The following is a 72,089-nucleotide window of genomic DNA, read 5'->3' as shown; positions in this document are numbered from 1 at the left end:
TTTTCTCCATCAACGTGGTGCTTTGGGGATTTATCCATACTGACTCAGGTTGATACATCTAGCTCAGATTCATTCAGTAGATGAGCTAATATTTATAAAGAACTTAGAATAGAGCCTGGCATGTGGTGCTGCCTAAATTTGGGGGTCTCCTTTATATATAAAACTTCATTTTCATGGAAGTATAGTATACTATTGTGTTAATATTATATTAAATTTATTTATCCATTCTCCTACTGATGAAAATTTAGACTGCATTTTGTCCTGATTGCTAACAGTCCTGCTATGGACAGTCTAGTCTATATCTCCTGTGCCTATGAGAGTTTCTATAGGGTACACGCCTAGGATTGGGACTGCAGGGTTGCAAAGGATGCCTCGCTTCAACATTACTAATTACTTCCCACTTGATCTCCAAAGTGATCATAACAGCAATGGATGAATTATTGTGTCCCTAATCTTCTTTTTTTATTTTCCTAATCTTCATCAACACTTGGGATTGTCAGATTTTTTCCCCAATTTAATGGGTTTGGTATTATTTCTTTATGGTTTTAATTTGCATTTCCCTGATTACTAGGAGGTTGGAGTTAGGTAGCTGTTCATATGCTTACTGATCATTTGTATATTTTATTCTGTAAACTCCTGTCCACAGCCTCTTCCTATTTTGCTATTGGTTGTTGTAATTTTCTTATTGATTTTTAAGAATTCTTTATATATTTTGGATATGATTCTTTTTTCAGATGGATGTATTGCAAATATTATCACTCACCCCATGGCCTATCTTATAACTTTTTATGGTGTCTTTTAAGGCACAGAAAATGTAAATGCTAATGCAGCCTAATTTATTTCTTAATCGTTTGTGCTTTGGGTGACTTGGTTAAAAAAGGCTTTTCTTGTTTCAAGGTCCTAAGTCTCCCTATATTTTCCTCTAAAAGTTTAAAAATTTTGTTGTTTTATATTTGGTCCGACATCCGTTTCTTTGTGAAAGGAGTTGTAGAGAGATCTTTCTTATATGGATAACGATTGTGCTCTCACCATTTATTCCAGTCATCTGAAATGCTAGCTTTGTCATAAACCAAATTTCCCAAAATGCGTTAGTCTTTTTGGGGGCTCTCTATTTTATTCCTTTGGTCTATTTGTCTATTTTTGAGCAATACCACCCTCTTTTAATTACTGTAACTTGATAATAAGTCTTGATTTCTGGATGAGCATGTATTCTCACATTTTTTCAAGAATACCTTGACTATTTGGTGTCCTGTACATTTTCTTTCTCCTTTTTTTTTAAGATTTATTTATTTATTTATTTATTTATTTATTTATTTATTTATGATAGACATAGAGAGAGAGAGAGAGGCAGAGACACAGGAGGAGGGAGAAGCAGGCTCCATGCCGGGAGCCTGACGCAGGACTTGATTCCGGGACTCCAGGATCGCACCCTGGGCCAAAGGCAGGTGCCAAACCACTGAGCCACCCAGGGATCCCCTCCTTTGCATTTTCATATATGTTTTAGAGTTAGCTTCTTTTAGAAAATCTTTGTTGGGGTTTTGATTTAAATAATGACTTCACAGCTTAATTTTGGGATATTGACATCTTTATGATATTGGATCTTTTAAAAATATATATATAAGCATTGCAAATATCTCCATTTATTTAGGTCTACAAAATCTTACCATGAAGTTTTACATGTTTTCCATATACATCTAACACCCTTTATTAGGTTTATTACTGGATACTTTAAGATTCATTTTCATAATTGAAAAAAACACCTTTACTTATCATTTTAACTGTGTATTTTTTAGTATTGAAGAATTTAAACGACTTGCAGATTGGGTTCATGGGAAAAGTCTACTCTAGTTTTCTCAGCTTTGATAAAAAGTGTTAGAACCTTTGGAGGAAGGAAAAAGGCAAAATATTTTTTTTAAAGCAATTGAAAATTGAAAAAAAAAAAAAAAAACTGTGGGTTGGTGGAAGGAGGGAGAGAGGTGTAGAAGAAATTTATAAAATGCCAAAAAGTATAAAGTGTAAAACAATGCAATGAAATTCAATGGCCCAGGTTTTCAGGCTCCCACTAGCTTTTTCCAAAACATCTGCTGCTTAGAAGTCCTTGAATATGTTAGTGTCCTACAATTATTTATATGGTTGATGCTTTCTCAAAATCAATCCCATCCATTTTTGACACAAATGGAAGCATAAAATATACAACAGTTCAGCTTTTTTCATTGAACAATTTATATGTAATCTTTCTAGCTCATTATGCAAATAGCTAAACAGTAGTTCATTTTCAGTTTCCTATTGGTAACCATTAAGTTGTTTCCAGGCTTCCTCAATAACAATATGGCAATCAATAGCCTTAAAGTATATATGACTGTACACATACAGAAATATAAGATGGACAGACAGAAATGCATATGTAATTTTGATAGACTTCGCCAAATTGCTTTCTAAAAAAGACTGCAACAATTTACAATTCCAACAGATGCAAGAGAATGCCTGTTTGCATTGCCTTCATTCACGCTCACACTTTATATGATCAAATTTCTTAATGAATAAACATCTCATTTTTATTTTCAATTGGCATTTCCTTATTTATGGGCAAATGGAGTGTCTTTCCTTGTCCAACCATTTGTATATCTTTTTCTGCCCTATGTCCATTTTTCTATTTTTGCCTTTATTGATTTGTAAGTATTTATGATATAATAGGGAAATTAGCCATTTATCTGACATATAAGTTGCAGTTATTTTATTATTTCTCAAACTTTTCATGTATTTTTTATTTTGTATTTGTTTTTATTTCCCCACTCAGAATTTCTTTTAATGCCCATTTTTTTTCCTTTGGTTTCTGAGTTTTGCCCCTTACCTAGAAAGACTTTCCCCATTCCAAGATTTTTATTTTTTAATTCTTTCATCTTCTATTCTAGTACTTCACATGCTTTTTCATAGTGAAATATACATATATATTGTTTAATTAGCTTGTCAATTCCATACAAATCTTTGTTGGGATTTTGATTAAAACAATAACTTCATAGATTAATTTGCAAAGTTGACAGCTTTGATATTGTATTTTCCTATAATAAATATGGTATATATCTCCACACAGAAAACTGGGATTTTATAATCCATATACAGATAGCAAACTGAAATATATATATATATTTTTTTGTATAATAGTATGTATGCAATACTGTCAATGCCCTAACACCTTTGAAGTCTTCCCCCTCCCCCACTGTGCTCTATGTAGATTATAAACTTCTCTTTCCCCAGTAGAGGGAAGAATTTCTAATTCCTGTAATAACTGATTTCTGAGGTAAACTGTGTATGTATCACTAAACAATATAGGTTAGTTTTGCCTTTTGTAAGCACTATTCAAATGGAATGATATGATACTATGTGTGATTTTTTTATCCTTTGCTTCTTTCACTCTGTTACGCTTGTGAGATTATTTCCTATTGTTGCATGTTACAATGAAATAAGCAAATGAGAGCTGATTTTGTATACTGACCTTGCTTCTAGCATCCTTCTTAAATCTACTTATTAAATAAATATATTGTGTATAGATTATTTTAGATTTCCACATACGTAATCACATTATCTAATTGTGTAGGGCACTAAAGGACAATAAAGAATTTAACATTTTTCTTTGTATACTTTTTTACATTAATTTTATTATTATACATACATAATAGTATTCATTTTTAAAGTCTTTCACATTTTCTACTCTTTTTTAATGAAGTATTTCATACCTACAAAAATACACAAACATGTATATAAAATGTATAAAGAATAATATCTGTGTATCCAACAGCCAATTTAAGAAACAGAATATTACTGCATTTTTATTTTTTTTAAGGTTTTATTTATTTGACAGAAAGAGAGAGAGAGAGCGAGAGAGTGCTCAAGCCGGGCGAGAGGCAGAGGAAAAAGCAGGCTCCCTGCTCATTAGGAAGCCTGATGTGAGACTCAATCCCAGGACTCCAGGATCATGACCTGAGCTGAAGGCAGACACTTCCCAACTGAACCACTCGGGCACCCCATTACTGCATGTTTAGAAGTCCCCGATGTGCCCTCTTCTTCTCAAGGAATTATTATTCTGAATGTTGTGTTTATCATTCTCTTGCTTATTATAATTTTACAACATATGTATGTAGCCCTAAATGAAATGTTGTTGTGTACGTTTTTCAGTTTTATATAAATGATATAATGTAAAGAAAAATACAAATATGCAGAATACAAATTAATGACAGTTTTATTTCCTGTTTAATTGCATAAGTTTTTTCTTTGTTTTGCCTTATTATACTGGCTAGGAGAGCCAATAATATGTTAAACAGAAGTGGTGAAACTGGGTATCTTTGCCTCATTCCCTATCTCAAGGTAGAGAATGAGGTAGACTTCTAATATTTTATCATTAATTATGATGTTTGCTATAAGTATTTTTGTAGGCACTTTACCATATTAATGAAGTTCCCTTCTATTACTAGTTAGCTAAAATATGTTTTTATTTTTAAATCACAAGCCTAGAAGCTAAGGACAGAAGAATAACACTACAGATATTGAAAGAGGGGATCTGATCCCTGGGTGGCTCAGCGGTTTAGCGCCTGCCTTTGGCCCAGGGCGCGATCCTGGAGTCCCGGGATTGAGTCCCTTGTCAGGCTCCCTGCATGGAGCCTGCTTCTCCCTCTGCCTGTGTCTCTGCCTCTCTCTTTCTGTGTGTCTCTCAGGAATAAATAAATAAGATCTTAAAGAAAAAAGATATTGAAAGAAATGAGAGTCACCTAAGAATTTTATACCCATGCAAGAAAGCACTCACCTGTCCTATAAAAGAAATATCCATCATGTACTGGCCACACTGTTTTGTGGCCATAAATAAAACTTGACAGATTCAAAAAAATGAAAATTTCATAGAATATATTTTCTAATCAATATTTTAGAATACAATGAAGAATGAATAAAGACCTTCCCAAACTATTAACTACTTAGAATAAAAGTAATCTCTAAATCAATATGTAAATCAAAATTGAAATTTAAAAAGTATCTAGAAAGTAATGAAACCTATGTTTTGGTATATTATACCCATATCCAAGGAAAAATCATAATCTTAAGTGCCTTCATTATTAAAGAAGATGGAAATCAAAGAAATTAATAACTCATTTTAGGAAGTCAAAAATGAACCACAAATAATCCAGCCAAAGTAATTAATAAAAATAAAAGCCAAACTCAACACCAAAAAAAACCAAATAATCTGATTAGCAAAAGGACAGAAAACCCAAACAGACATTTTTTCAAAGGAGACATATAGATGGCCAACAGACACATGGAAAGATGCTCAACGTCACTCATCATCAGGGAAATGCAAATCAAAACCACAATGAGATATCACCTGTCACTTGTCAGAATAGATAGGATCAAAAAGACAAGAAATAACAAGTGTTGGCAAGGTTGGGGAAAATAGGGAACCTTCATGTACTGTTGGTAGGAATGTAAATTGGTGCAGCCACTGTGAAAAACAGTATGAAGATTCCTCAAAAAATTAAAAATAGAGGGATGCCTGGGTGGCTCAGTGGTTTAGCGCCTGCCATTGGCTCAGGGCGTGATCCTGGAGTCCCGGGATCGAGTCCCGCATCAGGCTCCCTGCATGGAGCCTGCTTCTCCCTCTGCCTGTGTCTCTGCCTCTCTCTGTGTGTGTCTCTCATAAATGAACAAATAAAATCTTTAAAAAAATTAACCAAAGTCTTAAAAAAATAAAATAGAAATAGAAATACCACATGATCTAGTAATTCCACTACTGAAAATGAAAACACTAATTCAAAAAGATATGTGTACTTCTATGTTTATCACAACATTATTTACAATAACCAAGGCATGGAAGCAACCTAAGTGTCCACTGACAGATGAACAAATAAAGAAGATGTGGTCTATATATACAGTGGAATATTATTCAGCCATAAAAGAATATGCAACAACATGGTGGAGCTAAAGAGTATCATGTTAAGTGAAATAAGTCAGACCAAGAAAGATGAGTACCATATGATTTCATTTATATGTGGAATCTAAAAAAAAAAAAAAAAAGAATAAACAAACAAAAAGCAGAAACAAACCATAAGTACAGAGAACAAACTGATGGTTGCCAGGGTAGAGGAAGGTAGAAGGATGGACAAAATGGGTGAAGGGGAGTGGGAGATACTGGCTTCCAATTATGAAATGAGTAAGTCATGGGGTTGAAAGGTACAACATAGGGAATACAGTCAACGGTATTGTAATAGGGCTGTATGGGAACAGTTCGTAGCTACACTTGTGATGTATAGACTAGCATAATATACAGACTTCTTGTACACCTAAGCTAGTGTAACTAGTGTAACATAACTAGTGTACATAGTGTGTCAACTATACTTCAATTTTTTAGAAAAAAATTTTTTTTTTATTTATTTATGATAGTCACACACAGAGAGAGAGAGAGAGAGAGGCAGAGACATAGGCAGAAGGAGAAGCAGGCTCCATGCACCGGGAGCCCGACGTGGGATTCGATCCCGGGTCTCCAGGATCGCGCCCTGGGCCAAAGGCAGGTGCCAAACCGCTGCGCCACCCAGGGATCCCTAGAAAAAATTTTTTTAAGATTTATTTATTTGAGAGAGAGAGCAAAAGAAGGAGAGAAGCAGATTCTCTGCCCAGTGCAGAGCTCCATCTCAGAACCCTGAGATCATGACCTGAGCTGAAACCAAGAGCTGGATGCTTAACCAACTGAGGCACCCAGGCACCCCTAGAAAAAACAATTTTTAAGGAAAAGCCAAAATTAGTGAAATCGGCAATGATATATTGGAAAGAATAAATCTTAAACCTAATTTTTGTATTGTGATAAAATATACGTAATACATTTGTCATTTCAACCATTCAAAAGTGTACAATTGGGCAGCCCCGGTGGCTCAGCGGTTTAGCTCCACCTTTGGCCTGGGGTGTGATCCTGGAGACCTGGGATCGGGTCCCACGTCGGGCTCCCTGCATGGAGCCTGCTTCTCCCTCTGCCTGTGTCTCTGCCTCTCTCTCTCTCTCTCTCTCTCTCTCTCTCTCTCTCTATGTGTCTCTCATGGATAAATTTTTTTTAAAAAGTGTACAATTCAGTGACATTAAATACATTCACAATGTTGTGTAACTGTCACCACTAACTATATACAAAACTTTTTCATTGTCCCCAACAAAAATTCTGTACCCATGAAACAATCCCTTTCTCCCTCCCCCAGCCCCTGGTAACCTCTATTCCACTCTTTGTGAATTTGCTGAATCTAGGTACTTCATGTAAGTGGAATTATACAATATTTGTCTTTTTGTGTCTGGCTTATTTCACTAAGCATAATGTTTTTAAGGTATATCCATATTGTAGCATATATCAAAATTTCATTTCCTTCTACAGTCAAATAATATTGCATTGCATGTATATTCCACATGTTGCTTATCTGTTGCTGGACACTTAGATTGTTTCTCCTTTTGGCTATTATGAATAATTCTGCTATGAACAAGTGTACAAGTAACTGTTTGAGTCCCTGCTTTCATCTTTTTTTTTTTTTTTAGATTTTATTTATTTATTCATGAGAGACCCAGAGAGAGGCAGAGACATAGGCAAAGGGAGAAGCAAGCTCCATGCAGGAATCCTGGGACTCCAGGATCATGCTCTGAGCCAAAGGCAGGCACCAAACTGCTGAGCCACCCAGGCACCCTCTGCTTTCATCTTTTGAATGTATACACAGGCATGCAATTGCTGGATCATATGGCAATTCCATGCCAAATTTAATTTTTTATAAGATCAACAGATATTTCATGCCCACCATTAAAGACAAAAGAGAAAAATCAAATACAAACAATATTAAAAATGAGAAAGATCATAGAACACCAGATATAAAAAAAGGAAAAGAATTGTAAAACAATACTACATATAACTCTATGACAACCAACTTGAAAATCTAGAGAAAATTGTTGAATTCCTAGGAAAATACAAAATTGACACCAAAAGAAACAGAAAATTTATTTATTTATTTTTAAAGATTTTATTTATTTATTCATGAGAGACACAGAGGGAGAGAGAGAGAGAGGCAGAGACACAGGTTGGGGGAGAAGCAGGCTCCATGCAGGGAGCCTGACAGAGACTCGATCCTGGGTCTCCAGGATCACGCCCTGGGCTGCAGGCGGCGCTAAACCCCTGAGCCACCAGGGCTGCCCCAGAAACAGAAAATTTAAATAGATCAGTTACCACAGAAAAGACTGGAAGAGTAAAGGTAATATAGGAATAGACGGGCACTTCTTAAATATAATAAAGAATATTTACCAAAAAAATTAATAGCAGATAACTTACTAAAACACGTAAAGCCCTCAAGCTATTTCCATTAGAATTAAGCACAAGGGTTAAATGCTCACTATAACATTATTATGCAACATTATTCGAAAGGCCCCAGTGAGGGATGTCTGGGTGGCTCAGTCAGTGTTTTAGTTCCATGATTTCCTTTCCCCTTGGTCTTTTGTTCCTGATGCTTGAAGGACTGTTTGAGTCTTGTTGGTTTCTTTCTTTTTAAAGCTCTCATGATTTGGAAGTTTAACATTCTGTTTCCAGTCTTCTGGTCTATAGTACCTGTTCAGGGCCTCAGGAGTCATTTTTTTTTCTTTAAGATTTTATTTATTTATTTGAGAGAGAGAGTGAGCAGAGAACATAAACAAGGAGTGGGGGGAGAGAGAGGCAGAGGGCGAAGCAGACTCCCCACTGAGGGGGAAGCTCAATTTCAGGCTGGATCCCAACATCCCCGGGATCATGATCTCAGCTAAAGGCAGACACTTAACCGACTGAGCCATCCAGGCGCCCCTCAAGAGTCATTTTAAGTATTAACCTCACCCCTCTGTTTACCCACCGCAACCCCCCATCCTTTTTCCTGTTTTTAACATCCTCAGATCTTCCTGATCACTTCAAATCCTTTTAGAAGTAGTGAGTTTCCACATGACTAAGTGAACTTGCCCAGTACATAGATACTCATTTCTCCCTTTTCCCTCAAGAACAGTGAAGACCTGAGAGGAGTTGAGGCCAGCGTGGGGGACAGGGGACAGCAGGAGGAGGCCTCCGGCCTTCCTGGGTCCGAGCTGACTCAGACCCGGCTCACTCGAGGGCTGTGCCATCCCCACCGTCCCAGCCAGCCCCGGTCCGCACACCCCCCGGGGGGACACTGCTCCCAGCTCCCTGCAGGCCGGGGTCGCTCTAGGTCGCTCTAGGTCGCTCTAGGTCCTTTGCACCTTGGTCCCCGCAGAGCCGCGGGACCTCAGGAGGCCCCGAGCTCGGCCACTAGGGGGCACCGGCGCGCTTCCTCGAGGAGACCGTCCCGGGAGCGTCAGGGCTGGCACCGGCCGCTGCACAGTCGCACGTCGGCTGGGACGGGCTCCGGGCCAGGTGCGGGACATGCAGGCTCCTCCCCCCGCCCCCACGGCCCGGCCGGCGCGGGATGCAGGTGCAGCATCTGCACCCCCCCCCATCCACGCCCCCACCTGCGAGGTCCTGGAGCGGGCGGCCCCGCGGGCGGGAGGGACCCAGAGCGGAAGCTGCGCGGTTAGAGACCCGAGCCTCAGCCCTGGGCGCGCGGGACCGCGGGGGCTCCCGGTTGGGTTCGAGACCCCAAACTCCCGACCCTCACCCCAGCCAGGAGCCGTTATCTCAACCCTGCCGCCGTGCCTGAATCTCTACCGTTGGAATCCCTCCATTTATTAAGGAAGACCCGTCAAGGGCACATGTGTGAACCACATGGGTTACCCAGGGACAACTCGTTAACCCTTTGGGACGCAGAGACACGTTAGCACAGATTAATTTGCGCCGAGGTGAGGTACGATTGAGGTGGCGAGACCTTCGGGCCGTAGGTCCCTGGGGATGTGGCTATTATTACCTGGAGGACTAAAATAATAGTCATTGTTTATTGACTTGGTCCTTGCCAGGCAGCTGGGAGCTTTGTCGCATCATCTCTTTTGATAAAACAGCATTTTGAGATCACTTGGTTAAGGTGAGATCTGCTGCTTTTCTCCACCGTGATGTTACTATGTTTCCCCTTGCAATAAATATTGGGGGAGGGGATACTGTGAGACTATGACATACTGTTTCTCAAGTTTGCCCCCTGCTCCTCAGTGTCCTTGGTCCACTCTGGAACACGACTCCATGCTGTCATTGATGGTTTGGGCGCTTGGCTCACAGCCTTCCTGTCACCCCAATCCTGCCATCTGCCTAAGTCAACGGTATTAGCCTCCCCTTGCCCCTCAACTCTGGTTCCCTGGTTACTGCCTCTTGCCCTGGTTTGACACTCCCCTGACTCAGCTTCCTCCTCTGCTTTCACATGACTCCGATCCTTTCCCTCCCTCTCCCCTAGAGGACTCTACCTTGGCAGTTACTTCGCTGCTGACTTCCCACATCCTTCTATCTCTGCAAATAATATCACTTATCACTTTACTGGGAACAACCAAGCCTCGAGCCTGCACTGCTTCAACTCCCTAATCCTTTCTCTATGTTCTCCAAATATCTCCACCTCCACAGTCATCCTCCTTCTAACCAATTTCGGGCCAAGAAAAGGGCTTTCTGAGGCCAGCTGGAGCTCTGAGAGCAGCCTGGTAGAGTAGGAAGGACAAGGACTTTGGGGTAAGTCAAGGTCTGGTGTGGATCTTGGTACCCCCCGTTTACTAACCATACTTTACAACCAAGTTGTTTTGGGTTTTTCCCCTTTGAATTTCCTGAGCATCAGTGAACTTACCAATGATGTCTGAATAGAAATACTAATTGTTAGGGGTTTTAAGAATTAATATCAGTGTGTGACAACTGCCTGAAATGGATACTGTCATGTAATGTTCAATAAATGGTCGGTATTATGGGTATAATCATTCACGGTATGGGCCCCTGCTCCTCTAAAAACGTCATGCATTATCTCTCCTCTCCCATATTTTCAGCCTGTCACTCTCAACTGGTTTCTTCCCTCAGCTTATAAACCAGGTCAAATCTCTCCCACCTTCAAAAACAAACCACAAGAACAGTGCCATAAAGAAATCCACCAAGTCCCTCAAGTACTCACACCTTGTCATGGAAGAAGAACGTCCCAAGCAGGATTTCTTGGCTTCACTAATTCCTTCGAGATTTCTATTTCGTGTGGGAATCTCTTCTGTGGCTTTTTGATTCAGAGAATTGGCTCATTTCATCAATTCTGGAAAATTCTTAACTCTTAGCTCCTCAAATATTGCCAAAGAAACACATATTAGGTTTTCTGTATCTTCCCCTATTTATCATTTCTGTATTTTCCATCTTTATGTCTCACTAGGCCTCATTCTGGACGATTTCTTCTGACTTATCTTCTTTTCCACTGTTATTAACCCTTCTATTGAGTTCTTAATTGGATTATTGCAGTTTTTAGTTCTATAATATCTAATTGTTTTAAGGTTCTATTATTCATTTATTTGAGAGAGAGGGAGAAAGAGAGTGCAAGCAGGGGGAGGAGGAGAAGAGGGACAAGCCTCTTCTCCTCAGTGAAAGCAGAGCTGCACGTGGGCCTCCATCCCATGAACTTGAGATCATGACCTGAGCTGAAATCAAGTCAGTCGCTTAACTGACTGAGCCACCCAGATGCCCCTCTAATTTTTTTTTATCTGCATTGTTGCTTTCAAAATTTCCATATCCTTACATAAAACTTTTAATTCTGCTTTTATCTCCTTGACACAGTGTGTGTGCATTGCTTTATTGGTTGTACCTAAGAACTCTAATATCTGATATCTTGGTAGGTCTATTTCTATGGTTATGGCTACTGTTGATCCTGAGACATGTTGTTTTGTCTCACATACCTCTATGCCTCTGTTCTCCTGGACAAATTATATGAAATGACTATTTTGAAAATTAAAAGAGACCAAGGATCTTCTTCCAGAGGGATCCACCTTTCTTTTGCCAGCACCCAAGAGCACTCAGTCCAGGAACAGGGCTTGAGGAATATTCTAGCGGGTAGACTCTCTATGTAAGCAGAGGATGGGCTTATACTGGGTTTCCACCTTGGTAGACAGTGACTGCCAACTATGTCCCTCCAGCTCTACGATCTAGATTCTGAGGATTGGCAGACAACCCCAGCATGTCTTTAGGACAATGTGGAATGCAATATTGCCCTTCCCACTCACCCCAGAAGCTTGACCTATTAGCTGCCTTCTCCCAGACAAGGAACAGAGGTTCACCCATTTAGGCTCTTACCCCTCCCAATTCTACTCTCTTAATTCCTCCTTTTTTTTTTTCTTAAATATTTTAGTTATTTATTCATGAGAGACACAGAGAGAAAGAGGCAGAGACACAGGCAGAGGGAGAAGTAGGCTCCATACAGGGAGCCCGATGCAGGACACGATCTCAGGACTCCAGGATCACGCCCTGAGCCAAAGGCAGCCACTCAACTGCTGAGCCACCCAGGTGTCCCATTTTTTTGTTGTTGTTTGTTTTTGTTAGGACTTCGATGTTATTAAGAAGATGGTTTGAGGGGCAGCCCTGGTGGCTCAGCGGTTTAGCACCGCCTTCAGCCCAGGGCCTGATCCTGGAGACCTGGGATTGAGTCCCACGTCAGGCTCCCTGCATGGAGCTTGCTTCTCCCTCTGCCTGTATCTCCGTCTCTCTGTGTGTGTGTCTCTCGTGAATAAATAAATAAAATCTTAAAAAAAAAATGATTTGAGGTCTCCTGTAATTTCTGTTATTTAGAGGGAGAGTGGTTTGTACCTTAGTCCAGGAACGCACATGCCAGGAAATTGCTAATGCCCTTCATACTGCTTTTCTGTCTGAACTTCGATCCTTCTTTTTATTCATCTGTAGTTGAACTTTTTATGGGAAGGCATTATAGTCTGGAGAGCAATTTACAGCAAGTGACTGGAGATTGCCTAGCCATGCCCCTGGGTTCACTAGAGGGCTTTAGTGGGGCACCTTCCTGTCTCTTCAGGAGGGCACCTTCCTGTCTCTTCGACCATCCATCAGGATATGAGCATCGCTGGAGTGGGTGCTGGGCTTCTGGCATGCTAATCTGATATGGATTTGACCCCGAGGTCTATATAAGTGGGTGGACAGTGTGAGCAGACTTCTTTGAAGGGAGCCACCTGGGAAAGAGGCCTGTTCTTAGGTAGGTAACACTTACTCAGACATGATGCCTTCATGAAGCCTGCTCTGACTCCCCTAACATGGACAGGGTCTCTCCCTGCCTTGTCTCACACGGTCCATTCTCAGTGCCTGCTACGGAGTCCACATCACCCTCTACCTAGTGTAATCAAGATTTTATGTACACATCATGCTTTCTCTTTTGTGATGGTGGGGTTGTTTTTTGTTTGTTTGCTTTTTTTTTTTTTTTGTCTGTTTCATTTTGTTGGCACTGGTTGACGAGGCTTGAATTATTTCTATTGCTCAGTGCATGTCATATGCACAAAGTCCTTTGGCTATTTTATGGATTAATGTGTCCTCTTTTATCTCTCTTCTCTGCTCTCATTCCCCTTTCTCTACAGGTCATTATTTTACTGTATCTTTTTTAAGATTGATTGATTGATTGATTGATTGATTGATGAAAGAGCGCAAGCTGGGGAGGGGCAGAGGGAGAGGGAGAAGGGAGTCCTCACTGAGCAGGGAGCCCGACGGGGGTGGGGGGGCTCCTAGCTGTCAAGGCCATTGTCTGTGGGCTCTCAGCCCCAGAAACCCAGAACAGCTGGCAGCAAAAGTGGATCTCCTCCATGATGACAACACCACAGGCCAAGTGAGGGCAGGAAGGCTGTGATCCAGGTGCTGCGGCTTTTCAGGGGGCTACTGAGGGCAAGAGCTGTACAATGAGTGCCCAGCGAGCAGCATGGACAGTATGTCTGCAGCTGACCAGCGACATGCTGCCAGGGTAACCAGAACTGATTCTTGGGCAGCAAGATTCCATAATCATCCTTAATGTAGGAGCTGAAGGGAAATTCTGCAAGATTCTAAGGCCCTCTGTGAAAAAGCAAAGACTAAGACCCATTAGAATATAGATGCTCAGGTAAATCAGACTGGACTGATAGCCCCAGGCTGGTGAAACCTGGTGTATTGGTACCACAGTCATAATAACAAACACAACCGTCATGCTGTGTACCTTCCTCACACATTAGCTTATACCTGGGCAGAACAGAGGCATGAATGACAGCACGGGGACCAAAGAAGTATTATCAAGGCACCCTCTTCTGTCCTCTGTGAGCACCTACCTGAAAGGTGAGCCCACCTAGTCAGCCATCGTTGGGCTGTCCTCACCCTCCTGGCAACGTAGAAAGTGCATGGCATTTCCTGTGAGAAGTCCTAGGCACTTCCCATCAGGGTGGCATCCTGCCCTATGGGGACCACGTCCTACCAAGAGACATGAGGACAGAGGTGGTGGCAGCAGGTGCCTGTGGAAGAGGGGGAGGAAGCTGTTGCTTCTCACTGACGTCCTTACTAAGTTCTTCTGTCCTCCAACGACAAGCAGATGGTGACAGGGGAGACAGGGGTGACAGGGGAGGGCCTGAGGGGCTGCTCTCCCTCTCCACGTGCTGGGATAAGCAGATCACTGTGTCTAGTATTCTTCCTGCTGAGCTCGTGGTGGCTGTAATGAAACACACATGGCTAGTGCAGCAGCACGATGAAGCTGGGCCAGGCAGCAAGACCATGGCCTGCCCGGTCACTGTAGCCATGTGTGATGATGTGCCTTCCAGCCACGGGAGACCCGGGGTTTCCTCACTACCTTCTGCTGGCACTGCCTCCAGCCTCTGGCACTATGGTTGCTCCTCCCAGCAAAGGGCAGGTTCCAGGTACCACCATGCCCCAGGGGGCCCAGTGAAGAGCTCGAGACCCTCGAGGCAGAGGTCACGCTGCAAGATGGTGCATCCAGGCTCAGAGCTGTCCTTTCAAGATGCCCACCGGTGGGCAGACCGAGGGGTCCTTAGGGCCACCACAGTTTGACTTCCTATCTATGCCATGAGCCACGTTCTTATTTACCTGGGCTTTTAGCATCTGGATGGCTTCAGAATCTTTTAGTCTGTATGTCTCATTGTGTAAAGGTGGTTTTGGGGCCTCTGTGGAAGGTCAGAACCAGAGACAGTCTCTCTCCTGACAGGTTTGAGGGTGGAAGGGTAGAGGTAATATGGGAAGACCCCTGGAGAGTGGGCATCTGGATGAGTCTTTCCAGTTCTCACTGGCATGATTCCTTCAAAGAGGTTTAGGAAGAAGAGTATGTGAGGGGCCCATCACTGACAATGTGTGTGTCTGCATGTTTTTTGGTCCTCTTTGGAGACACTGTTAACAGATCAGAATCCAAAACTGCCCTCTGGGATGCAGGCTGATTAGGTGAGAGAATTCCCTATACTAATCTGAAGAAAGTCTGGATGGAGAGAGAGTCAAGCAACATGCTTGAGCTTGAAGTTGTTGATGGGCTTCTTCTTTCCTCTTTAATTTTAATGTGAAAATTTTTTTTGAAGCATAACAGAAATACAGGAAAGTATCCAAATCCCAAGTATACAGCTACATAGCTTTCCCCTAAGTCACCTGTGTAACCTGCACCTAATCCTCATGCTAACCACTATCCTGGCTTTCAACACCTTAGGTTAGTTTTGCCAGTTTGGGGACTTTATATGAATAGAACCATATATTGCTTAAGGACTTTTTTTTAATTTAATTAATTGATTATTTATTCATGAGAGATAGAGAGAGAGAGAGAGAGGCAGAGACACAGACAGAGGGAGAAGCAGGCTTCATGCAGGGGGCCTGATGTGGGACTCGATCCCAGGTCTCCAGGATCACGCCCTGGGCTGAAGGCAGCGCTAAACCGCTGAGCCACCCGGGCTGCCCTGAAGAACCTTTAAGAACAAAAATATCTGGGGTGCCTGGGTGGCTCAGTGGTTGAGTATCTGCCTTCAGCTCAGGTCATGATCCTGGGGTCCTGGCATCGAGTCCCGCATCGGGCTCCCTGCATGGAGCCTGCTTCTCCCTCTGCCTATGTCTCTGCCTCTCTCTGTGTGTCTCTCATGAATAAATAAAATCTTTAATAAAAAAAGAACAAAAATATTTAATACTCAACATCAAGAGTTTTACTTTGGGATGATGTAATATCTAATCATCATCCTCACATATATAATAAAGCCTGCTGTGCACGTAAATGCCTTTTGTAAACATTTCTGTTTTGTTTTGTTTTCCAAATGGTAGAGGTAGGAATCAATGAAAAAGGGCTGAGTCTCCCTTCTGGGTCAGTGAGAAACAGAGCAAAGAGTGATGCTGCAGATGTGCCTGCAGGTGTGAACACAGCCAGTGCAGAATGCACTCTCAGAGTTAGAGAGGAGCAAAGCCCCAGCCCTGGAAAGTTCAAGAATTTTAGACAGAGCATTGGACTTCCCACACCCCAGAGTATGGGACAGGGCTCAAGTAAATTCATATGTATTTCAAAAGACAGAGTAGCTTCTGCTAATATTTGGGTTACAAAGTAGATAAGCATTTCCCTAGAGAATACACGAAGAACTCCAGATCCCCATGGACTTATGGTCATCCCTATTTGATGTGAACTGGTGGTTATTCCTGTGTGACATATACCTGCACAAGTTGGATGACAGGGCTGAGTCAAACGTAGCATGCCTAAGTCCGAAAGACGGGAGAGGAAGGCTCCAGCCACAGATACCAGAAGGGACCAGAGAATAAAACCCCTGCTGATAGAGGTTGCCATTCAGCCACCTACACAGAAATGTTGCTACTAAGTACAGAAGGCACTGGGAGGGTTTCCAGGACCAGCGCTGGGCAGGAGACTAAATCTCAAAGGAAAAGTAAAAAGTGAAACTTCTTTGCCCCTATAGTAGCCCCAACAGTTGAACCACAAACAGCGTCCAGCTGAGCCTCCCAGAGAGGCAGGGAGCCCACACAGGTGGGAGGAAGAGGGCAGGACCCACCCGCCAACAGTGACCCCAGATACCAGAGGTGGTTCTCAACCTGACTGCAAGTTCCAATCACCAGAAACCAGTTGGTTTTTCACCTTTTTTATTGTAGATAACATAAAATTTATCATCTTAACCATTTCTAGATGTACAACTCAGTGACGTTAAGTACACTCACACTGTTGTGCGGCCATCACCACCATCCCTCTCCAGAACTCTTCATCTTCCCCAACAGAGGCTCTGTACCAGTTAAACAGAAACTCCCCCAGTCCCCTCTCCCCCCAAACTCCTGGCAACCACCTTTCTATTCTGTGTCTGTGAATTCAATCACTCTAGATATCCCATATAAGTGCTATCTATTCATACACTATTTGTCCTTTTGTGCCTGCAGGGGAGATTTTAAAAACCTAAATCCCAGACCAATTAAACCAGAACTTCCAGGGGAGGATCTAAACATTTAAACATCTCCCTGATGGGCACCTGGGTGGCTCAGTGATTGAGTGTCTGCGTTTGGCTCAGGTCATGATCCCGGGGTCCTGGGGTCAAGTCCTGCATCGGGCTCCCCGCAGGGAGCCTGCTTCTCCCTCTGCCTGTGTCTCTGCCTCTCTCTGTGTGTCTCTCATGAATACATAAATCTCAAAAAAAAAAAATTTCCCTGATGATTCTAATGAGCAGCCTTGGAAACCCCTGGGTTAGAAGGTCTGAATCAAATTTACTTTCAGGAACCCCTTCAAATAGCAGACACATCTCAACACCTGCTGTCTGATGCCTCAAATTCCTTTAGTCATGGGCAAAGCTAAAGATTTTCCTCCTTCCACTGGAGATGAGGGGTTTACAATGACTAAAACACATCTGCTAAAGATTAATCAGTCAACAAGTGTGAGTGAGTATTATCAGACACCGTCTCCCTTTGAAAGCCAGAAAGACTCAGAGAGTAGCAGATGGTAAGTAACTGTCCAGTTGGGAGATGGGGAGAGACAGGCACACCCCGCCAGGGACTCTTGGTCACTTTGTGTGTGTGTTGGGCAGGGGGGTGATAAAAGCTAGCCTTGTTCACCTGTAATTGCCCTTAGGACCAACACATCTGTTTACTTGCCCAGTTTACTGGAATAGGGCCACTATGACATATGGTTCCGATTGACTGTATTTTTGCATGATTCTTGAGTCCTCCCCCCTCTGCCCCCTGCTACCCTTTTAATTTAACCACACTGATTTCATTACAAAGGAACTTCACTTACATGGGTTCTCATTGAGGCATGACCAGTGCCTTGTTCCTGGAAGACCTCTTTCTGTTGCTTGTTTCTTCAGAACTAGAAATACATAGAAAATGATAAGGTAGATTAAAGAGATGGAGAGAGACAAGACTAAAGGAGAGAGATGCAAACATATATAAGATGACAGAATGACAGGGAAGATCCACACCAAAATCGTGATGTTGGTTTCCCATCATGAAGGGAGGGAGGGATGGGAATGAGACTGGAAAGATCTGAAGGTTTAGTTTTCTAAACCCTGGAAGCAAACATGACAAAAAGTTAACACTTTTTCATTCAGCATTGGCATTTGTTATATTACTTTTTGAACCTATCTTTGTGCTTTTCAGTCCTTAAAAAAATGTCCATATGCATATATTTCTATATAAATAATTGTATGCATAAATATATGTGTATAAAGAAATGTTTTAATGACTGAGAAGAGCTCTTACAAAATGTTTCAGGTTGACAATTTTGTCATAAAATTAAATTACTAAAGCCTCAGGGAACATTTGAAAAAAAAAAAAATACACAATTTAATAGTCCCCATAAAATTACCACGTAGAAATTACTGCATTTTGATGCCTGTATATTCAAGCTTTTCCTCCATGCATTAAATAATTGCATCATTTCAAATTTTCAGACAAACCATGAGAGACTCTTAACTCTGGGAAACGAACAAAGGGTTGCAGAAGGGGAGGCGGGCTGGTGGATGGGGTAACTAGGTGACAGGCACTGAGGAGGACACTTGATGGGATGAGCACAGGGTGTTCTACTATATATGTTGGCAAAGTGAACTTCAATAAAAACAAAACAAAAAAAAAAACAAATCAAATTTTCAGATAGTTTCTGATTACAAAAATACTTTTCATTGGGCACCCCCGGTGGCGCAGCGGTTTAGCGCCGCCTGCAGCCCGGGGTCTGATCCTGGAGACCCAGGATCGAGTCCCGCTTCAGGCTCCCTGCATGGAGCCCACTTCTCCCTCTGCCTGTGTCTCTGCCTCTCAGTCTCTCTCTCTCTCTCTCTGAATAAATAAATAAATAATGAATACTTAAAAAAATACTTTTCATTGTAATATGCAGAAAAAGATAAGCAGAGACAAATTACTTATGGCTTTATGACCTGAAGAGCCCCCAACAAGGTTCTCAATGGCAAAAACCAAAATGTGATACTAGTTAGGAAGAGAAAGACATAACTGGAAAGATTGTAAATAGGATACATTGTCTATAGGGAGTGGTATTTTACTACAGTCTTTGATTTCATTTATCTCCTCCTCTAGGTCTTTATGTGATAAAGTTATCCAAACATTCAGTCAGATATTGCATGGCTGGACTGTAATACCAATTTGATCTTGGTTTGAATGTTTTTTTCTTTTATGGCTCAATCTGAAGGATTCACTCACTATTGCAATTGCCTTAATATTTTCTGAGGGCTTATTATTTAACATCCTCTACCATTTTTTCTTGTTTACTTGCATATTTATTTGTTTCTTATCTCTCTTCTTCATTGTGGTATCCTTAGGGCCAGAAGTTTCTGACATGAGTAGTATTATTGTTGAATGAAAAAATGAATCAGAGCCTTTAGTGGTCCTGCCTACATAGGATTGTGAAAGTGTCTTCCTTTAACTATCATGAGATACAAAGTCTAAGAAGACAACCTGGTGAGGCACCTGCTTTTCATCTACACCTCTTCCTCCCTACCTCCTCATATGGCTGCAATCCTATGTCCCTGTGTTATTCAGAACCACTTCCACAGTCAATACCATGTTCTTCTTTTTGCCTGTTTATCTTGTGCCTTGAGGAGCCTGAAATGTATATGTGATTTCCTCAGCTTCTGGTTCAATGAAATCATCAGTGTGTCCTTTGGTGGGCATATTCTTCCCTTTGATACTAAAAATGTTGAATTCTCAGGGTCCAGTATTGTAAGGATAGGAAAAAATATTTTGGTTAGCCATTTACTATTGCAGTAGCCTTAACACTTTTTAATTTATCATTTATCATTTTTAAAAAGATGTTATTTATTTATTTGAGAGTGAGTGAGTGGTGGGGGAGGGAAAGAGATAAATAGACTCCACTCTGAGCACAGAGCCCAGTACAGGGCTGGGGCTCAATCTCACAACCCCGAGATCATGACCTGAGCCGAAACCAAGGGTCAGCAGCTTAACCTATGGAGCCACACAGGCCCCTCTCATTTATCATTCTTTACTACTTTTCCCATTTGGCACTGAGGAGTGTAAGAACTACATTATCCCTGTGAAGGGAAGTCTGTGTGGTTAAGGCTACAGATAGGCTCCACCTTTCGTAGATTTGTTGGCAACTCACAACTTTCCACATATGGGATAAATAAAGTTTTATAGTTTATTTTTCTCTTGAAATTAATTTTTAATAGTAATTTTAATATATGATACATTATCAATTGTAATGTTAAATTTCTTTCTTTTTTAAAAAAAAAAAGATTTTATTTATTTATTCATGAAAGAGAGAGAGAGAGAGGCAGAGACACAGGCAGAGGGAGAAGCAGGCTACATGCCGGGAGCCCGACGTGGGACCCGATCCCGAGGACCCTGGGATCACACCCTGGGCTGAAGTCAGCGCTAAACCACTGAACCACTCGGGCTGCCCATGTTTAATTTCTATTACTAAAAACATTTAAAAAATTTTAAATATAATTAAAATCTTCATTTTTTTTAACAGGTCCTGCTTTGGTATTACTCATAGGACTACTTGAACAACTTCAGCATCATAGGAATTCAGCCAGGAATGTTAGAAACAACATAGTAAAATTACTAATAATCACTCACTCAATAAACCATTGAGTGTTTATTATGTATCAGACACTCTACATACCTTATTCCACTGAATACAACAAACCTATGAAGTAATTATTATTCCCATTCTACAGGTCAGGAAACCGAGGCTCAAGAAGACAAAGTAACTTGCCCATAGTCATATGACTTACAAGTGCTGGAGCCGGAATTCAGTCATTTAGTCACGTACAAACTCTGGACTTTGTCGGCAGATGAGTAGACCTGGGTCCCCATCCTGGCTCTGCTGTGCTAGCTGCTATATGTGATACCTGCACATGTGGTTTCACCCCTCTGAGGTTTAATATCACCTATAAAACCTGTTAAACAATAACTCTCTCATAGAGTTGTTGAGGGATTCAAATGATGAAAAAAAAGAAGTGATGTGGCTGGCACCAAGAGACAGCCAATATAAGAAAGTCAGCCACAGTCCTTAATTACCTCCTTCCCTCCCTTCTCCTTCTGGAGGGGTGGGGCGGAGGGCAGCGAGGAGAAAGGGTAAACTAGTGCCTGCCTGAGGTGCGCAGGTTGGAATCCCAAGCTTAGCTGACCTAAGTAAGGAACACACCAAGGTGCAGTGCCACAGGCCGAAAGAGATCCCACCCAGGGAGTGGCTCAGATGCTTCCAGCACAGACGTATGTCCCTTCATGTGTAGGAGGTAGGGGTGGAGTTGGATCAGGGAACTCTCACCGCAGCTTAGGAGCAGCCACTGTGCTGGTGAGGAGGGCCCGGGGAGGCTGCTGCTCGTCTACCTGCCAGCTCTTGCTCTGCGGCCCCTGCGCACACCCGCGACCATGGGCACCTTCCAGGGCCACCTGCTGGCAGGGACATTCTTCCTCATCTTCTCTCTCTACTACTCAGTGATGGTGTCCTTGGCGCTGCTACGGGGACAGAGGTACCTCCGACCCCCTCTGCCCCCGAGGGAGAAGCGAGGACACAGGTGGTGGCAGCTGGTGCCTGTGCAAGGGATAATGAAGGTGCTCATCTCCCTGGGTGGCATCATTCCCGAATTCTTCTACCCCCCAGGAGTGAACCGGCTGATGATAGTAGACTGGGAGGACCCCCGGCGCCCGTTCGTGTTCTACGAGAACTGGGACCACGTCACCATGTACGGCTTCTTCCTGCTTAGCGGCGTGGTGGACATCGCGAGCCGGGCGTGCCAGGCACGGCAGACCGCCAAGCTGGAGCAGGCGGCGGAGGCCCTGGCCTTCTGCGTGCTGGCGCTGCTGATGGCGGCGCACCTGGAGAACAGGGGCGCCCTGGAGATCCGCGTGCACGCGCTCTTCGTGGCGCCCGCCTTCCTGGTTGGCCTGGTGCTCGCCATAGAGGTCTGGGTGCCCGACCAGCCCGCGCTGTGGGTGCTCAAGACCTGGATGGGCCTGGTGCTCAGCAGCTGGATGGTGCAGCTGTCTGTGCTGATGTACGCGCCTCCCTCTGGGCAGCCCTGGAGAGCGGAAAACCCCGAGGACCTGGCCTTCCTCCCCATCTTCTTCTGCTGGCACCTGGCCTTGGGGGCGGCCCTACTGGCCGCCGTCTATGGTCTCTGCAGCCTCTGGCACCATCGCTCCTCCTCTCGGAGAGAGGTCCCGGGCGCCAAGTACCGGCCGTGTCCCAGGGGCTACAGCAACGAAGACCTGGAGAAGCTGGGCGCCGAGGGCGTGCTGCGGGATGAGGGCGTCTAGGCGAGCAGCGCCTGTCTCCGTGCTCTGCCTTTGGTAAGGAGAGTTTCCAGGGTGCCCACGGTGCACGCAGCACGGAGATGTCTCAGGATCCACGACGGGGCTTTCTGTCACAGGCGTCACCTTCCTTGTTCCTCAATAAACCTTTCAGCTCCTGGGGTTCCTTGGATCTGTTACTCTGTTCTCTCCAGGTCTCCCTCTCTCCTGCCTCACTGTCCAGTAAGGTTCCCGACCAGGGACTTGTGTGGACTCCTGTGATATGAGAACAGTAGGGCTTTACTCTGATGGCTTTTGGGATCCAAGAGAAGGCAATGCAACAAGGAGAGGGAGATGGGGGATCACTGGGGACCCCGGGAGGGTTCTATCAGTTTGAGGCAGAGCTGGCTTCGTCTGTGCAGCTCAAGGGTTTTAAGGTGTGAAGAGGGGGTTCCTTTTGGCACAAGGGTGAGGACTTCTGTTTTCTTCACTCCTCTCTCTGGTTTATTTACCTTAGGCGCTGAGCAGGATGCAGAACTTGTTTCCTCCTCGCTGTAGTTATTTTACATCTAAATGGAACGAGGCTACTTCTGCCTTCTGCGGGAGCAGAGGGGGTCAGTCAATGTAGCAGGTGCTCAAGTCTGAGAGGAGGCAAAGAGGAAGAGAGTCCCGGAGGTGGGTGGAAGAAGCAAGGATGGTGGAGATTAACTTTCAGTTGCTTGGGTTTTACTGTAATATAAAACTCCATTGTCACAACTCTTTCACTAAACTCTATGATACCAGTCTATGTGTGTCTTGTGTGAGTGATTCTGGGGCCAGATCAAAGAAAAGGCCCAGATTTCCGTTGGTGGGAGCAGAGGAAGGTGGAGAACTGCTATGAAATGCGGGGTGCCAATAAACTCAGTGCTTCTGAAGATGTAAAAACTTGGAGCGGAGAGAAAGCTGAGAATGCCAACCCCTGGAACATGCAGAGATTTTCAGCCAGTCATCGAGCTTCTCAACAGAATGAGAGAAGGGGCTAGTAAATGCATATACTCAGTGAAATACGTGAAAGCCAATTACATAAAAATACCTATCCTTGGGTGCAACTAGAAAGCCATTGCTTCTGCTAGCATGAGTCTGCATATGTGAGATGGATAAATCAGGCAATTGGAGATGTGAAGAGGCAGGAGGAAGGGTGGGGGTGCTGGCCACGGATGTAGAGAAAGGACCACAGAGAAAAGCTCTCTATCTGTCTGTCTGTCTGTCTCTCTCAGCAGCTGCAGTGACACTGCCTCTCATGCAGTTAGAAATGCTGTCCTCAGAGACCAAAAAGCTATCAGAAGTATAGAGAGGTGTTTGCATTTGCAAGATAGAAGACAGGTTGCACTCTGTCATCTGAAATGTCACCGGGCACCCCCCAGTGTGTAGCAGCATGGGAAATCGGCCCTGGAAACCAGGACGAGAGCTTGAGGCAGAGAAGGGAGCGAGGAAAGAGATGAAAGTGGGTCTAGGGCTAGAGTCAGGCAGCTCACACTGTTAGGGCTTGGAGGGGAGGAACACTCTGGATCTAGAGGAAGAGAAATGTGTTTTCCTGCAGCAGCTGGAACCAGGCCAGCCCCAGCTTCCTTCCCAGCAAAGCAAGAACCAGCCTACGGAGAAGCCAGCACCTTTCCTCTGTCCCCACCCTAAAAAGCACAGAAGCAGAGCCAGATTTGCCCTGAAGCGGCTAAAGCTCCAGCTCTAGGTCCTCATTCCACATCTCCAAATGCAAAGCCCTGGGAGGGGCCACAGCAAGGTGCTCATAGGATCACATATCATGGAAACCTTGCAAAAGCAAGATATTTCTGCATTCTTTTTTCCAAAGAGGGACCTCCTACCGGTATAAACTTTAGGCTCCCCCAAAACTGGCTTTGCCTCCACCCTGAAGGGTTAACACAGTTTTATTTTTAAGATGCCTTATGATAAATACATCCCCTGGCCTGTTGGAGTGGAACATTCCTTATTTGAGGATAATGGTAAGACTCTCTCCTTCAACTTGGAAATAAGAAGCTTAAAACTATTTTTTTTAAGATTTTATTTATTTATTCATGAGAGACACACACACAGAGAGGCAGAGACATAGGCAGAGGGAGAAGCAGGCTCCATGCAGGGACCCCCATGCAGGACTCCATCCCAGGACCCCAGGTTCATGCCCTAAGCCAAAGGCAGGCGCTCAACCACTGAGTCACCCAGGTGCCCCAGAAGTTTAAAAAATTTTTTTTCTTTAAGATTTTATTTAATAAATAAAAATTTAAAAAAAATTTAAAAAAGGGATCCCTGGGTGGCGCAGCGGTTTGGCGCCTGCCTTTGGCCCAGAGCGCGATCCTGGAGACCCGGGATCAAATCCCACATCGGGCTCCCGGTGCATGGAGCCTGCTTCTCCCTCTGCCTGTGTCTCTGCCTCTCTCTCTTTCTCTCTGTGTGACTATCATAAATAAATAAAAATTTTAAAAAAAATTAAGATTTTATTTATTTATTCATGAGAAACAGAGAGAGAGAGAGAGAGGCAGAGACACAGGCAGAGGGAGAAGCAGGCTCCACGCATGGAGCCCGACGTGGGACTCGATCCTGGGTCTCCAGGATCACGCCCTGGGCTGAAGGCAGCACGAAACCACTGAGCCACCCAGGCTGCCCAGAAGTTTAAAATTCTAATGACATCACCAACTAGCTGAAAACCACCGGCTAAAGTATAATCCATCAGTCAACAAATCCCTCAGTGACCTGTTATCAGATGCTGGGCCTGACTTAATAAAGAGGAATCTGATGTGTGGAGGATTGGTGGCTAGGGGGAAAGGTGGGGAGTGATTTACAGAGGTGTTTCTTGTTTATCTTGGTCTGTGCTATGCAGGGGAGTTTTTGTTCTGCACATCTGGCCTTTGTCCAGGGTATTAGGGTTTTCCAGAGAAACAGAAGCAATAGGATGCAGATAGATAGAAATTTTAAGGAATTGGCTTAGGAGATAGTGAGGGCTAGCAAGTCCAAAATAGGCAGGCCCAGAGACCAGGGAAGAGTTTTAATGTTGCCATCTTGAGTCTGAAGGCAGAATTCCTTCCTGCCTGGAGCACCTCCGGCTTGTCTTCTAAGGCCTTCAATTGATTAAATGAGGCCCATCCATGTTATGGAGAGTGCTTACTCAAAATCTACGGATTTAAATGTTAATCACATCTAAAAAGTGCTGGCACAAGGCAACATCTAAACCAGTGTTTGACTGAACAACTGAATGCCAAAGCCTAGCCAAATTACACATAAAATTAACCATCATACTCAGCATAGGGGAACATGGCCACTTAAACATAATTTATGCCAGCTGTGTTTGTCATGACTTTGGAGAACTTCCAAAATAATAACTTTATTATTTTAAAAGAACATCAGGGCACCTGCGTGGCTCAGGCAGTTAAGCACCTGACTCTTGATTTCAGCTCAGGTCATGATCTCAGGGTTGTGAGGTCGAGCCCCATGTCAGGCTCCATGCCCAGCTTAAGATTCTCTCTGGGGCACCTGGGTGGCTCAGTGGTTGAGCATCTGCCTTTGGCTCTGGTTGTGATCCCAGGGTCCTGGGATTGAGTCCTGCATGGGGCTCCCCTCCCTGCAGGGAGCCTGCTTCTCCCTCTACCTCTCTTTCTGTGTCTCTCATGAATAAATAAATAAAATCTTTAAAAAAAAAAAAAAAAAAGATTTTCTCTCTCCCTCTGCCCCTCCCCACGACTTCTGCTCTCTCCCTAAAATAAAAACACAAAAATAGATGGGTGGGGGGATGGGGTAACTGGGTGATGGGCATTAAGGAGGGCACTTGATGTAATGAACACTGGGTACTATATACAACTGATGAATCACTAAACTCTGCCTCTGAAACTAATAATGCATTACTATATGTTAATTGAAAATAAATAAATAAATAAATAAATAAATAAATAAATAAATAAACAAACTTCATCATTATAAGTTCTGATTGCAGTGTGACTATGACTATCTAGTGTTATATGGCCTCCTTCTCTTCCTTGTTCTCTCTAGAGAAAGGCAGTGATGGGTATACAAGTAAGTGATGCTTATTTTTAAAGATTAAAATAATGTTTAGAGAGGATTTTTTTAATTATTCATGTTATACATTTTAGACATCTTATAATATAGCAAAAAGTACTTTAAAGTATTTTGAAATCTATCATACTGCCCCCACCCAGAATTAATTACTGCCTGGGAGAGCTGAAAGAGGAGGAAGTTATTTCAATCAGAGTGGATGATAGGGTTTATATATCAGAGATGAACTCTTTCTTGGTAATGACGAAGGATGTGCCTGATGACTAAGGTGTGGATGACTAAAGAGACTTGGAGGTGAAGGTCACTGAAGATGAAGAAATCCAGAGCTGGGAGTCTAATGTGGGAAAGAACAGAGCAAGGATCATGAGAGGCCTGGGAAGATGACAGCCTTGGACTGGTGAACCCCAGAGCCCAGTTCTCAGTGAATCTGGGGATGTGTGCATGGGGAGATACCTAAGGCATCAAAGAGAGCAGAAGACAGAAAATGTGGCTAGCATCAGCTTCAAAGGAGGAAGTGACCGGGGTTATGCAGAAATGGTAACACCTACCCCGCAAAGGTATTGTGAGAAATAAATGAGGTGTTGCATATACAACACTCAGTTCAGAGCATAGTGTACAGTAGATGTTCAATTGCTATTAGTTCGAGAGATTGTATGTACAAATGGGCAATGGTCAGACTCTATATGAAAATAAAAATCTGACCTACAGCCTGCAGCAACCAGTCCAGGAAATCAACCCATTTCTACAGTAACTACGCAAGAAGCCAGCCTGTTACCTATAAGTCAGACTGCAGAAAGTCAGTTAGCTATCAGTAGTAACTGGTCCAAGAAGCCAAACAATAACCCCTGGAACAACTGACCCGAAATGGGCAGGACTTGGTTAATAACCAACAGCTTCTCTAATTTTTTCCCTCTTTCCAACTTAGACCAAACAGAGACAGCTAAATATGCACCCCTAACCAATCACGTAGGATACCCCACTTCTAGCTAGCCTGCCTGTAGCAACAGGCCAACAGCCTCCAATCAGGGCATATCTGAAGCCTCCCCTTCTTGCCACCATGAAGTTTTCCCACTCGCTGACTGGCAAAAAGTAAATGATGATGGCTGACTCCCTTGCTACAGCAAACCAGAGTTTTGAATACATAACCTCTGCTTGGTCTTCCTTTATTTCCACACATTCATTCAATTCTTTCATTTATTCATGCAAGCAGATATTCAATATTTATTGAGCATCTACTATACACCAGCCTCCATGCTAGACCAGGAGAATAACGAAATGACCCAGATGCCAGGGTCTCTGACTCCAAGCTGATTATGGCTCTGTGGGAGAGGAAAGGCAGAGAAACAGCAAGCTAAGTGCAGTCCGAAACAGGCTGTAACGAAGGGCAGGTAAGCCAGGCTTGGGCACCAGTGAATGCTTCCAAGGAAAGTGATGTCTCTCCACAGGAACCCAAAGGATGAGTGTGGCCAGGGGAGGAGAGGTTGGAGAGATCCCCAGGTGAGGGGGAAAGGGCCAAGGGAAAACTCCTTGGGTCATAGCAGAAACACCAAAGGAAGTAGATGGAAGCAGGATGGTTGGACCTCCGTGTTTGAGCCTGGAGCAGCAGCCATGAAGGTGGAAATGTAGACAAGAGTCAGATTCCTTTTAGACTCCATGAAGGAATTTGGTGTTTATCCTAAAGCCAGTGATAATGATCAAATTTCCATTTTGAAAACGTCACCCATACTTGATGTGGAGTGTGGCATTGGGGAGTGGGGGTGGCAGTGGTGTGTCTGTGCACGCAAACCTAGAAAAAGGGACACTGGCTAGGAGACTGCCAGGCTGTGGGGCTGAGATAAGAGAAGAGCTCATTTAGATGGTTCGTGGCCTGGAAGTCATGACTTCAGGTGAGGAAGGTGAGAGAGGGTGAAAGCCAAAGCTTGGACCACTGGGGAGGACAGTAAATGTGATCACTGAGAAAATGAAAATCAGGACCAGGGGCTGTGGGAGAAGAGAGGAATTCTGATTGAAGATACACAGTTTGAGGTGTTGTTCTAGAAGTAGGTGTGTGCAGGAGTCTGGAGCTCAAGAGAAAGGGTTGAGTCAAGAGCTTTGGAAGTCATAAATGGTCATTAAAGCCATTTCTGATCATTCAGGGATGGATGAGCTCATCCAGGGAGAGGGCTTGGAACACAACTCTGGGAGGCAGTGTGTGTAACTAGGAAAAAGAAGAGAGGCACTTGTAAAAGCCGACCAAGAAAGAGCAGCCCAGGGAGGTAGGAGGAAAGCCATGGCCTTGTTGTAACACAGAAACCAAATACTGAGATTGTTCCAAAAAAGGGAGTAGCCAACAAAACCCTGTTTCTTATTCCCAGTTCCTCCTTCCTTTCCTTCCCCTCCCAGAGAAGGATGGCCCGCAGGACATTGGGAGGGAACTCACTCTTCTAAGACTAGTGGAACTGGTCCTGCATTGCCCCACAGTGTGGCCCACGCTGCATCAACAAAATGCAGGTGTCGTATGGGTCATAAAGAAAACTGACTGAGGAAAGAATAAGATGAAATGAATATGCTTAAGACAGAAGAGACTTGCCCGTAAGTTATTATGCCCAGCTAAGGATTATACCTGTTATCCTTTATTAACCAGGACTGGAAGTTAATTCTGGGACCTGGTGAGCTCTGTCCTTTTCTGATGATTGCATATGACATAGTTAACTCTTCATTCCCTGGTTATGGAGTGCCTACCATGCAGCAGGTGGAAACAGAAATCCCATTTCCTCTCGCCTCACTAGTCTGTGGGTACAAAACGGACCACAGAAGGGATAATGATCCATAGTCCAATGGCCTCTAATCCCTTAAAGCCTTGCACAGATATCCCTGAGTCCCTACAGATCTCCCTCTATCCCTTCTTCTCTGACCCTCTCAATTTCTCTCCCTGTTTCCCTCTTATTATCTCCTTGACCCTCTCCTTTTCTCCCCATCACCTGCCCTCCTTCTCTGTCTTCCTCACCTTCTCCACTACCTAAACAGACTTCCTGCTTCAGGCTTCCCCAGAGATTATCCCTCCCCCTGTCTCACTGCCTATGGTGTCCTTGGTAACAAGGACACTTTCTCCTCTACAAACTTCTTTGAAGACACAGTGTAGAGCCCACACTTCATCTGGAGAACATCTCCCTGCCCTGTGCACCCACTCCCATGGCCCTTGCGAAAACAGCTCCTTAACTTCCCCTGGCAGCCTTCTCTCTCCCAGGACCCAGCTCCCAAGAAATAGTCTCCAAGACGGAATGCCTTCTCCAGGTGACAGCATCCTCATGGTCTTGCACCTCAGCTAGTCCTGGAGCCCTAGGACAGAATCTAGGATTTTCTTTTGTTTGGTAGTTCTGATTGTGTTACTATGTACTAGAGAAAGGATACAAGTGATACGCTAGATTTTTTTTAATGACAGCAAAATTTTAAAAGTTTGCCAAGAGCACAAAACTGGCTGGTAAACCGTAAGGAATGCGAGGAGCCCAAGTCGGCCAGGTTGTCCTCCCACCCTCCACTGCCACCCTCTCATTAAAGGGCTTCTTGCCAGAGCCTGGCCCCACAGCCCTGCGTGCATCCCTCCCTGCCCTGCTGGGGGGCTCACCCGACCCCCCAGCTCCGCCCCAGGCCAGGGGCTCCGAGGAGTCTGGAGCTGGGGAGCGGATTTCCTAATTTGCCCCCAGGGAGGAGCGCGCGCCCACGCCCTGTGGCCCGGGCCGCACCTTCACTTCCAGCCTCCCGCCTGGGAGGGGGCCAGGAGGAGGTGACGCACCTGCCCCTCCTGGGTCACCAGTGTCCTCCAGGCCTGGAAGGGCACCAGATCGGGGACGACCCATAGGCTGTGCTGGGAAGGTGTCCCGCGGGTCCGCGTGGGTACCAGGGTGAGGCCCTGGCGCGCCCCAGTGTCCTTCTCCCACCATCGCCGGGGCCAGGGCCAACTGGCCCTTGGAACTCACAAGGTCACACACCTGAAGCCAGGGAGATGGATGACTCATCGATTGATTGATTGATTCACCCAGTCAGCGCAAAAGTGTCTCTCTAGCGCCTGGTAAGCACTTGAATCCATGAACAAAACCAAGATTTCTGTCCTGCAGACCTGGGATGGGGGGTGGTTGTTTAGAAAATAAGCAATGACCTTGTAAGAGCCTGTACTGATATTTAGTCCTAAGTAATTTAAACCAACTCCTACACTCTATTAAAAGCAAAATTCCCTTGACAAGTCGCTGGTTTAACTTAATAGCCAGTTCCTGGCAGGATGGCTGAGGTGCCAGATGTGGTGACCGACAGTCAGAAGAAAAAGCACACAACTGAAAGGCAAATGATAGGGATGCATGAAGATCCTTAGTGGAAACAACAAGGCTTAATGCCCCAACAATACTGCCCAGTGTATCCAATTAACAGGGAAGCATGAGACCATGACAATAGTTTGCTGTGTATTTAGTGTGAGAACTTTTTTTTTTTTTTGTAATTTGACACCGGGCACACATTTAAGCAGCATTTTACACAGCCCTACATTTACACACAGGCAAAACTACACGCCATGGTTTACCTGTAGGCAGGGTCAAGTTCAGAAATTTCTATCCGTGGTCCTACCAAATTCAATGCCCTCTTTGTATAAAATACTTTGTAAAGCCCCTTTACTATCTTGAAATGAAATCCATAGATAATATAATCTACTTACAGATATAATTGCAATTATACTTATATATAAATATGTAGATGTATATCACTAAAATATCTGTTGGTGTCTCCCAACCAAAGACCCTCAGGAACACAGTTGTAGTTGAACGTTGCAAGGAGGGAGAATTTGCACCTCTTTTCACGTGGTAGAAAGGATTTGTAGGATTTAGGTTGGTGTTAGGTGACTTCATGGAGGACTCACAGATGCCGTGCTTTGCTTTGGCTTGGATGCTGTCAAGAAGCAGGACCTGTTCTATAATTGGGCATTTTAATACATGTTACCCAGAAGGAGGGCAGACTAGAGCAAAGCTAAAGCTATCGTCATAAAGAGAAGCCGTCACTTGTTTTAGCCAAGACCAGGAGATGTTTAGTCACTTCTGTGGTTTGGACCATGTTCATATTTTGTCTGTGTTCAGACACCATTACAGAACGCTCTTGTTTTTATCTAGATCCGTGAAGGTCAGAGTGGCCTTGTCAAACACTGGTGTCCTGTGAAATTGCTTATGTGCAACAGGAGAATACAATGAGTATTCTTAGTGCCATGCTGACTCCCAGGGATCAGGGACTGCTTTTCTCTTTCTCATATCCTAACTGAAATAAAAAGGAGATATAAAAGCAATCAATAATAAAATAATATACACTTCCATATAGAAACACTGTAGCACAACTATACTAGATACATAATAGATTCAGATAGTTGTACTTTCTTCATTTGAGTCAGTTTGGAGTTAAAGTAAGAATATTAGAAGTGTTTCCTTACTGTAAATACAGAAGAATGAGAGAGGTCCAGAATTAAAATCAGAATTAAAGTTAGAATTAAGACAAATAAGAGGCACCTGGATGACGCCATAGGTTAAATATCAAACTCTTGATTTTGGCTCAGGTCATGATCTCAGGGTCATGAGATTCAGTCCCCCCATCAGGCTCTGCTCTGAGCATGGAGCCTGCTTGGGATTCTCTCTCCTTCTCCCACTGCCCCTCTCCCTGCTTATGCTTTCTCTCTCTCTCTCTCTCTCTCTCTCTCAATAAATAAAATCTTTAAAAAAAAAGATAAATAATAGCATGCCACATTCATGCATATGTGATAATAGAAAGAAGGATTAAACTCGATGGAAATAGGAATAACATTAAGTAAATTACAGGCTGACAAAAATGAAAATAGAAGGAAGAACAATATTCTCATAGTAATATTGACTTTATATGAACAGCAATGAAAAAAATTCTTTCTATGTGGAACAAGCTAGTGATGGACTATCTCAGAGATCATCTCTCCAGTCATGAAATTTCAATATTCATTCCAGGCATGCCTCCTACTACTTAAAAAGACCTTGATGAGCATGTACAATAAACCCTAAGATAATGCATATTTTAATCTAATGGGATTTGCTCCAGGCCCCTGACCAGCACTGGTTCCCAAACCTCAGACTGAGGAGGTAGACTAAAAAGACAATGACACTTACCCTGCAGGCTGGGTGCTATGATTAGAGATAATGTTTGAGATGTGCATGGTTCACAGTGTTCTAAGAGTTAGCATTGTCATCATTCCAGTCTGTGCCCGCACGCACACGTACACACACTAAAAAAACAGAGGACGTGTCCTTGCTTGGGTCTCTGGGACTGCAGGGAATGTGCTTGATTGAATGTGCATGGTCATGTTTGCAGGAGAGTCCTAGGCAAGGCTGTTGTGGGGCAGTGTGGGCCAGTACTGGGGGGTCGTGGGGGCTGGAAAGGACAAGTTGCACATGACTGAATTGGGACTTGCTCGGGTGGATATATGGAGACGGAGAGCTGTGTACAACATGCTTTCATATATTTACCTCTATGTCTTTTTTCAGATAGTACAGATCTTCTGGAACATAGTTTCTTGGTTAACATTACAAAAATGCAACCCTACGTTTCACAGGGTTGAGTTTTGTACCCCATTTATTTCATTGTGGCCTGGGGTTATTTTGTGTCATCGGGTGGTGGAGAATAGAGGCTGGATTGGAATACAAAACATCTTAGAGAAGTCAGGCCTTCAAAGGTGGACCACTTGGGACGGAATCAGAGTAACAGTAAAGATCCTGGAGAACAGCAAGGAATCCAAAGTCAATGAAATAATACACGATTTTCACAAAATATTTTTCTTTGCATTGTGCTAAACATCTGGTGTTAATTTTTTTTAAAGGCCTACAAACCCCATGCCAACAAATTGTAGCTGAGGCTCAATCTGTGGCACATACAATGACATTGGGAAAGGGAATTGTTTTTTATGGAATTATTTTTAAGGGTTTCGATCACTGTCAACGCCTTTGTAGCCATTGTCAGTAACTTCGAGAATAAATTTCCACTCTGGCTGTTTTCATTCCTTAACCTTATCCATGTGAACAGGGAGCTTCCTTATCCCACCAGGGCTCTCATTCGCTAGTAACAAAAATGAGCTTGCCTGATCTCATTACACAGATGATAGTCAACAGCTTTCACCATCTCATTGATGTTTCTTAGAACAGTATCATCAGAATTAGTGGAAGAAAAAATCATTTCAACTGGACTTTTTTTCTGTTATTATTCTAGTAACCTATCATTTGCTGGTAACTTGAGTTTCTTCTACAATGGGTTGCCTATTCTATTTTGCAAGCATTTGTATTATTTTGAAAGAAAACAGCAACAACTTTACCTTCTAGTCAAAGATGTTGTTTTTAGCATTCAAGTGAAAATTCTAGTTTTCAAACTTTTTCTTTAAATCTCAGATGAATGATACACTGCCAACATAATAAATGTGTTTCTTTGTAGAACCTTCGCTTTATCTTGAAAGGTCACTGTTTACTTAAAAAGAACTGCAGAGCTGGCACATTGGCAACTGTTCGCATATGGGCAGATATAAAACCAGATTTTCAGTATTCAACTGAATATTGTTGACTGTTTCCTTTATATTTGACATTTTGAGACACGGGCTAAATCAGCGTATTACCATGTAAATGTAGAATCACCATGAAGAAGACAGTTAACATGCAGTAGATTTGGTGGCTCCAGTGATAAAGGAGGATTGCTGTCAATGACTTTGAAAAACCGTGAACTCAGTAAAGTTTTAAATACAATAGCACAACCTTTCCTTGATGTATACAATTGTTGCTTCCTAGGAAATTTGGTGCTTATTAAACCTTGCTTTAAAAAAGCAAAAACAGAGGCACCTGGGTGGCTCAGTGGTTGAGCATCTATCTGCCTTCGGCTCAGGTTGTGATCCTGGGGTCCTGGGATTGAGTCCTACATCAGGCTCCCCACAGGGAGCCTGCTTCTCCCTCTGCCTGTGTCTTTGCCTCTCTCTCTGTCTCTCATGAATAGATAAATAAATTATTTTTTAAAAATTTAAAAAGCAAAAACAAAAGATAAAAACAAATGCTTTATGCTCATGTGTAAAATGGAATTCATTCTGGGCTCAAATAATTGTATGCTAGTTTTTCATCTACATAATTCTATTAGATTCTAGAATTGGATCATTATAAACAGATTTTTCACTTACATTTGAAAGTCCTAAGGGACACAGGAGAAATCTTGGTCATGCTAATCAGGCCCCACTAAATGCCAGCAGTAACCCCTATTTCATAATGACCAAAACCAAATAAACATTTTCAAAATACCCCTGGGAGCAGTATTGTCCTGCCGAGAACCACTAATTTTTATTAAGATAAAATCACACATCTGTGGTTTACAACCTATGTTACACATGATTTATATAAATACATAATCACATAAACATGATCAGGGCTGTTTTAAGAGCTTTAAGAGGCTCTGGCCCCTAGTTTGGAGGCCCTTGCTTACTTATATCAAGCATATTAAAATGCACACTCATCCTACAGCTAATGCTAATAGCCAGACCTGCTACGTGCCAGGTATCATTCTGAGTATCTTCCAAAAACCCTCTAAAGTAGGCATTATTATTATTTCTGTTTTATAGATGACGAACAGAGAGGTTCAGCTACTTGCCCAGAACTACACAGCTAGTCAATGGTGGAGCCAAAAATACAAAGCTAGGCACTCCAATGCCAACATATTATGGTCTATAGTTTATATTTAAGAATAATTATCACTTATGAGTTAGTTTAGTTGCAGAGGATCTAATGTTTGTCAATTTCAGATGTGGAGTTTGTTTTGTATTTTGAGCCAATCCATTAACTGGAAGTCTCAAACATTATTATAAGGCCCTTGAAAGGCCCCAGATGCCCAGTGTCAAGCCTGCACTGTCTAAAGCCTACAACAGCACCCCTCTTGGACACTCACTTTCTCTCCTGTGTGTGTGTGTGCGTGTGCAAGTGCATGCATGCAAGCGCACACTGTAAACAATGACGATGACCAACTGCAGAGGTTGTTCTGGATGGGAAACTCCAGAGGACAATTTTCTGAAGGCCAGTCCTTATCCGCTCTTCTTTCTCTGGGCACTAAAATCACCCATCACTTCTCCTGATCACGCCGTCTTCTCAGAGATCCCGTCCCCTTACAACCCCAGAGTCCATGACTATGCCAAGTTTCCCCTCATCTCGGCTGCCTGGATCCTAGAAGACCCAAAGCTTGAGGTGGGGCGGGCAGATGTCACCAGCTAGTTCCCCTCTCTTGAGACCGACAGACTCCATAGGCCCTTTCCCCAGAGGTCTCAGAGAATGAAGCTGAAATAGCCACATTTACTGGGCATGTGGTAGAGAAAGCTCAGGAAGGAAGGGAGTAGAGACACCGGCAGAGAGAAGCAAATAGGAGAGAACTTGCGAGGCCAGAGAGAGGGAGCAGGCATGTGAACAAAAATGAAAGAAAGTCCCCAAACCTTCCTGAGGTGTTCCACCCTTCCTATCTTTAGGCTCCGTGAGATCTGGCCCACGGTGGACCCCAGTCCACTTTCCTCTAGGTAAGCCCTGACCATTGAATGGCTGTACCTGCTCCCTGAGATCCTCCTTGTCATGCTGACTTTGCCAATTCCAGACTGAAGACTCGGCAGTGACACCAACGGCCCAAAGCCCGCCTGCCCCACCCACTGGATGGTACCTCTCAGCGAGCTATTTACCTGAGCTTGCTGGGCCCACACAGTGGAGCATCACACAGCCAGAGATGGTCACCTGATGATCTGGAAATTATTCACAAATCGACATCACAGAGAGTAGGTATGTTAGATATGCTGTAGCGTGCATGTCTTCACGTGAAACAGCCTAGTAAGTATCATGGCTGACTTTTCTTCTTTTCTTTCTTCCTTCCTTCCTTCCTTTTTTGAGTGGGAGAAGGGGAAGAGCAGAGGGAGAGGAAGAGAGAATCTTAAGCAGACTCCACACCCAGTGCAGAGCCCAATGTGGGGTTCAATCTCACAACGCTGAGATCATGACCTGAGGTGAAATCGAGTCAGACACAACCTCCTAAGGCCAGGCGCCTCTGATTTTTCCTTCTGTTTCTTTTTTTGCTTAAACATTGTTCTGGTTTTACTATTCGCCACAACATGGATGAATCTCGCAGAGATGATGATAACAGGAAGTATGCACCAAAGAGCAGATACTGTATAACTCTATATATATGAAATTTGAGAACAGGGAGCCAATCTAGAAGGACAGAAGACGGAATAGTGGCAATTTCTGTGTTGACCAGAAGGGGAGAGAAGGAGAACTCTGGGGGGCCAGAGATGTCCTGTCTTGATCTGGGGGGTGGTCTCATAGGTCTATACATGTGTAAAAATCTGTCAAACAGGACCCTTAAGATTTGTGCACTTAATTGCATGTAAATTATACCTCAATTAAAAGTACAAAGACATTCATCATGGGTTCCTCCCTTCCCCAAGAGTATTCCCTGGTTGGGTATACTCCTCACCCTGCTAATCTATCTTCCTGGATTCCTGACTTCCATTTCCTCTGTCCAGTGCCTGGAAATTTTCCTTTCTGGAAGTGAGCTTTGGAGCTGAGAGCTACCAAATGGAATCAAGATACTCTTGAGGGATCCCAGGTTCTGTGCTCCACGTGCCTGTCTTCAAGTTGTTCCCTGTCAGCTCCAAGTCTCTTGTTCTGTGATAACGGAGCTGGACCCTAAAACCTTTCCCCTTTGCCAGCTGCTAAGCTTTCCCAGTAATAAGCACTGGAAGGAGGCTGGATTGGAAAGGGGTCAGCCTTCCAGGGGCCAGTGTTCTCTCGTGGGCAGCCTCCCACAGCAGGAGACTTTTGCAGCAGCCAGCAGCCAGCAGCGCCAGCACCTCTGCATGACCAGCTCCACACCCTGGCCCCACACCCCAGGGAATTGCTTCTCAGTGAGTTCCGCTGGCACAGCACCTCAGCAGACCTGACCTCCTCCAGTGAGTCCTGGCCACGCCTTTCCGTGATGCGATCTGGATCTCAGCCCTCTTGAGATCTGCTCTCTTGCGGATCTGCTCTGCCCTAGCTCTGGAGGGAGCGGCTGCTCTCTCTATCTGCTAGCCCTGTGTTCATTTGAGTTTTCTCCACCAATTACTAGCCAATCTTCCTTTATCCCAATGCCCTGTTATAGCCAGTAATTCTTTACAGCGAACTTGCCCTGTTCAAGTCGAGGTGCAGTTACCATCTTTGGATTGGGCTCTGACCAATTCATTTTCCTTGTGGGGCTTGGGACTGGCGAACAGAAGTAGCAATTGTCTGAGTAGTGAGACACTGAGGTAAAAGGCCCTGCTATCAAATTGCTGTTTGGTGTCTTAATCTGGTTAGGCAGCTATAACAAAGTACCTTGGACCGGGTAGCTTGAAGAGCAGACACCTATTTCTCACAGTTCAGGGGGCTGGAAGTCTGTGATCAGGGTGCCAGCAGGGTCAGGTACCTGGTGAGCACCCTCTTCCGGTTTGCAGATGGGCTCTCCCCATTGAGTCCTCACATGGCAGAGAAAGAGATCTCTCTTTGTCTCATTGTATAATCCCGTTCACGAGGTCCACCCTCTTGGCTAGTCACCTCCCAGAGGCCCCGCCTTCAAATACCTTCCCCCTGGGAGTTAAGATATCAACACAGGAATCTGAGAGGGACACAAACATTTAGTCCACTACACCAAGAACTTATTCTTCCTCTCTGGCCTCAGTTTCTTCTCTAGTAAAATGGGGAAAGTGTCTACTATCCTCTCCTAACTTTGCAGAGATATTACCAGAAGAAAGTGAAAGCACTGTGAGCTACTCAGTGGAATGGTGCTGCTCAAATTTCTGGAGCTATTTGTTGTCACTATAGCCATAAAAACAGCTTTACCTTAAGCACCCACCAGCCCAGGATCACTGCCTACTGAAGGGACTCATAAAATGGACTGTCCTGTAAACTGAGGCCTCTTCATTTATTGCTACCTCTCCTACTACAGGGAGAGAGGAAACAGGTGGAAGAATGCAAGAAGGCCTGGAGGTGTGGGGAGGTAGCAGGACCTCTGGAAGATTCAAGGCAAGGGCAGATTTTAAGGCCTACACCCTATCTATACCCTCAGACTAAGCTGACTGTATGGGGTTCACTTAGCATCAAATTTGTGACTCTGCTCCACAGTGCTGAAGTATGGCTTTTTGTAGGAGGTCTGTTCTGCACAACTGCAGGTGGTGCCATGTGGGTCATAGTTTTGCAAATGGCACTCCCTGGTGTTGTGCAGTGTACAGCCTGGGCAGCCATACACCATAGCCCTGATCAGTTGAATGAACCTGAGGCTGCTGACATAAGTCCCCTGTGAGTTATCTCCTCCAAGGTCCTGAAGGGAAGGCCCTTCAAGCAAATTTGTGACAACTTGTGAGAATTTGGGTCAACCTCCAGGGGCCATGTAACAATCATAACGATTTCTACCTGACTGTCCATTGTCCCTTACAGGGCAGTGTAACTTCCCTGGTTTCCTTTCCCACCTATAGTTCTTCCACTAGGACCACCATCTTCAGGCTTACAAATTCCCTTACCTGTTAGTGCAATGTATCACACAACCTTACCGCAGAACAGGAACCCACTTTACGGCAAAGGAAGTGTGAAATGGACATGTGATCGTAGGATCTACTGGTCTTACTGTATTCTTCAGCACCCAAAACAACAGTGACACCTACTACCTGGACCCTCTGGAATCCTATGCCACTAGACCAATAATCAGATTACTGGCAAGGGTGACAATCGACTCTGCCACAAAGACCTAGGGTTGCTATCTGATGGAAGCAGGAAGGACTAGACTGAAACTCAGAGGTTCTATGCTCAGTGATGGTGAGCAGGCAATGATTGCAAGTGCAGCCCAAGGCTCAGACCCCTTGGGGTGAAGGACTAAGTCTTCCCACCAGGCAGCCAACCCATACCTATCAAAGTGCTGGCTGGTGGATAGAGGAACTGTGATGCTGACAGGAGAAGGAGATGATAAATGCTAATGTCAGCTTTGGGACTGGCTACATCAGTGGGGACCACAGCTTATTCTAACTTTCTTGGGGTATGTTCTTGCAGAGAGTGTGACTGACCACCTTCTTCATGGGGACACTTGCTGGACTGGACTTGATGGAAGGCAAGAGCAGATCTGAGTGGTATAAGGAACTCTCTCGTACCACTTCAGACCTCTTGGTCACACTCTTACTCCAACCACTGCTTTGACAACCAGTCTTGCACAGATCTCAATCAGTTCTTTGCCTGTGCAACCTGACAGTGCCTTGCCTTGGGCCCAGTGCCACGTACAACCGACTCTGTCCTCTATGCTATTGGCACCTTTATATGTGCAGCCCAAAATACAGGGAAATTTAAGGCTTATGGGGCTATTCTTAGAGTCTAGGGCTTAGATCGATGGGGGATGGAAGCCAAGGATAAATTCTTCCTCTTTCAACCCCCAATCAGACAGCCCTGCAATACATTTATGAGGCTTATCAGACAGTGCCCTAGTTTGAGCATCAGTCACACATAGCAATGGGCAACTCAAAAACACCTTCTTCCTTCTCTGTTTCATTTCCTTTACTCTTCACTCTTGCTCCCTGAAATCACACTCCAAACAAACTGCCCACATGAAAGCCTTTATCTCGATCTCTACTGTGGAGGAAACCCAGATAAGATGCATGGCCACACCTAATAACTGCAAAGGAGGTTGCACCAGTGATGTCACTGGGCAGCTCTGTGTCCAGTTCTGTCACTATGGAAGGAGGAAGGGAGTTTTGGTGTCCAGCTAGCAGTTTCAGCAGGGAAGCGTGGAAACATTTGACAAGGGCTCCATCCAAAGAGATAAAAATAATAAAAGTTTTGACATTTGAAGAAATAGGTAGTAAAACTTCCCTTGCCCTGGGAGAGGAGGACATTCCCTTGGCCATGACCAGTACAGTGGAGAGAGAAGAGTGGAATTCCAAGGGTCAGATGGCTAGAATGTGACCACACTTAGTGGACAGGAAGGAAAGAAGGAGCCACTAAGGGAGGAAAACATGAGAAGCTTGCATAAGGGTGAGGGAGGATGGCAAAAACAAGGGGTAAGGTTGCTACTCACAAACCTATTGTGGCCATAGGTAAACTATAAATTTGGCCATAAATACCATCAATACAAGCGTCCTAATTTGCCTCCCTTTCCTGTCAAAACACTTCCCTTTCTTGACTCAGCATCTCTGCTTTCTTTGTTGTCTCAGAAGGAGCTGTTTCTTCTTGCTTATGTTCACCCCCTTCCCCTTCCGCCACCATGTCTTAGACTCTCACTTTTTCAGAACTTGCTTCAAATATCCCTGTTCTCTTTCCTCTCTTCATTTTCACAGATTCTGTCTCTGTCTAGATTTCCCTCATTCTCACTTCTTTTCCCTTTCCCCAAAACTGGCAGAGAACAGTGCATTTGCCTTGTCTCCGCATCCTCAGCACCCACTCTTAGCTAACCCAGCCTAGCTCCAGTCCTTGTCCCTTAATGGAAACTGTTCCAAGATCAGCAATGACTCCCAGTTGCCACTCTAGGGCTTCTCATTTGTCTCAATCCTACAGGACTTTCTGCACAATTTATCACTCTCAATCTCTGAAAACTCATTTCTTCCTGTGTCTTGCTGACCCTTCTCTGACATTTCTGCCCTGTCCTTCTCATTAGCTCTTCTGGTTCCTCCTGCCCTGTAAATATGGGTTCTCCCAAAGCCCAACCTTCTTGCTGTGCATATTCTCTCAAGACAATCTTATCTACTCACATTGCTTCAACTTTTCCTTTTTATTAAGATATTCCCCAGATAGCCATCTCTACTACTGTATTTCAGACCCACATTCCCAACAGCTATCTGGGCACTTGCACACAGAAAACCAACCAATATTTCAAACTCAAGGAATTCTTGCCAGAGAATAGCTATGTTTTTGCTATATGAGAGTTGTAAATTATATGTATTTATTTTCCACTTTTACTATAATGATAAGAAAAGCAAGTTTCGACACACACACACACACACACACACACACACACACACACACACCACAGGATCCTGAGCATTAGCAAGCAACACTCTGGATTCCCAGTACGTGATTTTGTTCTCCTTCTTCCACCACATACTTCCTGGCCATTCTATAGATTTGCACTTGTCAATAATTAAAGCCACAATGTCAGTCATGCATCCCAGTTTCTGCCCTCATCTTCTATCTTTCTAGCCCACTCCCTCATTACCCAAACTGCAGAGAACTTTGCCCCACAAGGACCTCAGATCAAGACCCTATCTCCTTTCCCAGTCCTGTGATCCCCAGGTATCCCCTCTTCCCTCTTTACCAAATTTAAATTCCTCATCCAATTATCATGATTGTTCTGCTTATTACAATCTTAATTCCTTTGCCCCTCTTTCACTTCACAGTATTCTCTTAGAAAAACCCTACAAACCAGGTTAAATCCAGCCCTCCACCTCCTCCACACAGGCCCTCATACACTTGAATGTGGCTGGAGAAAGACATAAAACTTTCCAGTTTTCACTCTAAATTTATAACCATAAACCTCAATCACATCTCTGCTGTAACCAGGCAATCATTCTAATCATCCTAAGCCTTTCACTCTCCTATGTCCTACATAATGATTTTTTCACCTATTTTCCCCTCAGATCCTCAACACCTTGTCCTTCACTCTCACTTGTGATCTTGCTTCCTACTTCACTGAGGGAATTATATCTGTCAGGAGAGACACATCATCCTACTACTGCGCCTGTGCCAGCATATTCTGTTTTACCTCCTTTGACTGTGGATAAACCATCAGTGGTCCTGTCTAAAGCCAAGCTCGCACCTACTCAAGGATCTTTCTCCAGTGATTCTATCCTCATTCTCTCACATCATCAGATTTTCTCTCTACTGAATCCTTCCCATAAGCATATAATCATACTGTTATTTCTCCCATCCTCAAAGGAAAACTCTTTCTTGACCCTTCCTTCTCCTCCAAGTACCATCTTATTGCTCTGCTCCCCTTCATAGAAAAGCCATTTGAAGCATTACTTGTACTTATTGTCTCAAATCCTTTTCCAGTTCTCTACTGAATCCACTGCAGTCAGGCTTTCGCCCCCAGCACACTACTAAAATGTCTCTGAACAAGGTCACCAGTGACTTCCATGTTGCAAAATCCAATGATCAATCCTCAGTCCTCATTTTGCTTAACAGCATCTGGCATAGCTGATCACCCCTTCCTCCTGAAAATACTCTCCACCAAGACACCACACTCAGGGATTTCTCCTCCCTCACTGACTGTTCCTTCTCAGCCTCCTTCCTCTTCACTTCGCAGTACTCCTTCATTTCTTTGTCTATACTAACTCCTTTGGCAATCTCATCCAGTGTCATGATAGTGTTATGATTTTAAATATGCTGAAAATCCCCAAAATGTATCTCTCTAGTCTTGAACTCTTCCTTGAATTCCAAATTTGTATATTCCACTGTCCAAAAGAGAATTCCTGATTTTACACCTCCCCCAAATCTGTTCAACCTGCAGTCTTCATGTAATAGTAATTCTGTTTTTCCATTGCTCACTCCAAAAATCTTGGACCTTGAGGCTTTTTCTTTTACACCCAAATCCAATCCATGCTTTTGCTCTATATTCAGAATATGTTCAGAATCTCATCACCAAAACTAATACCACCCTGATAAAAACCACTATTGTTTCTCACCTAGGTTAATACATCAACCTCCTAACTGGTCTTCCTGCTTTCGTCCTTGTCCCCTACCCCATCAACCAAAACAGAAGTCAAATAAAATCACTCCTCTGCTCAAAATCTTCTAATGGTTCCTCAAATCACTCAGAGTAAAAACGAAAGTCAGATGTTAAGAATAGCTACCATGGCTTCCATGGTGAAACCTCAGGTGTGGGGCCTTCTAGCCAGGTGTCTATGACTTTGTATCATTGGAACATTTGTTCTATTCCTAAGGCTATAGCACTCTTCAAGTTTGCTATCACTGAACCAAGAAAGAAGGCATACACAGATTTCTACAGAAATTATAATTCCATAAAAGGTTCTGAGGAGATGAGAAAGGCTGACATCTTTCAGAGCATGAAGTGATTTGAAATATAAAGAATTTCTTGGGGTGCCTGGGTGACTCAATTGGTCAAGCGTCTACCTTCAGCTCAGGTTATAATCCTGGGGTCCTGGAATAGAGCCCCTGTGTCAGACTCCCTGCTCAGTGAGGAGCCTGCTTCTCCCTCTCCCTTTGCCCCTCACTCATGTTCTATCTCAAAAGAATAAAATATTTTTTAAAAATTTATTTGGATTGAGTTCTGTGGAAGTTTGTCACTGACCTATGTTCCTGAACTGCATCACATGAATATGCAGGCTAAGGAATAGTTTGTCTTGATAAATGCACAATTAACAAGAACAACAACAAAAACCAAAGTTATTTTGGTGGCTTCCTGGGCTCTTCATTCTCCAGCCCCATCTGCAGCTACTCCCCACTCTTGCTCACTTTGATTCAGCCACTTTGGCCTCTTCACTGTTTCTCAGACACTCCAGACCCACTCATGACCTCATGGGTTTTGCATAGCAGAATCCTTTCCAAATGACCTCATGGCCTACTCTCTCAACTCCCTGAAGTCTTGGCTCTAAAGTCACCATCGCAGTTGAGGCCTCCCTTGACCACCCTATTTAAAGTTACAACTTCCTCTCCCAATATTCCCAGTTTCCCCTACTATCCTTCATTTTTCACATTTATCAGCTTCTAACACATTATGTGATTTATTTATTATGTTCATTGTCTGTTACCCTCACTAGAATATAAGCTCCATGAGAGTATGGATTTTCTTTGCTGATGCATTCTTAGTGCCTAAAATAGGGCCTGAGACATGCTAGATTTAAGTTAATATTTATTCAATGGATGAATAAAGTAGATGGGTCTTGAACATTTATCAGTCTCAGGATGTTTCAGTCAATTGGGTTCTACCATAAGGGAGCTGTTTGCTTGAAGTGTTTCCAGAAAACAGGACCACCCAGAAACCCACCAGGGAGCATGCATTTATTTATAACAACCATTGCCCGGATGCCTGGGTAGCTCAGTGGTTGAGTGTCTGCCATTGGCTCAGGGCGTGATCCTGGAGTCCCGGGATCGAGTCCCAATTGGGCTCCCTGCATGGAGCCTGCATTTCCCTCTGCCTAGGTCTCTGCCTCTCTCTCTCTCTCTCTCTCTGTATCTCTCATAAATAAATTTTAAAAATTCTTTAAAAAAAAAAAAACAACCATTGCCAATGTATTACCACTTATAAAATATCACCCCTGTTGATTTTATCCTCAAAACCTTGTATCATCTTTTTTTTTTTTTTTTTGGCTGGTACATGACAAGGTAGGGCTCCCCAAGCCCCTCCCCTTCCTCAGGGTCTAGGATGTAAATTAGAGGTCAGGAGATTCTCAGTGTGTTGGGGGATTAAGTTGGGGCAGGGACTCCCCAACAGCTGAGGGCCTCTCTCTTCCTCTTGTTCTTGCTGGGGCTGGTGGTCCAGGAGGCTCTTACTCCTTGGAGGCCATGTGGACCATGAGGTCCACCAGCCGGTTGCTGTAGCTGAATTCATTGTCATACCAGGAAATGAGCTTGACAAAATGGCCATTGAGGGCAATGCCAGCCCCGGCGTCGAAGGTGAAAGAGTGAGTGTCACTGTTGAAGTCGCAGGAGACAACCTGGTCCTCAGTGTAGCCCAGGATGCCCTTGAGGGGGTCCTCCGATGTCTGCTTCACTACCTTCTTGATGTCATCATATTTGGCAGCTTTCTCCAGGTGGCAGGTCAGATCCACAACTGATACATTGGAGGTGGGGACACAGAAGGCCATGCCAGTGAGCTTCCCGTTCAGCTCAGGGATGACCTTGCCCACAGCCTTGGCGGCACCAATGGAAGCAGGGATGATGCTCTGGGCAGCCCCTTGGCCGTCACACCATAGCTTCCCAGAGGGACCATCCACGGTCTTCTGGGTGGCAGTGATGGCATGGACGGTGGTCATGAGGCCCTCCATGATGCCAAAGTGGTCATGGATGACTTTGGCTAGAGGAGCCAAGCAGTTGGTGGTGCAGGAAGCATTGCTGACAATCTTGAGGGAGTCGTCATACTTCTCGTGGTTCACGCCCATCACAAACATGGGGGCATCAGCAGAAGGAGCAGAGATGATGACCCTCTTGGCCCTGCCCTTCAAGTGAGCCCCAGCCTTCTCCATGATGATGAAGACCCCAATGGACTCCACAACATATTCAGCACCAGCATCATCCCATTTGATGTTGGCGGGATTTCGCTCCTGGAAGATGGAGATGGACTTCCTGTTGATGACAAGTTTCCCGTTCTCAGCTTTGTGCCATGGAATTTGCCATGGGTAGAATCATACTGGAACATGTACACCATGTAGTTGAGATCAATGAAGGGGTCATTGATGGCGACAATATCCACTTTGCCAGAGTAGAAAGCAGCCCTGGTGACCAGGCGCCCAATACGGCCAAATCCGTTCATTCCGACCTTCACCATCGTGTCTCAGGGACGTGGCTGGCACTGCACCAGAAGATGCGGCTGTCAGTCAAACGGGGAGGAGCAGAGAACCTGTATCATCATATTTTATAGATGGGGGAACTAAGGTGTATAAATGTTAAGTAACTTCTGAAAGGTGACATAGCTAATAAACGGCAGAATTAGGATTCAAATCCTGGCTATTTTGATTGTGTATCATTTCCCTACACTGACCAAATTTTAGCAATGGGGAAAATAATTTTTCTACTATTTGAATGAGGGGGAAGGAAGGCTGAAGTAAACAAAAGTGGAGAAACCCCAGGAATATAGGGCATGCCCAAGTGCCCACGTGGACACTCAGGAGATGAGAGCACGTTACTGTATGATAAGACAAATAGGCAAGAATTTTAGCTTCATGTAAAGAAGATGTAGCCTTGCATTCAGCTAGAGAGCATGCTTCAGATGTGCTCCCAAGAGTCAGATAGAGATAGACCAGGGGCAAGGTTGGCCAAAGCCAGGGAGATCACTAGCATAACTGAACACAAGTCTATCTGGCCAGTGAACAACAAAGCCAATTACTGAAATATCAAGTTTGCAGTGAGAAAAGGGTTTATTTGAGAGGCAGCCAAATGAGGAGACAGAAAGAGGAACCTCAAATCTGCCTCTCTAAAGGGGGAGAGAACAAGTTTTTTATAATCATAGGGGTTGAGATTATATACATATTGATGAAAAAGGAAACCTATGACTATTCATGAGGAAAGATGGAGCATGCACATTGAGGAAACACATATGTAACATACATCCTATAATCACTTTGGGGTGGAGACTTAACATCAGAACAAGGCAAAATTCAACCCCTGATATCAGGTGGTCATTTTAGGGCAAGGGAAAGGGACTATGGGCATGGTCCAAGAGCCAGGATAAACTGGATGGGGTCTTGGGCTTATCCTGAGTGAAGAAAGCAGGGCCTTGTTTTTGTTTTTTAAGATTGTAATTATTTATTCATGAGAGAGGCAGAGACGTAGGCAGAGGGAGAAGCAGACTCTATGCAGGGAGCCTGATGTGGGACTCGATCCTGGGACCATGGGATCATGTCCTGAGCCAAAGGCAGATGCTCAACCACTGAGCCACCCAGGCATCCCTTATTCCTGGACTAGAACCATATTAGTTGACCTTAAGTCCAGTCTTCTACAGAAATAGCCAGTGTGTTTATTAGTGGGGATCTAAAAAGACACAATACCTGATTGGAGAGAAACGGTTCTCTGAAAAGCAAACTTTAAACTTTCTGCTAGTTTCGATCTGGAGCATGGTTTCACTAGGTCAGTGAGGAAAGGGATGTTCAAGTAAGATGATGCACCAAGAACCTCACATTCATTAGTGCACTGAAGTCCCACCGCCAATAAGGTGCAGTAGGGACTCTTACCCAATTTGGGCTCAGAGAGAAAAAGAGAAAATGACCTCCCAAGGTCACACAGTGGTCTCAACCAGCCATGTAATATCCTCAAGAGTAGTGCACATTGGCCCGGCACCCAGAGGATTTGTGGGACGACATCAAGTATGTACTCCTCAATCAAAAGTCCAGATTCCAGGGTCACTCTGGACCAACATGGAAATGATGCCTAATCAGTGCATACCAGGGTCACAGAAGAACTCTGATCTTGGTTTCAGAGAAAGGCCTAAGACCTAGTTCTTTCAGCTCAAAAGAGGGATCCAGGAGGGCTAACTCCCCGGCCTAACATCCAAGCCAAACCCTGTGAGGAAAGGGCTCAGCTCAGGCAAGACGGTAACTGCAGGAGGACAGGGCTCTGTGCTGGGATCCCATCTCTTCCTCAGTGCTTTCTCAGCATGCTTGGGCCTCCTTTTCTCAATAATTCTGTAAGCTCATGAGCAAAACATGCTGGGGCTTGAACAGGTGGTCCACAGGGAAAAAAAAAACAGAACCACACACACAGGGGGGGCTGACTGGTTCTAAACAGGATGAGGGTGCAGGGAGCTCAGGGTTGTTGCTGCTGGTTTGTTTGTTTCTTTTTTTAAGATTTTATTTATTTATTTGAGAGAGAGAGAGAGCACCTGTGTACACATGAGCAGAGAGAAGGGGCAAAGGGAGTAGACTCCCACCAAGCAGGGAACCTGATGCAGGGCTTGAATCCAGAACCCCAAGATCATGACCTGAGCTGAAGGCAGATGCTTAGCTGACTGAGCCACCCAGGTGCCCCCAGGCTTGGTTTTATATCAGAGCAAGTGCAATCTAATGGGCAGCTCCGATGTAAGGGAAGGTTAAATGAAATGTGGTAGTTCTCAGGACAGGGTAGAAAGTAACTTTAGGGCAGCCCGGGTGGCTCAGCAGTTTAGCGCCGGCTTCAGCCCAGAGCCTGATCCTGGAGACCTGGGATCAAGTCCCATATCGGGCTCCCTGCATGGAGCCTGCCTCTCCCTCTGCCTCTCTCTCTCTCTCTCTCTCTCTGTGTGTGTCTCATGAATAAATAAAATCTTAAAAAAATTTTTTAAAAAAGAAAGTAACTTTAAACAGCAGATGGCACACAAATATCTAATGGCAAGGGAAAGATGCTCCATATAACACATAAGCACATTTTTTGTTAAGGTCGAGACATTTTTCAGCAGTGCATACTGTGGGAAACATCCAATCCAGGGGCAGGGTCTTCAGGGCCAGCCACCACCATGGATTCTGCTGTGAACCATGAGCTCTGTCAATTCTCAGGCACGAACTTACCAGACTGCCCTCTGTCCTGGAAGCGATGGTCAGGACCACACCCAGCTTCTGGTGGCTTGTATAACCACAGAACCACCCTCTTCCCCTTTCTAATGGGGCTGCTTTTCTTTTAAACCCTCAAAACTCCAAAAGCAGAGATTTTAGGTTGAAGATGGCAGATTAAATCTCTGTTTACTTCCATTCCCTCCCACGTCCTCAATAAAATTAAAATGAAGGATTAAAAAGCTGATAAACCTACAGCCAGCCACAAGAGAATGAGATGACCCATCAACAGATGGGAGATTTTGACAAAATTCTGGAAGATGAGAACAGAAGGAGTTGACAACTCAAGCAGCAGGGTGAAGGAAGCTACAGGCTAGACTACTGGCACAGAGGGAAAAATACAGAAAAGAGCTGTTTAGCCCTACAGAATGTCAGAGAAGTGCGGTTCTCTCAGAAATCAGGTACAGAGGTACAGTGGAGGACAAAGATGATATGTGGCTAATTGAAAATCTATTTATAATATAAAGGATTCTCCACTCTCCTCTTCCCCCAGTTCCCTTGTGGTCAAAAACAGACATTACCCTTCAGAGAAGAGAATAGAAATGTCTGCCTGGGAGAAATGAGCAAACCCACAGATCATTGCACATTATGGCATTAGAGGACCCCTCAGCAGCCTGGCCGGTTCCCGGCACCATCACAATACACACAAGGCTCCCCATAACCTTTTGTAGGCCACACTCTCAAACAATAAGCAGTCAATCAAGCATCAATAGAAATGTGAGGAACTCTTCCAAAATGAATAAAACCACGATTTTAAAAAAATGACTCTGAGTTCCCATGGGATAATGATGGTTTCCTGTATCCAAATCTCTTCACACAATCTCCAAAATCCCTACAAATTAACAAGGAGAGCAACTCAAATCACATCTAATCCATACCTATGCCATAACTACAAGGCAGAGTTTCTACAAACTTTAATTTACATGGAAGAGAGAACTAAACACATACCAGCAAAGCTGTCTCCAGAGTCCACTCCAGAGCAGCAAGCCAGGGGAAGACCGCCTGTAGAAGGAATTGGACAGTGGGGTCCTAGAAGTGGAAGGACATGAATAAAAGTCACCGCTTCCAAAAGGAGATGGTCTCATCTTAAGTGTAGAAGTACTGAGGCCAGGACTGCAAACTGGCTGGTCAGAGCACAGGCTACTGAGGACTCCTGCAGAGGCTCAAAGTGCCCAGGACCAGAAGAAACCATCTCAGAAAGCCTCTACATCCAGGGAGAGGAAGGCATCTTAGAAGGGGAAGCATTTGGGGTGCCTGGATGACTCAACTGGTTAAGCGTCCGCCTCTTAGTTTTGGCTCAGGTAGTGATCTCAGGGTCCTCAGGAGCCCCATATGGAGATCAGGCTCCCCACTCAGCAGGGAGTCTGCTTCCCCTCTCCATCTGCACGCCCCCTCCTGAGCTATGCATTCTCTCTCTCTCTCTCAAATAATTAAATCTTTTTTTTTTTTTAATAAAGGAGACACATTACTTGGACACTAGGAAGTGAAGAAAAGAAAGGAGAGAAATGATGGAGAAAGTAAGAGGTCTACAGAATCAGCAGACACACAAAACTCTCCCTCACAAATCACCATGTTAAGGAAATCTCACTTCACTTACCACTACAAGAGGGCTCTCTGGAACTAAGAATCTGAGTAAACCCTCAAGCCCTTCATCTGTTATTGACAGGCCAGGAAAATTGAACACACTTTTAAATAGACAAATGATAGGTAGCATCTACCTCCAAGTCAAAACGAGAAGAAAAGGAAAAGTAAGATCCTTATATATTCAGCTGATGAATTTGGCCCCTCCTAAACAACAAGGAACAGGTGAAAATCATCACACAATATCCAATGCAAATTAAATGTTATTAAATAGGGATTTGAGATATAAAAGAACACCAAAATTCAAGGATTCAGGATAGAAATGGACAAAAAAAAAAACCAAGATGTAAAAGTAGTTAATCAAACTCAGAAAAGAGAAGAAAAACTAAATAGCAATAGATACAAATATCAAATCCATACCTTGTACACCTGAAGCTAATATGTTTTATGTCAATTATGTCTCATTTAAAAAAAATTTTAGTTAAATCATTTCAGAAATATGGGCACCTGGGTGGCACAGTTCGTTAAGCATCCGCCTCTTGGTTTCAGCTCAGCTCATGATCTCAGAGACATGAGGTCAAGCCCTGCCTCCGTCTCCACTCAGCATGGAGTCTGCTTGAGATTCTTTCTCCGTCTCCTTCTGCCCTTCCTGCTGTGCGCGCTCTCTCTCTCTCGGTCTCTCTCAAATAATTAAATAAATCTTTTTAAAAACTCATTTCAGAAATAAAGATTAAATCACAAGATGCCCAAAGGAGAATAAGTTCAACCTCAAATGAAAATATAAGGGATACAGCCAAGAGAACAAAAACAAAGAGGTAAAAATGATCAGAGAGAGGGTAATAACTCTAGAGAATAAGTTAAAAAAAGATTCATATACATTTAATTGGAATTGTTGAAAAAAGCAAAACAAAACATGGAATGGAACTAACATTTAAAACTATAATCCAGGGGATCCCTGGGTAGCTCAGGGGTTTAGCACCTGCCTTCAGCCCAGGGCATGATCCTGGGGTCCCAGGATCAGGTCCCACGTCAGGCTCCCTGCATGGAGCCTGCTTCTCCCTCTGCCTGTGTCTCTGCCTCTCTCTCTCTCTCTGTCTCTCATGAATAAATAAATAAAATCTTAAAAAAAAAAACTATAATGGTTTGTGGTAATGGTTCTACAACTGCATGTTATTTTATCAAAACTTATCAACTTGGACACTTAGGATCGGTCAGTTTTATTTTATGTAAGTTATATCACCAGAAAAGTTTATTTAAAATTAAACAGGGACACCTGGGTGGCTCAGCAGTTGAGCGTCAGTCCCACATCGGGCTCCCTGTGAGGAGTCTGCTTCTCTCTCTGCCTATGTCTCTGCCTCTCTCTCTGTGTCTCTCATGAATAAATAAATAAAATTTTAAAAATCAAACAAAAATAAAGTGTTTAATCCAAAAATTATGATCTCTGCAAACTTTCTGAAAATAAAAATGATCTAAATGCATATGTTGAATGCACCTATGTACTTTGGAAAATTGACCAGAATGGTCAACTCAGACATAGGAGAATGAAACTATTATAGACGTAAAGAAGAAAAAAATCCTCTTGACAAAATTTCCAAATCGCATGCACGGTAATGAAAATCAAGTTGTCATCCTATGGAATCATCTCTAACACAAAACTAAATAATAATAATAATGATAATAATGATAATAATAATAAAAGGACATATAACTCTTTTTTTTAAGATTTTATTTATTTATTCATAGAGACACACACAGAGAGAGAGGCAGAGACACAGGCAGAGGGAGAAGCAGGCTCCATGCAGAGAGCCTGACGTGGGACTCGATCCAGGGTCTCCAGGATCACGCCCTGGGCTGCAGGCGGTGCTAAACCACTGCGCCACCGGGGCTGCCCTATAACTCTTAATTTAATAGAAGGAAGAGGAATTATAGAAAATATTTTATTTAAAAAAAAAGAAAATATTTTATTAATCTAAAAGCACCAAGGAAGGAAGAAAAAAGGAACATAAAACAGATGGGTCAAGTAAAATAAAAATAGAAGGTAGTTACAAACCAGTCCAACTGTAATAGCATTACCTGTAAATGGACTAAATAGTAAAAGACTAAGATTGTCAAACTGTGTTTTAAAAATGCTGCTTTTGGTGGCTCAGAGCTTGAGTGTCTGCCTTTGGCTCAGGGCGTGGTCCCGGGGTCCTGGGATCGAGTCCCACATCGGTCTCCCTGCATGGAGCCTGCTTCTCCCTCTGCCTATATCTCTGCCTCTCTCTGTGTGTCTCTCATGAATAAATAAATAAAATCTTTTTAAAAATAATAAGAATAAAAGCGCTGCTTATAAGAACCAAGACACACATCCATCATCGTGGAAGTGCAAGATGCTGGGGATACAGAAACTGTTAAAAGATTCCAGAGGTATAAACAAACTAACATGTCACCTACAAAGGACCAAGGGTCACATACGTTTATGCACATTTTTACCAGGCAACACGCAGCTAGGCACCCCTGAAGAGCACACCCCATAGCTGGAGGCCCTGCAAGGGAGGGCCTGGGCTCCTCCCCCTCACCCAGGAAGGGCCCTTATACATTGCTCAAGACCATAGTTCCTGGCACCTCTTTTTCCACAAGAAAGTGAGTTACCTGAAAGTAGGAATACCAACTTATCTACCATTATATCCCCTCTCTTCTTTATTCCTAAAGTCCTGCAGGGTAAGACAAAATCCTATCGAATAAGCCCTAGTAGTCTCTAGCTCCTCGTTTCCATTCCTCCCATTTTCTGTCCCTTCTTTCTCTGCTCCCTTGTGCATCCGGAAAGGGGGGGAGGGGGGGGGAGTCTCACAGCAGAGAGACCCCCACGCAGGGACCTGGCCCTCCTGGGAGCTTGGCCTTCTTCCTCTCCAGATCGCAGCCCAGAATCCAGATGTCCCTACACAGTCGTGTGATGCTCTCTATTCTTAAACTTGAGTTACACATGAATTAAATTTTCTAGCTTAAACGTTTTTTATTTATGAAATTTTCTAAAGCGCCGGGGCTCCTGTAGGAAGCCACATTTCCTCCTTAGTGTAATCCCAGTAGAATCTCCGTGTCCCCTCCGACTGCTGCCCTGGCCCCTGTGAGTCGGTGGGTGGAAGGCGAGGCCTCCTCGGCGAGCTGGGCCTGAGGGTAACGGCGGCCCTTCACCAGCAGCCGCCGGAGGGCAGCTCCCCCTCACGGCCCAGAGCGGAGGGCCGGCCAGGGGTAAGGTTTTCCACGCGCACACCCTCCACCCCCGCGGACCCTGGTCACCCTTTGCAGTCTGGCATCTAGAAAAGGCCCAGGCCACCTGGAGTCCGTGTGCATACAATCCCCTGGGCCCTGGGTGGAACTTGCCAGCGCGGACCCTCCTGGCTGCGCCAGATCGGAGCACCCTGCGGGGCCTGTGAAGGCAGCTGCTCCCTGCCCGCCCCGGGCACCAGAAGCTGGATGGTGAAGCTGCATCTTCAGCAGCCATCCATTTCACGAGCCCCTTCTAAGGCCCGGGCAGGGGCCTTAGCAAATGTTCACATGGACATAGGTTTATACAAAATCTGCGAAAGTAAGGGGGATTTTATTTTTCCTAAAGAGGGTCATAAACAGTGTCAACTTCAGACCGCACAAAGTCTATATCTGACCCTGATGATCGCATAGGGGCCACTTGGTCCAGAGCTCTCTGAAGTCCTTGAACTCAAATGTCCAGTCCCCAACCCCATTTTACACACTGGACGCCACACAGAGGACTTGGGGGGAGGGGTGCGAGCAGGGAGGGCAGTCAGGGCAGGGGTCAGTCAAGAACATGGTTTTATGGGCTCCTGGGTGGCTCAGTAGTTGAGCATCAGTCTTCAGCTCAGGTCACAGTCCCCGAGGTCCTAGGATCAGTCCCACACGCAGGGATCCCTGCATGGAGCCTGCTTCTCCCTCTGTCTGTATCTCTGCCTCTCTCATGAACAAATAAATAAAATATTTTTTTAAAAACCCACGTGGGTTTGTGGGTCAGATAGATTTTAGTCGGCTCTAAGTGTGATACTTTTTTTTTCTAAGTGTGATACTTGAGTAGTGCCTCTCTTTCTTCACCTGAACAAGAAGGAAAATATTTTTTAAAAGATTTGTTTGTTTATTTATTCATGAGTGACACAGAGAGAGAGAGGAAGGAAAATAATTTTACTTCCTCTTGGGGATGCTGCGAGAATAGAATCCGAGAAAGCAAGGTAAGACCGCTGTTTGAGACCTGGCCTGTAGGGGGCGCTCGGGGAATACCGGCTGTGGGAAGGTCCCTAAATCTCTACTCTAGTCTGGGAATACATATACCCCTAACTTAAACTCAGCTCTCTATATTAAGTTGATCCAAATAAAATTACCAGTATTTCACGGTTTCCTGACCTCCAAAAATGGCAGCTTCACATGATTCCCTTTGATAGAACAAACGACAATAATGATAGAGGCCAGCTGGGGTGTGGTTATTAGAAGAGCCCCTCATGGTACCCCTTCTTATGGTGCATCCCTGCTTTGCCTAAAGAGGCTAAGGGAGGTAGTTTAATTCCTTTATCTCTCCCTCTAGAACCATGCTCTGTGACCATAAAGACCTCTGATGCAAAATAAATAAGTAATGCGGATGTAATATACAGCATGGTGACTACAGTTAGTAATAATGAATTGCATATTTGAAAGTTGCTAAGAGAATAGATCTTAAAAGTTCCCAACACAAGCAAAAAAAAAAAAAAAACCTGTAACTATGTGTGATGACAGATGGTAACTAGACTTACTGTGGTAATCATTTCACAATATATATAAATACTGAATCATTGTTGTACACCTGTAACTAATACAATGTTGTGTGTCAATTTTTTAAAGATTTTATTTATTTATTCATGAGAGACATAGGCAGAAGGAGAAGCAGGCTCCCTTCAGGGAGCCTGATGCGGAACTTGATTCCAGGAGCCTGGGATCACGACCTGAGCCAAAGGAAGACGCTCAACCACTAAGCCACCCAGGTGCCCCATCTGTCAATTTTTTTTAATTTTTTTTTTAATTTATTTATGACAGTCACACACAGAGAGAGAGAGAGGCAGAGACACAGGCAGAGGGAGAAGCAGGCTCCATGCACCGGGAGCCCGACGTGGGATTCGATCCCGGGTCTCCAGGATCGCACCCTGGGCCAAAGGCAGGCGCCAAACCACTGCGCCACCCAGGGATCCCCCATCTGTCAATTTTTTAAAAGAACTCTGATAAAATGACCCCTCCCTACCCCAGTGCTTTTAGTTAGAATGGCCAAGTCAGTACGCAGAGACGGTTTCAGCAACCACAGTCACCCCCAGGTTCTCATCAGCCAGACCACAGAGGGCTCCTCTGCCCTGACATTCTGACATGCTGTCCTCTGTCCCCAGTCTATCTGTGGCACCAGCTGCTCTGGAACACAGCTCCTGTTTTGGAGGTGCTGGGGCTCTTGTGGCCTCTCCCCACCACAGCCCCTGGCACCTAATCCAAAAGTCTCTTCCTTCATCTGGCCCTCAGGGAGGCAGGGGAGGGTCTGGTGGGAAGGGAACCAAGAGCCTGCACACAGCAGAGGCCCTACCTGGCGGCCAAGTGCTCCAGCCTAAAGCTGTTCCTGAGAACCACAAACTCATAAACATCCCTAGCTGTTGGGGCCTGGGCTTCTCCTGTTGAACCATGTCCCCCTCATCCCTCCAGTGGCCCGCAGGCCGCATACTCTCAGAGAACACACAAAGGATCCTATAGCCCCCGCCAGAGGCACGAAGCACAGTCCTGACAGCCAGGCTGGGTATCCGCTAGTCAGTTGGTCAGACCACAATCAAGTAAAAAACACAAGTGCCCTCAGAGGTCAGAGGGGGTGCTCCAGGCAGACTGTGCCAGTGGAGGTTTCTGAGAAGCAGAGGCCGACACAGAGTTGGGAGAGTGCAAGGTTCATCGGCAAGTTATGTCATGAAAGAAAGGGAGGAAAGTGGTTTGGGGAGAGACAGCCAGCATGGTACAGACACGACAAAGTTTCTGCCACCCCACGGGATCCCTGGAAAAAGATGCCCAAGGTTTCCTATTAGGACAGTCTGTCACTGGGTAGAAACATCCAGGGCCCATTCTCTCATCCTGCTCAGTCACTGGCTGAGGCCACCCCAGGAAGAGCATGACCTCAGCTCAAAAGCTGAAGCTGGAGATCCCTGGGTAGCTCAGAGGTTTAGCGCCTGCCTTCCACTCAGGGCGTGATCCTGGAGACTCGGGATCGAGTGCCACATCAGGCTCCCTGCACCGGTGGAGCCGGCTTCTCCCTCTGCCTGTGTCTCTCCCTCCCTTTCTCCCTCCCTCCCTCCCTCCCTCCTTCTCTCTCTCTCTCTCTCTCTCACACACACACACACACACACACACAAATTAAAAAAAAAAAAAAAGCTGAAGCTGACTCTGCCGTGGACCCCAATGCTGAGGCTGTCAGCTTACTTCACTGCCCTTGCCTTTTTTTTTTTTTTAATTTTATTTATTTATTCATGAGGGATACAGAGAGAGAGAGAGAGAGGCAGAGACACAGGCAGAGGGAGAAGCAGGCTCCACGCAGAGAGCCTGATTGTGGGACTCAATCCCGGGACCCCAGGATCATGCCCTGAGCCAAAGGCAGGCGTTAAACCACTGAGCCACCCAGGGATCCTCTGCCCTTGCCTTCTTGAAGGAGAAGCAAGCGGCACAGCTCTGTGTCTGCCATAGTGCACAGCTGTAGGGACCCATCTCTCCCCAACACATGTGGGGAGCAGGTCCCCTTGGGTGCTGGAGGCCCTCTTCCTTAGGGAAACCTACAAGAGGGTAAAGGGACGACATGCAGACCCCATTCACCACAGCTGATCTCAGGGCCACAGATGGCACCCATTGTCTCCCTCCTCTGCTGTTCATTCTAACACTCCTCCCCCTCAGCCAGCACCTCTGCTGTCCCAGTGGTTCACCTGCAGTGAGACACAAGTCCTGGTTCTTGAGGAGTCTGAGCCCCTGGTAACAAGGAAGATGGATTGTTCAGATTCTTCAAGAAAAGATGTGCTGCTAACTGCAAGGAGTGTGCTTACCTGACAGCCTCCAGCTGTCCGCTTCATCGGGGCTTGGTAGCACACCAAGAGTTGTTTTCCACTGCAGATGGCATGGCCTTGCTCCAGAATCCTAGAGCCCTGAACTGTTATAGTCTCCCACTGGGGTTTGCAAAAACTCCCTATGGCATCTTTTCCACCACCAGTACCTCCAACACCACTGGATTCATGAGGCCACATACCCCAAGTGGCAGGGCTGCTGGTACTACAGCCTGCACCTGCTGCAGAGCTATTTCCTGCTCTGGAGCCCCTTTGAAATTGGCATCCTTTTGTATTACCCGGCTTATGGGCTAGAATAGAATATCCTACAAACAGATTATGTTGCCTCCAGAACCCAAAGAAACCCACTAGATGCAATCATTTGTCTTGTACTTTGGTGGAACTCCCTCGGCACACCACTGACCAGTGGACCGCTGACAATTTTACTGATGTAGCAGGCCCCTAATTCTCCAGAGAGTTTATTCTCCCCCCAGTGGGTCACATGTATCTCACCAAGAGCTCTAGTCATCTCCTGCTCACTTGGCTTGATCAACATAATATTATGAATGTTGGGAATCAATGTGATATTTTGATAAGTATCTAAACAGTCCAGATCTCTTCAGACCACATTAAGACAAAGGGTGAATGGACAGGGCAAACCATAAATGAATATTATTGCCCATTCCATGTGAATGCAAATTACTGCGGGTCCTCTTTTCAGCTGGAGATACCTAAAAATCTATTTGCCAAATTGGTGGCTGCATCCCTTGTACCCAAGACCTTATGAATCTGCTCCAGCAAATACACCACCTGTGGCAGGAAAGCTGTAATGGGGGTTATTACCATTTGCTTGAGTTTGCAGTAGGCTATATACATTCTCCAGAATCCATCTCATTTCTGTAGAGACCAGATTGCTGATTTGTGTAGAACTATGACAGGACCACCTTCTCTGCATCATTCAGATTTTTAAGCTTGACACTAGTTTCTTTCCCCTTAGGATGTGATAGATCTTGTGTTTTATTTACTATTGTGGCTGAATGGCCGGGGGCAGTTTCAGAGACTTGCATTTGCCCTTCACCTGATACCTCTTAACGTTGCAGGCCAAGGTTCCAGCATGGAGTTACTCCAACTGCCAAGTATGTCAATCTCAATCACATAGATCACTGGACATGTCTATGAACACAATAAACCCACTGTAAGCTGAGTCTTTGGCGAGGATTCCATATGCTTTTATGCAAACAGAGGACCTTGATAACATTTTCAGTCTCTGGATCAACATTAACTCAGACCCTGAGTCCAACAGTCTTGAAATGTCTGACTATCATCCTTTCCCCAAGGTGTAATTACCACAATAAATGTAGGTCCCTCTGGGAAAGGACAGGGATTGTTAAAGTGCATACTTGCCATGATATTGTAGGATTTTCCCCCTGGTGTTCCAGCCATCTCTTTAGTCAGCAGATTCTGGGTCTGAAAACTGGCTCAGGTCCAGAAACCAGGCAAGATATCATGACTTGGGGTGACCACCGTTAACCTCCCGCTCATTCATTGTTGGTCTCCTTTGATGACACGCGCATATATATACAGTACCCTTTCGGCTGCCCATCTATTTTCCACTAAGGACATTATGTTCTATTGACTTTCTAAAGATCAGGCCTCCATGACTGTCTCACTGACAGTCTCTTTGGGCATCAGCCCTGGTCTGGAGGGGAGAGACGCGAGTGAGCAGCTTAGTAACGGCCTTGGTGAATGATGTATTCTTCGGTCTCCCCGGAGGATAGAATCTTCTTGCCTAATGAACAATATCCATTCCAGAATGCCTACCCATTTCCCTGAGCCTTTTAGCCCCTTCATCTACCATCTTTCCTGACGATTCAGATATTTCAACTTCCCTCAGCCTGACCTATGGCCTTTGATTGGCTTCTAGAAGCCATCCTAGCAATGAGCTTCCCCCTTCTCCTGGGGTCTTTGCCAGTGTGTGAAGTCCTGTGTCTTGTAGCTCCATCATCCAGTCCTGCGACTCTCAGTGAATTCAGGCCCACAAGTACCCCCAGCCCCTGCTGGTGTGTGTGGACTACACCTCCCAGCTCCTTCCTCCTCCATCAGGCCAGCAATGTCCCCAGCCAAATTATGCAGTGACTTAACCCCAGCTGTAATCTGGCAGCCAGGAAAGGAATTAGAGGTGGAAAAGAGTTAGGGAGCCCTGTTGCCTTGTGTGAGAGGGAAGACCTCAGTATTCTCTACCCACGTGGGGCTGGGAGCTCACACTCTTGATGTCAATGGTGAGCCACCTCTTCAAGCCCTGAGAATTCCAAGGATTCAAAATCCTTCAGAATAACCACCTAAAAGTCCCCATCCTATGTGTTAGGGTCCTACAGATCTGCATTGACTGAGCATTCAACCATCTTTAATGCTCAGCCTCTCTGCCTATTAAATCTGGGGCTTCATCTTCGGCTCTTTTTTTCTTCACCAACTGTATGAGACAAAGGATTCTTTGAAGGTGCCAAAGAAACCCTCTGACTCTCCCATTTAGTTTTCAATTGCTTAACTCTTCTCAGCTTTTCCTTATGTGCCTGTAGGTCATCAATGCAATTATCCATTTCCACTTATCCATGTGTGGGTATACAATTATAAATGTTACATATATATTTATCAGTTACATGTACATGATTCTCCTCTGCATACCTTCCAAGGGCCTAAATTATCCCAATAAGAGGATCATTCTTCTCCACCCACCCATTCCCCCAAGTCATCATCCATGAAATGTTAAACACGGGACCACTAGCTCATGCTGGGCTGTCCATACTCATCCATCTCCCAGGAGTGGCCCTCGTTGCCAGCTGGGTGACTGGGTGATCAATCGGTCCCCAGATTCCATCTTATTTACTCATCTCTCAGACCACCCTTGGAACAGATGCTGAGTTGGAGCTAGGAGTGCCAGCCTCTCCCTGGAGCATAAGACGTGTGAGAAGGCAGCAGGCACCGGGGAAGGCGAGGAGAACTCGCTGGCTACAGCACACACCTGCTCTGGTCTCTGCCTGCCCATTAGAGAAGGCCAGCCTTGTAACATTACCTGAAAATGATGTGGCCTCAGCTGAAAACTGAGCTTGATTCTGAGGGAGGCTACAGACGAAGCTGTCAGCTCACCATACTCTTGGCAGCAGCGCAGTGAGTATTTTCTCAAAGAGCTGACAGGAACATCTCCAAGCAGCCACACGACGATGGCAAGACCATCTGAGAGCTGTTTCTGTGCAAGCCTGAGCAGGGTGCGGTCAAACCGTGGAGCCATCTCTCCTGTTCAGAAAGTGGTGTTGGGTAAAAGTTTACCAAGAAGGTAAGGTAGGAGGAGATTTTACAGACGGAGGGAACCAAATGTACACAGACCAATGCAAGGCAAAGCATGGGAATATTCCAGAAAAATAGAGAATCTAGTGAAGCTGAAGCATAAATACTGGCAGAAGGTAGAAAGGGCTGGAAGGAGGACTTGTGGGGGGATGGAGGAAGGGAGGAGCCTGGGATGATCCCCTGCTTTCTAGCTGTTCTCCCTCTCCCAAAAGACTGGCCCACTTTCTCCTCTAGCAATTTCCTCTTCCCTGTGACCTACGGTCTCTTCCCTTCTGGCCCAGGTCCCTTACAGCACCTTATGCCATTAGACATTCCTCATCCACCAACCACCTAATGTATTAGAGTGGGAGACAACACAGGAAGTAGTCCCCTAGACGGTCCTATAGAGGTCCCTATAGAGTCTCTATAGATGCTGCCAGGCATTGCCCTGGGGAGAGGGGGGCCAGCTTACTAGCTTAGCCCCTGTCTAGACCATCACTTAGCCCTGAGCTGTGGGTTCTTGGTCCTATAGAACTGTGTAAGTCCAACAGGTAAGGCCCTCCCCAGGCTGCCCAGACCCACCTCCCCCTCTGCTCACTGTTTCCTTTCTTCAGCCTCACTGAGCCCACACTCTCCTCTTGTGATTTCCCATCCCAGGGCCCTCTCTCTGCTTGTAATGTCCAAATCTTCAAGGCCCAATTCAAATGACACCTCCTCACTAATTTCCCCAACTGAGTCTCTCTGTCCCCGATCTGTACTGGCTTCCCATGTGGTCCTCTCCATTCCCAGCTCTGTGCTGGGGACCTATTATGCATTCTTGCCAGATGTCAAGAACCCAAAGCCAGGCAGGAACTTGCTCAGAGTGAGGGAAGGGGAGTGCACAGGTGGGGGCCAGTGCAGAAAAACAGGTCCAGGCCTCTCAGGGCAAGAGAAGCTGAGTGTCAGTGGCTCCGCCACCACTACTGCCCATCCAAAGACATGCCCAGACCAGTGCCACCCCCGTGGGTCTTAGTATCAACAGGGATCAGTGCTCTCCCCTCATTATTAATCACTGCAACCAAGAGACAAACACACCACTAGGTCACACCCTTCCCATGCAGGCCTTACCAAATCCTCCCAGCTGCCTTCCCACTGGCCCCCGACCTCACCGTCTTCTGGACTCAGGGTCCCAAAGGATGTGCCTCGGTGTCATTCCAAGGAACTCACTCACCAAGGTTTGGCTCACAACCTCAGGGAGTGACAAGGCCCCAGGACATCCTTGCACCTGAGGATACCAAGTGACCATGTTATGTGAAGTCAGTACTAAAGTGGGCTCAGGAATTTATCAGAAGGAAAAGTAGAGAAAAACAGATTGTGACTGAAAAACACACACCTAGCATATTTGCAGCTAGGTTCTTTCTTTCTTCTTACAGAGGGGAAAATGCAGAAATAAACAGATCAGTATGGGAAACTCTCCTTTAGGACCACAGATAGGAGCCCACATGAAGTCCATACTATAGCAACCTTGGGCAGGTTATTACTCTGGGCTTTGCTCCCTCAGTCATAAAACAGGCATCAAATGGGGTTTTGGGAGGACTAAGTGAGTTGATGTATATGTAAAGTGTTTAGAACAGTGCCTTGGCACGTAATAATTACCATTATTATTTGTGTGAGCTTTCATAGGATGATTAGAATTGCGGTAATGTGTGTGTGTGTGTGTGTGTGTGTGTATTTGTTGACATTTAATTAAAGGCCCAGAAAGGTATTGAGAGCATTCGCTGTCAGATGGAAGGGATGATTTAATCCACTCTAGCTTGGTGCAAACCATGAACAATTAAACAGTAATTGAGAAGGTTTAGCAAGAAAGATAATTGAGCACTCTGGATGTTTGCGTTCCTTACAGTTCTGTGTGTAATGATAGGTTTTTATATTTAGAGCAGAAAATTATATACTTTCTAATTTAATGAAAAGTAATTTGTAATTTAAATGAAAATCATATTTGGTGAGGTCATGGGTTGTGATAAATAAATGAGTTCAGAAAGAAAAAAGGATGAAAAAAATTGAACGTATAGCAGGAACCCAACTATATAACGTTAAACTCCTGCATGTAGATCTGTAAAGTACAGCACAGTTTCTGGCTGGTCTAGAGCTAAGACTCATAGATATCAAGAGTCATCTATCTGACTTCTCTTCTACAAAAAGATCTACTCAACAGAAAGGCTGAGAGACTCATAATGGTTAATTTTACATGTCAGGTTTTTTTTTAAAGATTTTATTTATTCACGAGAGACACAGAGAAAGAGAGAGGCAGAGACACAGGCAGAGGGAGAAGCAGGCTCCATGCAGGGAGCCTGATGCGGGACTCGATCCCAGGACTCCAGGATCACGCCCTGAGCCAACGGCAGGCGCTAAACCACTGAGCCACCCAGGGATCCCCTTACATGTCAGTTTGACTGGGCCACCAGTGCTCAGAAATTTGGTTAAACCTTACTCTGGGTATGTCTATGAAGATGACATGAGCATCTGAGTCCACACACTGAGTAAAGCAGATTGCCCTCCCCAATGTGGTTGGGACTCACCCCATCCATGGAGGCCTAAATAGAACAAAAAGAAGGAAGGATTCACACTCAGCCTGTTAAGCTGGGACATCTGTCTTCTCTCCTGAGACTGAGACTTACGTGATCGATGCTCCTGGTTCTCAAGCCTTCAGACATGAACTGGAACTACACTACCAGCTTTCCTGAGTTTCCAGCTTGCAGATGGAGATCATGGGACTTCTCAGCCTCCATAAACACTCAAACTGATTCCGCATAATAAATCTCTATGTGCATACATATGCATATGGTATATATAGTTTACCACGCCATATCTATAGTATGGAATAGTATATAGTGTATATGTATAGTATAGAGTATGCTATATATGGGGGGGGTGTATATGGGTATGCACCATATGTATATCTATATAATACTATTGGTTCTGTTCCTTTGGAGAGTCCTAATACACTTGTGTATCTGTGTGTACACATGTGTATACAAACATACATGTAAAAATATATACGTATATGTACATGTTATATTATCATTGTTAAGGTAGAATTCTAAACATTGGTAGACATTTTAGGCAGGACAAAATAGCTGGCAAATGCTAAAATGTGCAGATAAATAGGTCTCCTCAGAGAGAATTTCCCACGTTGGAGAAAAAGACTGGCAGAGCCAACCAGGCCTGAAATGATCCCCAAAGGTTTTTAGTGCAGCATTCATGACACCTGATACTCAAATACACCCCAGCTCAGTCATGCCGGCCTCAGGGAGATACATCAAGACAAAAAAGTCTGTGCAGAATAACTGAATTGATGGTCCACAAAACTTCCATGATGTTTGGGGCCCTAGCAACCCCTCACCCCCAAAGAGACAGCACAGACGAGGAAAGCTCTTCCTATCACTGGTCAGAGAATGAATCTACTTGTGGCAGGGGCCGGTGCCCAGCCCCCTGCCCTGGCAGTAGCCTTCTGACACAGAGGGCACCAGGACAGCTGTGGCTGTGATGCCGGCCATCAGATGGCAGTAGAGGAGGTGCGCCTTGGCATGGGCAGCCTGGCCAGAGCTCCCAGGGCCTGCAGCCACAGGATCAACACGCAGAAGCAGCACAACTGCAGGGGAAGGCCATGCCAGGCGCCTAACCACACCCCTGCCCTTATAGACACTGAAAGACTGAGGGAAAGGGAGCTACCCTGGGGGCTCAGAAGGGTTGGGAACTTGGCTGTCAAAGGTGGTGAGCCTGGGTTTGTATTCACTGGCCAGTGAAACCCGGTGCTCCAGTTAGAGCAGTGATAAATGATAATAAGGACTGTCTAGCACTGTCTGCTGAGTCCTGCCTGTGTTCCAAGTCCATCCCATGCGTTCTCCTGCCAAGGCTGAACAACAGAACGAAAGCTCAGGGTTGAGGCAGGGAGTGAAGCCACATTGTGAAAGTATCGCCCTATCCTGGGGCCCTGCTGTCGGAGAGGACCCCAGCCAGTCCTCCACTGCCTGAAAGCAGACCTGGCACCCTCACCGGTCCTGTACCCTCCTGCCTTGTGGGCTGCAGAGCTGGGGCTGGCGGGCCTATTCTGGCAGTTGAAGGATGCACGTGCCTCATAGGCAGAGTCACTCACATTGTCGCTCCTCCCAAGCCGATGGGTGGCCAAGGCATAGGCCCTCTCATGGGACACCTGACTCTGGGACTGGTCACCCATTACATTGAGCTCTACTAGGTAAGGATGGTATCCCAGGCCCTCTTTCTGGCCCAGAAGCTCCTCTTCCTCCCAAAACCACCAACAGGGCAAGGCCAGAGGTAGTAGCAACAGGTATGTGTGGAGGGACCAGTGTAGTTGGGAGCAGGCCCTCGCAGAGGAAGAAGGCCCACTCTGCTCTACAACTCATCCTTCATACCTGCTAGAGTGATTTCACCTTCTGACTCCCAAGCTCAAGCCATACTGCTTCAAACAGTAGACAGGAATTAGTAGCTTGGATAACCAAAAGGTCTAGGGCAGAGAGAATGTCCACAGGACTTTGATCCCTAGGCCCCTACTCTGTTTTCCAGCATTTCTTTTCACATGTGGCCATCCCTGCCACTCACACTTTGAATAGAATAATTGAAAGGGAAAACCTCTTCCCTATCTCCCAGCATTGCACCTATCTATCCAACAGCATTAGCTAGAGCTGGATCCATGCATCCCTCTTTTGTGTATACACCTACTCTTTTCTGTCTCCAGACTTTTTGTCTGATTCTCAAAAGAATCCAAGACCCCAAGGAGGCTACAAACCATTGCCCAAGGTGAAAAAAAAAAAATTAGTTCATCATAATTGTCCTTAATTCTAAACGCTGAACAAATGTTCAAAATCTGTTTATAATTGTAAGAACTTGGATGTGGCAAGAGTTCATTCCTAGGGAGCCCAGAGATATTCTCAGAGCACAGAAAAGGCAAGAACAGGGGGCAGTGGAGCTGAGGGAAAACAGAGCTGAACACATGACCAAGTAGACTTATTCCTCTTGGGCCTCGACTAGCTTTGAATGTGAGCAAATGCTTAAAGAGGAAAGATTCAAAATAGTTATCAGAGCTCATTTATTATTTGTGCTACTTACATAATTATTTCTGTTTCATCAGGAACATTGTAGGGACAGAATAATTCACAACTTACCTTTCTTGTCATGTTTCTGAAACCCTAAATTGAAACTTCCCCTGAAATACAAATTAAAATCACAATGAGATACCCCTATACATCTGAGTATCTAAAATTAAAGAGACAGGGGCAGCCCAGGTGGCTCAGCGGTTTAGTGCCACCTTCGTACCAGGGCCCGATCCTGGAGACCCAGGATCGAGTCCCACATCAGGCTCCCTGCTTGGAGCCTGCTTCTCCCTCTGCCTGTGTCTCTGCCTCTCTCTCTCTCTCTCTCTCTGTCTCTCATGAATAAATAAATAAAATATTTTTTTAAAAAGTAAAATAAAATTAGAGAGACGGGATATACCAAATGCTATACCAAAGGGAGGCCATGGAGCAACCCAGACTCTCTATGTTGCTGGCAGGGATGGAAAATGAAACAACCACTTTGGAAAACATTTGGAGGTTTCCTCAAAAATTAAACATTACACTTAACCATCTATCTAGTCATTTCACTCCCAGGTATATACATGGGAGAAATGAAAGCACATGTCTCTACAAAGACTTGTACACAAATATTCACAGCAGCTTTATTTGTGATAGCTAAAAACTGGAAGCAATCCAGATGTCTACCAGCAGATGAAATAATACTATTCTGCAATGGAAGGGAGGGACCGATACACATAACTGCATGAATGAATCTCAGAATGATAATGATGAGTGAAACAAGTCAGACAGAAAAAGAGTATACACCGCATACTTTCATTTATATAAAATTTTAGAAAATCCTAGCTTTTCTATAGTGACAGAAAGCAGACCCATGATTGTCTTGGCGCAGGGGGGAGAGGGAAAATAAGAAAGGTCCACAAGGAAACCTAGAGGGTCATGGATACATTCATTATCTTGATAGTGGTGATGCTATCACAAGTACGTCCAGGTATCCAACTCGGCAAGCAGGAGCGCTCGCAGCCAGCCTCGACCCCGCCCACCGGCGGGCGCAGGACCGCCTCATCCCCGCCAGGGCTCTGCGTCCCACTGCCACCCCCGGCCCCCAGCTCCTCCTGGCGGCTCTCCCTAGCCTCGCAGTGCAGTGTGACAGGATGGCCTGATCTGTGCCCCACCGCCACGCAGTGGTGAAACTAGGTGATGGGCATTTAAACAACTCCTTGGACTCTGCAGTAAGGCACTGGTACTTCCCATTTTGTGAGCACATTAAAAGTGGCATGAGACCCGGCAAGAAGGTGTTGGTAGTGGGCATCGTGGTCCTCAAGCCTCAGAGCTTTGCCATCAGATTGACCTGTGGGGACTCTGAAGACCCTTCTGCCAATGTGACAAATTTTTTTTAGATTTATTTATTTATTTATTCATGAGAAACACAGAGAGAGAGAGAGAGAGAGAGAGAGGCAGAGACACAAGCAGAGGGAGAAGCAGGCTCCATGCAAGGAGCCGGACGTGGGACTCGATTCCAGGTCTCCAGGATCACTCCCTGGGTTGAAGGCGGCTCTAAACCGCTGAGCCACCCGGGCTGCCTGAATGTAACAATTTTTTTTTTTTTTTAAGATTTATTCATTCATGAGAGACACACAGAGAGAGGCAGAGACATAGGCAGTGGGAGAAGCAGGCTCTCTGTGGAGAACCTGATGTGGAACTCAGATTCCAGGATCCCAGGATCAGGCCCTGAGATGCTCAACCACTGAGCCACCCAGGCATTCCCAATGTGACAACTAAACACAAAACTGTGTTCATAGACCAGTAACTACTCAGAAAGTCTTGTATATCTGAGGAACAGTCAGCCATCCCTTACTTTCCACTCATCCCAGATCAGCTATTCAGGGTGGAAATTCTTTGTGAACACCCATGTTTCAGAGTGTTTGTGGATGGGCACCAACTTTTTTATTTTTACCACTGCATTCAAGCATCATCTGCAGTTGAGGCCATAAAGATAAACAGGGACTTCTAGATCACTAAGCTTGGCTGATATCATTTAAACCACCTTTGTTTCAGATAGGATGAGGTGACACAACTATCTGCCTGTTGGTCTGGAAGAAATGTCCTTGCAAGATCTGGAGACTTAAAAAGAAAATAAAAACAAAAAGCAAGTTTCACTGTCTTTCTGTGCAGTTTAAACCCAAAATGACAACTTCAAATTGTGGTTTGCCCTTAGGAAACTGTTAGAACAAAGACACTGAGCCATTATTTCCAGAACAAAGTGGTACATTTATGCTAGATTTTATTACGACTAAAATTACGACTAAACTAAAAAGAAAAAAAAAACCTTATCAAATTGTACACTTCAAATATGAAGTTTATCAACTATCTGTTAAACCTCAATAAAGCTGTTTTTTAAAAAAAAAAAAAAAAAAAAGAACCCCAAGAGAGGGAAAAATGGGTGAGGGGCTTAAAAAGTACAATCTTCCAACTATAAAATAAATAAATCATGAGAATGACATGTACAGCATGGTGACTATTGTGAATAATATTGTATTGGATATTGGAAAGTTTTTGAGAGAGTAGATATTGAAAGTTCTCATCACACACACAAACACACGATTTGTAGCTATGTGTAGTGATGGGTGTTAATTAGGCTGTAGTGATCATTTCACAATATATACAAGTATTGGATCATGTTGTACACCTGAAACTAATATAATGCTATATGTCAACTAAATCTAAATTAAAAAAAAAAACCTTGTGTCCATTATACATGATCCCCTTTCCCTCATGGGACCTTGTATTTAGGGTCTTGTTTTAAATTTCTCCCTTTTCTGCCCTTTCTCTCCTTCAATTTCAATAGTCTGCCTAAATCAGGCAAGACTCTCCTCTCTGGGCTGGGCAGTAATGTCCTTCTTACATAGCAAAGAGAAGACAGTTTTAGGACTTAGAGTCCAGTCACAGGATTAGTATACCCTATATGTCCTCTCATGGTACCAAGCAGTACCCAGATATTAACCTTAGTAATTTGGCCCTCTGCCAAAGGCCTGATTTCTTTACTAGTCTAGGCATTGTGGATCTTAGAGCTGGGATGGTTCTCCTGGTGACAGAGTATGCAGACAGGAGTCTTTTCTGGAGAGCGTGGTCAAGCTCTGAACAACAGCCATGTACCTGTTCCAAGGGCAGAAAGTGTTACACCTGTTATTTTTCCCCAGGGCAAAAATTGTGTCACCTACTTGTACATTTCTTGCATCATTCAATGTCAAATGGAAAAGTGTCCCCTATTCATGAAAACTAAAAAAGCAAACAAAGATCGCTCCTAAACAAAGATGGATTCATAAGGGGGAATTACAACCATTTCCAATATACCTCTTGCTGTACACATTACAAATAGAAATAATTATTGACTCCGCTAATTGCATCTGCTTCCTATAAAAAGGAAAGATTCTGAACCTGTGGATTATCAGGAGGCCTCAGGTCCATGGAGATCTCCCAAGGTCCACCAGAGCCGCCTCCTGGCTGGTTTTCACCCCCTGCAGGTCCCCCCCACTTCTGCCTGCCACCCCCCAGCGCCCCCCACCGCCCCCCCAGCCCCGCCTCCGGCAGGCTTTGGCCCTGTCCCTCCAGGGGGGCAGCTCGTGGCGGCCACCAGCAGCCTCAGGGTTGGCCTTGGGACCTCTTCTCAAGGCCCTTCCTTCCACCCCTCTGCAGTCTTCACCCTTCCTCCCTCCTCTGCCCTTCGAGTCTCCTTTCCAGTGGTTCCTTATTTTTTCCCAACTTAGTAAGTAGGTAAATTCTCTCCTTGGCTGACTTTCCCTCTCTCTGTGCACAGGTTCCAGTATCTTTTCCCCTCCCCTACTTCAAGCTTTATGTTGATCAAATGACTCCCAGATCTGCAGGGCTAACCCCAAGCTCTCTTTCTCAGCTTGAGATTCACAGATGGTACGACTATAAATAAGGTACAATCCTAAGAAATGAAAGACAAGATATTCTTTATTCATCTGCAACTCAAAATCATGAAGGGATCGCTCGGTGGATCCGAAACTGGAGAATTAGAGATGGGATGGGAAGGAAGAAAACACAGAAGAAAACATGGAGAGGAAAGCACCATGCCAGAGGAAGGGGCACCTGGGAGCTGGCTGGGGCAAGGGCAACTCAGAGGGAGAACTGCCTAAAAGAGCAATGTTTGGGCTCTATTAACCAACCCCTGCCCACATGAATAGAAACACTCAGCCAGTCAGAGGCCACTGGGGCATCTCCCTCCAGGCAACTTAGTGTAGGTGGGCTTGGGTCAGAGAGACAAGGCATGTGCCTGCCAGAAACCAGAGTCCCACACCCACCAGACCAGCCTCTGCCACAACCTGTTCCTGCTGCCCACCCTCCTCTTCCCTACCCTCGCTCCCATGCATTCCCTTCCTGACAAGCCATACCAACACAGCCCAACTTGGCCTCTCAACCCCAAGGGCCAGCACAGGTGACAGCACCATGAAAGAAGTAGAATGGACAATAAAAGAGAACTTACAGAAGCAAAGTGTAATCATAGTGATTATAATAAAATCCAAATCCTCAGAGGAGTAAGTGAGGGTCTGGCATCCAAGAAACAAGGAGACAGGCTGTGAGGGAAAGGAACCAATGAGAACTCTTAAAAAGAAAAAAAGGGAAAAAACCAATGGAAATTTAAAAAACTTAAGCTAATGGGCTGATAACAAAATAATTACAGCTTACAAAAATTACTGAACTGGCAAATTGGGCTGAGGGAGTCTTTTGGAAGAAGAAAAGGAAAATACAAATTAGTCTATTTCAGAGATTGAGACAATAAAATCTGAAGTTCTTAATATCCTTCTAATAGATGTTCCAGAGGAAGAAAACAGAAGAGGGGATTTTTTTTAAAGAAATGTTAAAACTACAAAATGGAACCAAAACTAAAATAATACTGTGTTCCCATCAGTCAGTACTGACAATTTATACTGCTTTACCAGATGTGCTTCAAGTAACTTTTTTTTCAAAGAAATAAAACTACAGATAAGGCTGATGGTCCTTCTGACCCCAATTCCTTGCCCCCTCCTTGTTCCTTAGGGCAGCCGTTGCCATCATGAATTTGAATATTTCTTTCCAGCCCGTTATATATACAAAATATATGAGGCTTTGTAGGCAGCTTTAAATTTTACTTACATTATAGTATATGTACTAAGTTTCTGCAGTTCACTATTTTTCACTCAACAGTATGTTTTAGCGCTCTCCAGTTAATTCCCCTGGACTGCTATAGAATCTTTGCTTGCATTACTGACTCTACCACATTTTTAAAAGAGTTCTTTATTTATATATGGGCTTATGCAGTAGTTCCAAATTTTTGCTATCATGAAACAATGAAACAATGTAATGAATGATATGTGTCTTATGCACATGAGTGAGGGCTTTCCAAGGGTATATCTGCAAGCGTATATCTAGAAGTGGAATTGTAGGGTGATAGGATATGCACATGACCAATTTTACTAGATTCTGTCAAATTGCTCTTCACTTTATACTCCAACAAGCAGTATATGGCTTCCCCATGTCCTGACAGTCTCATCAAGACTTAATATTTTCAGACTTGAATTTTGACAGTCTAATGGATGAGAAATTAGACCTCATCATAATTTTTATTTACATGGCCCTGATTTCTAGTAGTTTGACCATCCTTACATAGTCTGCTGGCCTTTTGGGATTCCTTTTCTGTGATTTGTCTCTTTGAATCTTTTCTTTTTTAATTATTGAGACATTACTGTCATATAACATTATATTAGATTCGGGTGTGCAATTAGTGATTTGATATTTGTATATATTGTGAAATGACCACTACAATAAGTCTAGGTTAACTAGACTGTCACCACACAGTTACAAATATTTTTTCTTGTGTTGGAAACTTTTAAGATCAACTCTCTTAGCAACTTTCAAAAATGCAATTCAGTATTATTAACTATAGTCACCCTGTTGCACATTACATCCCAATGACTTATTTATAACTGGAAGTCTCTACCTTTTGACTGCCTTCACTCATCTTATCCACCCACCTCTCAACCCCTCGAATCATTTTTCAATTCCATTTATAGTCGGGGGAAGTTTGATACAAAAGTTTCTAATTTTAACATAGGCAGATTTCAATC

General features: G+C 44.6%; 1 protein-coding gene, 1 long non-coding RNA gene and 2 pseudogenes across 26 annotated transcripts; 2 read left to right on the top strand and 2 right to left on the bottom strand.

Annotated features, from left to right (window-relative positions):
* The first annotated feature begins 9,616 nt into the window (after nt 1-9,616).
* On the top strand, nt 9,617-23,388 carry LOC112662770 (transmembrane epididymal protein 1A-like). 25 transcript variants are annotated; one of them, XM_025451359.3, is made up of 6 exons: nt 9,617-9,828; nt 9,943-10,007; nt 10,130-10,236; nt 10,532-10,633; nt 21,046-21,166; nt 21,975-23,388. In XM_025451359.3, exons 5-6 carry the CDS (start codon nt 21,163-21,165, stop codon nt 22,628-22,630), a joined length of 660 nt encoding a protein of 219 aa, XP_025307144.1. In that variant the 5' UTR covers nt 9,617-9,828; nt 9,943-10,007; nt 10,130-10,236; nt 10,532-10,633; nt 21,046-21,162; the 3' UTR covers nt 22,631-23,388. The 25 variants fall into 25 exon arrangements, with proteins under 25 accessions (XP_025307144.1, XP_048961638.1, XP_025307142.1 ...); XM_049105681.1 differs by having other exon boundaries at nt 9,617-9,833; nt 9,947-10,007; XM_025451357.3 differs by having other exon boundaries at nt 9,617-9,833.
* Nucleotides 23,389-33,147: 9,759 nt separating this feature from the next.
* Nucleotides 33,148-59,676, bottom strand: LOC125754291 (uncharacterized). The gene is made up of 3 exons (XR_007408091.1): nt 58,972-59,676; nt 36,369-36,559; nt 33,148-33,402 (listed from the first exon to the last, which is right to left on the bottom strand). It is a non-coding gene; the product is annotated as an uncharacterized LOC125754291 (long non-coding RNA).
* On the bottom strand, nt 44,483-46,397 carry LOC112662729 (glyceraldehyde-3-phosphate dehydrogenase-like; annotated as a pseudogene).
* Nucleotides 59,677-67,115: 7,439 nt separating the features above from the next.
* On the top strand, nt 67,116-67,993 carry LOC112662617 (galectin-related protein-like; annotated as a pseudogene).
* Nucleotides 67,994-72,089: the final 4,096 nt, after the last annotated feature.

This window comes from Canis lupus, chromosome 34, assembly GCF_003254725.2.
Source record: "Canis lupus dingo isolate Sandy chromosome 34, ASM325472v2, whole genome shotgun sequence".
NCBI lineage: Eukaryota > Metazoa > Chordata > Mammalia > Carnivora > Canidae > Canis > Canis lupus.
This window is presented reverse-complemented; position numbering and strand designations above follow the sequence as displayed.

Bases quoted from the DNA above. Each gene is read 5' to 3' on its own strand.
- LOC112662770 (XM_025451355.3), top strand. From the start codon at position 21,743: ATGGGCACCTTCCAGGGCCACCTGCTGGCAGGGACATTCTTCCTCATC.